A 72,089-nucleotide genomic window follows, 5' to 3' on the forward strand; every position below is an offset into this window, starting at 1 on the left:
ACTAACATGACTACAAGCTTGACTATTACAGATGACTATCTATTAAGCTCCTATTTATTAATTATTCATTACATTTTAAAATGAGCTTCATAAACACAATACCTCAATCAAGAGCAGAAATATACATATAACAAAGTTGACCTTAAATCTGTACCAATAAACAAAAATCCATACAAATGCAAAGTAATCATATCTATAGCATATCCCCCTTTAAATGTAAATGAACATTTATAAACAATATTTGTTAATTTGGGTTATAGTTCTCTCCAAACTGCTTTCTGCTTTTTGCTGGGTGAAGTAGTTGGGAGGGTTCTTGGAGACATTTCAGTGGTCTTGTTCCATTAAACCACATTAGTCTGGAAGAATTCCAGAGATTCTCATCTTCTGTGGAAACAAAAGAGGAACCTCTTTTCCAAAGAAACAGATTTATAAAATTTTATCTTGTTGGAAATGTGATAGACCAATTTACTCTTTTTTCTTGTACATTTTTTTCTGGATAAAAATTTGTTCTTTTTCTTCAGGTATCTCATCTGTCCAGTGGTCCTTAAGATGTCCTTAGCTAAATGCCTTCATTCTCCTGAAAAGATATAATAAAACCCTTCCCCAACCCTAATTTTGGGGGTGTTTCATTTTTGGCAAGTTAAATCTGATCAAATGAGAAGCATTTGTTAGTTGTATAAGTTAGTCTAGATTGAATGGTTCTGCTGTTTGATGATGTAGGAGGGTCTTCTATCTATCTGTTGCTTAATTAATAAAGAAACTGCTTGGCCTGATAGGTCAGAACATAGGTGGGTGGAGTAGACAGAACAGAATGCTAGGAAGAAAGCAATGAGGCAGATGCCATAGCTCTCCTCTCCGAGATGGATGCAAGTTAGAATCTTCCCGGTAAGCCACCACCTTGTGGTGCTACACAGAGTAATAGAAATGGGTTAATGAAGATGTGAGAGTTAGCCAGTAAGAGGCTAGAGTTAATGGGCCAAGCAGTGTTTAAATGAATAACAATTTGTGTGTTGCTAGCCGCACAGGAGCCAGGTGGGAACGCAGCCGGATGCTCCTTCTACAGTTTGATAAACTATCACTTCTTTTAATCAAGACATCTCTCTGTTCAAAGGAAACCTTTATAAATTTTGATGGTGGGCTGGAGAGATGGCTCGGAGGTTAAGAGCATTGCCTGCTCTTCCAAAGGTCCTGAGTTCAATTCCCAGAAACCACATGGTGGCTCACAACCATCTGTAATGGGGTATGGTGCCATCTTCTGGCCCGCAGGCATACACACAGACAGAATATTGTATACATAATAAATAAATAATATAAAAAATAAATTTTGATGGTTTGTCCATAGCTTTTTTTCTCCTGTGGAAACAAAAGTAAAACCTCTTTCCCAACAAAACACATATTTCCATTCTGAGGTCAGCATATCTTTAAAGTATACAGGATGATTTAAAACTGTGATTTTTCTATTATCTAATGTCTCTCTCTAAGGTGTTGGTTTTTTTCTTATTAGCATTTAGAAAATTGAAAGTTAATAAAGCAATATGCAATCTTTCAGGGTATATTTATTACCCCTTTCTATTTATTTAGCATATTCTTTAGAGTTCAATTTGATCTTCCTATAACTGCTTGCCCTGTAGAATTGTGTGGTAATATGCTTTATAATGTAATAAGCAAAAATTGTTTTATTTGATTACCAGACATATGTTGGAGCATTGTCAGTATAAATTGGTATAGGTATATGCATGGTGGCCATAACTTCTAGTAAATGTGTGATTACTAAATCAGCCTTTTCAGGTCACAAAGCAGTTGCTCATTGAAATCTTGAATAGGTATCAGTGATGTGATTGTACATATTTTAATTTTCCAATTCCACAAAATATAACACATTCATCTGCCAGATTTCATTCTTTTGAGTATTCTTTTGGGTTACTTCCTGTAGGTAGTAGAGTTTAATTGTATAAAGAGCAAGTAGGACATTTCTTATAATTTCTTTGGCTTTGTTGCCAAGTGATGGAAAAAAATCTTTTTGCAAACTTTTGAAATTGTCATGATGTTTTTTAATGAAATTCTGAGGCCTCCAGCACATTCCCAAACAATAGTTGACCAATTTCTTTATTGCCTTGTTCTAGAGGATTTGACAGACCCATATGGGATGGGATGTATGTTATATATATATGGGATGATTCCTATTACTGATTATTTACTGTAACTGAATTAAAGTCAATTCTATATCATTTGGTATAAAATTCAGCAGTTTCAATATGCAAACAACTTTTTCTGTATATTGCAAAATGGTACCATGTTAAGAGATCCTGTAAAATTCATTAATATCATGATAATAGCATATAATTCTGAATTTTGAACAGAACCATAAGAATTTGAGCCACTCTACTTAAATCTTATTTGTAACACAACTTTCCTGCTGTGGGACAATGCTCTTATTATAACTATGTAAAGATTTGTTGCTTGTATTGGTTTAATAAAATGCTGATTGGCCAGTAGCCAGGCAAGAAGTATAGGTGGGATGACCAGACTAGGAGAATTCTGGGAAGAGAAAATGCTCAGTCTGTAGTCACCAGCCAGACACAGAAGAAACAAGATGAAAATGTTACACTGAGAAGTGGTACCAAGCCACATGGCTAAACATAAGAATTATGGGTTAATTTAAGTTGTAAGAGCTAGTTAATAATAAGCCTGAGATAATAGGCCAGCCAGTATAATTACTATAAGCCTCTAAGTGTTTTGTTGAGACTGAATGGCTACAGGACCAGGCGGGACAGAAACTTACATGTACAACTTTCTTGAGTTATTTGCATTATTTTAGAATGTAGAGGTTCCAGTTATTGATGTTTCCTGTACAGTGTGAGGCAAATATCCAATTAGTTCTTTTTATAAATTGAATCCTATTGTTTGGAAGATATTCCAAATGAGGAAGGAAGGCACCTAACAGTCCTACCCAGCTATGATACCTATAAGTAACTACAATGACCAGCCATGGCAAAATAGCTAAAGGTGCAGTAATGGAAACATACTGAGAAATCATCAGTGGCTTCACCTTGTGTTTAAGACACACTCAGCAAGAGGAAAATCATTGCCTGCTGCTGGAAACCTAACCAACTACCCAGGGGTAATGAATTCATGGATCTGAGAGGAGAAACTTCAATCCACCACCATTTTACTAGAACTGCACAGTCCCCTAACTATGTTTTTAATATTTGTCCTTATATACACAGATAAGTATAGTCTTCCTACGTCAAGGAAACTTATCTTTGCAACAGATAAGACAATTTCAGAAGACTACAACCAACCCAAAATGTCAACTTGTAGAGTTAAGATCCATTTGATACAGCTCCAGTACCAAATGCTGTGTATAAGAATTGGGGATTCTATTTAAAGAGGAAGTGGAAAGATTGTATAAACTAGAGAAAACAGAGTTTTCTGTGAAATTATGTCTTCTAGGAAGGTCAGAAGGCTATACCCATAAAGTCTCACCCAATATAACTGACCCAATATGAGCTGAACAAGGGCAACTTTAGATATGTTAATGCATATGGGGAAAGCCCAAGTGTCCTCAGTCCTACACAAAGAACCACAGCAACTAAGGAACGCTGAGAGTGGAGAAACTGTCTTCCTGGGAGGGGAACATCAATTGGTTATCCAATACCAAATGGCCTGCCCTGAAATATACATTCAATATTATTACACAGATTAAGATATTGTTTATATGTATTTAGAAATATATACAAAACATATATTTATATATGTCTATATAAATATGTATATGAATGTACATTTGTGATACCATTAATGAAAAGGGACAATGAATTTGAAAAAGAACATTGATAAGTATAGGAGGAGGTTGTTGGAGGGAGAGGAAAGGGAAAGAAAAATGATGTAATTCTAATCTTAAAAAGTAAAAGTAACATTAAAAAATATTGTAAAAGCAAGAAGCAAGAAGTCCAAATTTTTTCCCTACATTGGAAAGAGTCTCTCCCTTTGGGCCCTTTGTGCTGTCTGTGGTATGATGCTGCCTTTTATAACACTCTTTAGTTGAAGGCTCTCGTCTCCTTCATACTCCATATGATGCCTATGGTATGATGGTATATCTTTCCTAATATTCTGGGGACTGGAGTAGACTGGGTCTTTTAGTTCAGGGCCATGTTATCCTGAAATGAAAGACACAGACATTCCATGATATTCATGATAGCTCTCTCTTTCCTGATGGTCTTCCTGAGACCAGAGGGTCTACTCTCCCACTTCAGACCATGATGCTGTAACTGTCTCACTAAACCAACTCTGAACAGTCATTTCATCTTAGCCTCCTTTCCATAAGCTGCCATACCTAGAAGTTATAACAGTACTCAAACACGAGCTGCTCCTACCCATATCCTGCTTCCTCCACATCTTACTCCACAGATAGAAGGCAGAGCCACCTGAGACACAGAAAATGTTGAAGATATTCATGTGAAGGCAAGAGGCAGCAATCTGGGTGTCAGCAGAAGGTTAGGGAGAAAAAAAATAGTTTGAAGGGAAGCCCAGCCAATCACCTTGTTTGTAAGGTGTGTCCCCTTAGGCTAATATTTACTTATAAAATCTTGTGGGTGTGCAGCCCGCTTCTTTGTTTTCCTGCGCTCCTCGCTGGAACCTTGGCTTTTGTAAGTTCCCTTTTCTTTTCTTTATTAAAGCTGAATATTTTATAATAAAGCTCGTCTGGTTAATCATAACTGCCGATCGACCACACCCCTTCATAGATTCACAACTGGTCAGAGTGCAAAGAATAAGTGTGTATTATTCAGCCTTAAGCAGAACATCTATTATATGCACACACGGGCACATGCGCATGAGCGCGCGGCACACACACACACACACAAACACACACACACACACACACACACACACACACACACACACACACCAAGACTAGAAGAAAACTGCAAAACTGATGTGGAGAGGAGCCAGAGATACAGGACCATTATGATAAACTTCCTTCTGGACCAGACAAGACCAGTGCTCTCATGAACGCATGGCAGGTGTGGGTTCCTGCATAAGATCTCCCATAAGAGCAAGCCAGTCAGCATCCCAACATGGAAAGAGGAAGATCTTGCAATCCCCCACCCCTAGCTGAGGTAATATTGGCAGTTTGAGGCTTCTAGGTGAGGGAAAGTCAGTTTTTGTTAGGAGTTTGGTATTGGATAGGTTGGCTATGTTGCAGTGAATAGCCTCACACTCATGCTTGTGTGGACAGTACAAAGTGGACTCCAGGTTATTTTTTAAAAGCATGGATTTGGAAGAGAAAAACAGGATGGGCCCAGGAAGAGATGAAGGGAGGTAAATATGATGAAAATATATTGTATTTGTGATGGATACCTCAAAATGTGTGTTTTTTTTATAAAAATGGGGACCATCAATGTTTTGAGATCATCCAGAGGCAGGAGATGAGTTAAATGAAGGAGACAGTTGGGCAGAGCAAGACAGGTGAATCACATATGCTTCCATTTTGAATAAAATAAGAAAGCTCTTAAATCTATGCCTCAAGCATCAAGTACCACAATTGTTGGTGTTTACTATTAGCCAGTGTTGAAGCTAATGTTCTTGTATAATTTTGTGTGTGCCTGCCTATGTAAGGTCTGGGACAAATAAATGCAGTCTTCTTTACCTGGTTTTCATTTGTCAGTCTCTGTTGTAGCAGAGCTCATTGCTAATCTTCCCCCCCTCCAAGTGAGTAGAAATTAGCGCTGCTTCTCTTCTGAGACATGACTCAAAAGGACAGACAGCATCAGCAACAGTAGAAATACCCAAAGAGAAGGGCCACCACAGCATCTTTATTAGTCTTCTGTCCATTGTCATGCCAATATCCCCAAAGCCAGGTGTTTTATAGAGTGGATGGTTTATGTTGATCGTGATAATGGTCATGGGCTCCAGACAGCATGGCAGGATCCCTGGCCTATGTTCCCAACACTGAGAATAAGTGAAAGGGGAATCTCATTCATGCAGAAGAGACAGAAACATATAGGGTCAGTCATTTTTGAGAGGACCAACTTACTCTGCAAGAGTCACATTAGTCTCGTTGGAGAGTGAAGAAGCCCAATGACCTCAACACCTTCCACGAGGTGCCATTTTCACACCACCATGCTGGGGGCCAAGTCTGCAGAACACAAACCTTTAGGAGAAGAATCCAAACCACTTCTGAGTCAAACCACATGTTATAAAGCCCAAAATGGTGGTATTGAGTGACAGGAGGTGAGAAAGAAAACAGAAGAGTAAACAGATAGAAAACAGGAGGTCAAAAACTAAATTCACAGCTAAAAAGTAAAATAGATCACAGTTGAAATTATGTTTCCCTTAGACCTACAATACTAATACCTTGACTATTACGTTAACTTTAGAACCATACAGACCTGGATATTTCTTTTGTGTCAGTAAAGCCAGGAGTAATAGAATAAGTCTAGTCAGAAGAGTGGACTTTGGAACTGCAATCTAGACCTTTCATATGAGAGAGAGAGAGATTGAGAGAGAGAGAGAGAGAGAGAGAGAGAGAGAGAGAGAGAGAGAAAGGAGGGGGAGTATGATACAAGAAACTCACTGTCTGGGCTGGGAGCATAGCATGGTACTGGGGAATTCAGCTAGCATGCACAAGACTTTGAGTTTGATCCCAGAACTGAGCAACAAGTGTTATATTTATACAGAGCATAATACTTGCTCTGGTAGTTTCTGAGCCTAGAAGTAAAGGCTGTACCCTTGCATAACCTTGGGTTCTCATCTTTTGAATGCATGTTTCAATCTTTGAAGGGACAGACATGTTTTGCTTTCTTTGGTTTGACGGTATCTCCCAAATGTTCTCAGGCTTCTTTCTCCACACATCTCAGAATGCTGCTGAGGCCTCTAGTGCTTGCTTGTTTGAGTGTACCTGGTTCTATTCCTGCCTAGTTAAGCATTTGCCTCTCATCTGTTGCCCATCTGGATTTTTATCATCAAAGTGTCCTCAGTTTAAACCTCCACAGAGTGGACGTTCTGGTCCTAACAGCATGTGCTATATCCCAGGTCATTCCTGGAAACAATGTCCTGAAGATCGACAAAAAATCTAATGTAAGCTGGACAAGCTCTTTGGGGTAAATAACAGGAATAAGAAGAAGTCAACAAGAAAAAATGGAGAACTAGGAACCCAATCATACAAATGCATCAGTTTTCCACAGATGTACACATTTAGTAAAATATAAAAAATAAACAATAATAAACAAAAATAAACAGGTTATTAAAAAAACAAGTTTAGTTTTAAATTAAAAAAAACCTGCAAAGTTGAAAAGTAGTTTCTATGTACCTTTCATGTAGCTTTCCCAACAGTGCCATCTTCAATAACCATAATGCAATTTCTAAACCAGGAAACAGAAATACAGTGGCATTAAATGTAAAGTTATTTGTGTTTTGTCAGTTGGTCATATAGTCATTCAGCATGTATCGCTATGGAATTTTATCACATGTATAATTTTATCACATGTATAATTTGTATAAAAAGCAAGACACATGTTCTCCAACATTGCCAAGAAAATCTGCAGTATTACAGACAGTCCAACCTGGCTCATCTTATTGTGAGGTCCCTTCCAAATGATGGCGTTGTTTCCACTTAAAACTTAGAGAGAGAGTAAGGGTTGAATTGTAGCTCAGTGGTCACATACTTGCTTAGTATTCACGAGGCTGTGGGTTTGATACCCAGCATCATACTGCACACTCTAGAACTTGGAGGAAAAAAAATGAAGGAAAGAAGTGAAGTTAGGAGGAAAATGTTAATAAAAATGTGGTTTCAACTGTGGACTAGTTTTAGCTTTTCCCCATTTATAAAATATGTTGGGCACAAATTATCCCACAGACTGATCTACACCTTGGTCCAAGAGTCCAGACACTCATCGGTTGATGTCTATACCCAAATCGAGAGTTTAGCAATTGGACAAACCAAACCATGTTCAGTAGAGAGAAAATTTATAGATAAGTAAGCAGCTGAGCTTTCAAAAGCCAATAGTCCATGAAACTGGGTACACTGGTCAGGACAGAGAATTTGAATTGGAACCCAAACCACCATCACCTACATAAAGTCTAGTGCTGTAACGAGGCTCCCAATCCCGATATTTAATCATGAAACGGGAAGGAACAATTCTCTCCAACTCCCTCCTTGCTCAATAAAGTCCAAATTTGCCTTTGTTACACACTGATTCAGGATATTTTTAAAGGTTATTTTGAAGCTGTATGCTACATAATATTTGTATTTTTCCTTCCTAAACTGACCTTGTCAACCCTCACACTTTAAGGTTAAAAAAGCCCGGCTACATCAAAATTCCATGACAGAGACACAAACACCCATGTTACATTGACTTTTTCAGCCTTGTTTATGTATTTTGAAAAAAATGTCTTTCTGGGTTTTTATTCATCCTGGCTGTAGAGGCCAAATTCAGAAAGAAGTACATTCTCAAGTACAAGACTATGTCAAAGGTACATTTAACTTCTCAAGTAGAGGAGCAATTTGTTCACCGAAGCATTTCATATGGGATAATACAGGTGAGAAAGTTCATGGGATTCCAGGTCCAAGAGCTTCAGTAAGCTTCCTATCCTGAGAAATATGGTTACCTTCTGTCCATCTTGGCTCTACATGTGTGTGATGTTCCAGTATCTTTGCCACTCTGGTCTCTGTTTGTACTTTGGAACTTGATTCAGTAGGTGTCTGCATGTTTTCTCTTTCCGCTGTTGTTACCTTCTGCTCTTCCTATGCTCTCTGCTACTTATAAGTTCAGCTTACAATGGGACGCATTATTACCCAAACATCATGTTCCAGTTAACTTTGTCAACTTGGCACAGTCTGCGGGTGTCTGACAGGAGAGCCTCAGTTATGAAATTGCCTAGATCAGATTTCTCTGTGGACATGTCTGTGAGTGGTGGTGGCGGGGCTTGTCTTAATTATCCACATTGACTTGAGGGCCCAGCCCACTGTGGGCTCCTAGATAGGTGGTCTGATACTGTGTAAGAAAGCTACGAAGTGTCAGCTTGTGGATGGAATTAGCAGGCAAGTATTCCTCTACAGTCGACTACTACTGTAAATAAAATTCCTACCTTGAGTTCTTGTATGACTCCCTCCAGGACGAACTGTGAACTGGAAGTGTAAGTGAGATTAAAACCTTTCTTACCCTCATCTGTTTTGGTCAGAGTGTTTTTATCTCAACAGCAGAAAATAAACTAGAACTGGTACCCTATGCTACCACACACATTCTGTCAACTTCAACTACAATAGAAAACCATTTTCATTTTTTCTTTGTTTCCATCAAAACCAGAGTAGCCAGGTTTGAACAAGACTTCACTCCTTAATCCAATCGCCTGGTTCAAACAAGAACCTTGATAAACAAGCCAACTCTACACGTTAGATGGATTAAAGCACATTACTGATTAAACTCTTCTCCAAGTTACCAATAATGCATTGGTGTCAAATTAAGGAAAGAAATCCAAAATGCTTCCCCTTTGCATCATTTAAACAAGAGTGAGTTCAGAATTGAATTCTATACTTATGCTCCCTGTGTCTTCTGTCACCTGTCTGTCTCTTGTGTGAGCATCTTAAAGGCTTTGTCTTATGAATCTGTCCCTGTGTCTGTACTTAGCAACAGCAAATAGCAAACAGATATAGATAGTGTCACATGGGGAATGAAGGAGTGGTACTTCACAGAAATCCTTAACAGAGTTTCATGTGGGATTAAATCACTGTCACCAATTGACCCCAACTGACCCAGACAACAAATAGGACTATAAACATCATTATTTGTCACCCAATATCCCAGTGTTGTATTTAACATTCATGGTAGATCTTCATTTTAGAAGATTTATTTCAATTTCTATTTTTGCTGCTTTTCACAAATGATTACTATAAAACATCTACATTATTCTAGGCCAGGTACATGGAAGAGTGCTGGGGGAGGCTGCTTGTTCATTTCCTTGCTGCACAAGCCTAAAATAATCACACAGAAAACATTAATTGCAATATTGTTTGGCCAATAGTTTAGGCATATTTCTAGCTAGCTCTTACATCTTAAATTAACCCATTTCTTTTAATCTGCGCATCACCATGAGGTCATGGTCTACAGGCAAAATTCCAATGTCTGTTTCCTCCAGTGGATACATGGCATCTCACTGACTCCACCTACTCTCTCTCTCTCTCTCTCTCTCTCTCTCTCTCTCTCTCTCTCTCTGTCCCCGTGTCTCTCTCCCTTCCAGCCTGGCTATATTCTTATATTCTGCCTTGCTATAGGCCAAAGTGGCTTCTTTTATTAACCAATGGTAGTAAAACATATTCATAGCATACAGAAGAAATACTATATCACTTCCCCTTTTCTGTCTAAATAAAAGGAAGGTTTAAATTTAACATAGTAAAATTACATATAACAAAAAGTATCAAGCAAGAGTTACATGACAATATTCATATGTACTTTATCTTTTATCATAAGTAAGGAAAACTATAATTATAACTATTATTCTTCCAGTCCATCAAAGACTCCAGAAGGATATAATATTACCTAAGTTAACAGGAAGTGCATTGTAAGCAACTTCCACAATTCTAGAAACCCAGGCCCTCTGCATATATGTGACAGCTATGTAGTATGATCTTCTTGTGGGACTCCTAACAGTGGGAGCAGGGACTGTTTCTGACTATTTTATTTATTATTGGAACCCTATTCCTCATACTAGGTTGCCTTGCCCAGCATTAATGCATGGGGAGGTGTTTAGTCTTACTGCAAGTTAATATGCCATGCTTTGTTGATATCCATGGGGGGCCTGCCCTTTTCTAAACAGAAAGGGAGGAGGACTGGATGGGGTGGGGCAAGGGGACATGGAGAGAGGGACTTGGAGGAGAGAATGTAGAGAAAACTGTGATCAGGATGATATTATATATATATATATATATATATATATATGACATGGACACAGGCAAAAATTATATATATATATATATATATATTTTTTTTTTCTAAGGAGAGGAAATACTATCCTCAGCAAAGTGCAAATAAGAAGAGTCTTTTTAAAAATTCTAATTTGTTCGTGGATTAGGAGCTAATCTCCCCGGTAAACAAAGGAAATTCTCAGACATGGTGGTATACTCTTACAATCCCAGCACTCGGACCCTACTTGCCACAGTATTCTCCTGCCTCAACTCACTCCTGAGAACAGTCATCTCAGGAATCTTTTGGAAAATTGATAATCAATCTTATAACTCTTCCTTCGGTTTAGGGCTATATAGTCTGCCTAAAATGGCCTCAAAGCTTCCTAATGTGTATTGCTTGGAGAGGAAGTCTTGCATTCCCTGTGGTAGAAACTGCCTAGAATCTCTGTGTCACAAATAGTGTAGTCTGGAATTGTATCCCAGAAGGCACAAAGTTTGCAAGGAGATTTTAAAAACAAGACTTAAGTGAGAGTAAAGTCAACCAATGGCCCTGAAAAGAGGAAAAGCCAAGAAATGCATGACCATGCATTGCTCCAAGAAAATGATCCTTGTGTAGCTTGTTCTTGCTGGTAGTACCCCTTGGACTGTAAAAATAAACTTAAACTACAGAAAACATCAAGGATTATATATTGAGAATGTGATAAAGCAATTCCAAGAAGGAATTCAATGAGGAAGTAGATTAAAATAAAATTTGTGTGAGATTATAATTATTGAGTATATATTATACAGTAGTGTCCAAAGTGAGAGAAAACAATGAAAACCAAAACACAAAGTAGGCTTACAACTACTAAAAAAATTATAAGTAATTTTTTTCCTGTATTTAAGAAGTTACAACTTTCTTTTTCTTCTTTGAAGAGAAATTGCTTCTAGCCTTTTAAAAGCTTTCAGGTTAGAAGGTGTGTCTTTAAGTTATTTTTGAGACGGTGAAGACTTGGAAGAGAATTTTTTTCTAGAGAATAATTTTCTGAGTCCTTTTATTTTGTATGGGAGAAAGTTTTCATACATCTTCAGAGGTATTCTCACAGATCAGAAGGTATTTACACTCTTGACAAAGAGTGTGAGCAGCATCAGCTCTCTATGGCATTACGACTGACATTGTCACTTAACAATCATCCAAGGCATTCACACGCTACCCAATCTTACATGGAGAAGTACGTGATGCGTCAAAGGATGTTGCCTAACTTTGGGTGAGGACGCCCCATGTTGTATGTTGTCATCATATCATGTACAGGGCAAGTTCACAGGCAGAATATAACAACAGTAACTTCTTCAGTTCGGGATATTCACAGCAACACTTGTTAGTATGCAAGTTTATTTAGCAAGAGATTCAAGGTTATTAAGTCAAAAAGAAAAGTTTCCACTTGGACAAGTTTCTTTCCACAGTTGAAAAGAAAATTAACATTCTTATGTATCATGTCAAGAGTTACTTGGCTGTCGTGGTTGGCTTTTTTGGTTGATTTAATGGAAGAGTCGTATCTGAGAAGAGGAATGTTAATTGAGAAAACTCTGCCATTAGATTTCCTGTGGACAAGCCTGTAAAATATTTTCTTGCTTAATGATTGATGGGCAAGGACCCAACTCATAGTAACCAACCAGGGTAGGTAGTAGGGTACCTGTTGATCCACAATGTGGCCTAATGTCAAGACAGGTCGCTATTTGATACAGAAGCACATAGATACTGTCTTGTTTTTAAGCCAGGCATATGTCCACACACAAAGAAAGGTGTTCTTAGGGAGAACTTTCAAAAAGTAGCCTGGAATGCCCTGGGTGCTTTCTGAGGCTCTCCGTGATGAAGTGCTGGGTAAAACTGAAGAAATGAATATTTTGGGCTTTTGTCTACTTCCATGACCCCACGATAACAACAGCAGTTGTATGCACTAAAAATGAAAACCACATTTTAATTATTTCACCAATCTATTACAAGCTGGTGAGCATGAGAAGTAGCACATGATGAAAAGATGAGAGGTCCCTCAGCTAGTTGCAGCACTGTTGAATACCTGACCTTTGAGTGCACAGGTCAGCAGCACTCTGTGCGGGCCCAAACATAAAAATCTCCAACTTAACTCACCACATCTACCACCTTCCAGATTCTCCTATAGTAGAGAATTCAAAAAGAAAGTATTCTATTTTAAAAAACAAGATATCCAAAGAGATTCAATTATTTTAAGAATAAATTATTCCTGTAAGTCAGTTGAGAAATAATAACCCTTAAACAGATACACTGAAAGCAAATAATGAAGAGACCATTTAAAGGAATGGAACGCAAAACCCTGCCCAAAGATAATCAGTTCTATACAGGCAAAGCAAACACTACAGCAAGAGATGAGCTTGATTTTCTGTATCACAGGCTTTATAAGCATTGAAAGTTTGACAACACCCCACATCACACAAGGTATAAGAAACTGGAGCATACAGACTTTTGGTGAACATCTCAACTGCTAAGTTCTTTTCATAAAATGAAAGGCTACTAAAACTACTCACTTCTTTCTTCAAAATTCCTATTCATTCTTTTTAAAATATTTTTAAAGATTTATTTATTATGTATACAATGTTCTGCCTGCAGTGTCCCTGCAGTTGGCACCAGATCTTATTACAGGTGATTATGAGCCACCATGTGGTTTGCTGGAAATTGAACTTGGACCTCTGAAGAACAATCAGTGCTCTTACCTTTTGAGCCATCTCTTTTTTCATTCTTTAGAACTTGTGGCACGTATTCAATGTGTTTTGATCAAATTCACCCTCTAGTCCCTCTCTCCAGCTTCTGTCAGATCTCCCCACACACCTGTCATCCTCCTAACTTCATTTACTCTTTTTTTAAAAAAATCTACAGAGTCCAGTTAGTTTTGTGATATGTGCATTGGGTACGAGGGACACAACTAGAGCATGAACAACCTATCCAATCCACATTCTAAAGAAAACTGATGCTCCCTTCACCTGCAGTCATCAATTACTAATACTTCCTCAGCTAGGGACAGAGTTACCCAAGTCCCTCTCCATCCAGAGTGGAGATCTGAATGGTTTGATGCAGGTCTTGTGAACATACCACAGCTACAATGAATTCATTTCCGACACCCACGTGGTTAGCTCACAACCACCTGTAACTATAGTTCAGATGATGTGATGCCCTCTTCTGGTGTGTGTGAGACAAACACACATAAACATGAAATAGATGAATAAATTAGTAGATTTTTTCTAAAGATAATTATTTAGAAAGCTGTATTATTATTATTATATTATATTATTTATTATGTCTACTAACAACCAAATAGTTGTAGATTATCCTCTGTAGCTTATGACTTACCCAATCATGGAGTCTCAGCCCAGGTATTTGTTCCATCTTTCAGGGTAGGTCTTAAATGCACTCAGAAAGTGATGGGCTACCATACAGCATTTAAAACTCTGTACCAGTGGGCCCTATCTCTGTGCTATATGGCAAATTCATATCGGTTCTAATGTAAATGATTAGTTATGTTTACAAATTGCAAGGGTTCTCCGAAGTTCTTTCTTTCATTTTCTGCCCTCCAAAGCTGTGTTGATAGATGAAACCTACCTCTTAGCATTGATTCACTAAATGCAGTTAATATTTGAATATTTGAAGATTGGAATATCTCACATATGCCTCTTAGAAAAGAATAGTTGGCCAATACTCAGACAGTTTTTCTACTTGACATACTTATCTTTGGCTATGAGCACAATAAAACGATTAGAAATGTCATAGCCAGAAGCAGAGTGGTTAGGGGTGGCTATGGCCAGGTGACCTCCCCAAATGATGGCAGGCATTAGGATTCATAAATACATTGACTACTGATTTGCTCTTAAGTTTCAGAAAGTCTTCTAACTTCACATTGCCTTCCAGCCGAGTAATACATAACCTTCCTCCACCCCAACCCCATCCCCATCCCCAGTCATTCCTCTGGAAATATGGTTTCTTGACCCTGTTCTTATGTAGCCTGCTTTTCTTGATCCTCTGTAAGAAGCTCCAACAGAAAAATACCTTTTACACAATGTGTTTTTAACATGGTTAAGCATCAGAACATAAGGGTGAATGGAGATTGTTAGGAGGTACAAGAGACCCAAAACTAGAATAGTCACCAGAAGACAGAATTGAGGTTTGTGTAACCCATGCCTTTTCTCTTATTAATTGAAACATGAACGCCGATAAGACCAGTTTTGCATGGGGAATATTACTGGCAAGAGGAGTATGGGGCTTGGTTTTTATAAATGCCAAGACTACAGAGACATAGGCTATTTGAAATTTTATTTAAGACATTTTCTTGTCAGTCATTCAACTCTTTCTTTCTCCCTTATATCCTCAAAATATAGCGATGAGGTCTCTAAGGGTAGCTAGGCCATCATTACAGAAGTTCTTTTGGTTACAGCAAAAGGTTTCTCTCAGAAGGTCATGGAATACCTGAAACATTCCTTGTCCACAAGGTTACAGGACGAGTTTGAATATCGAAAGAGGTATAGCCCTGAAGAGAAAAAAAGCAAACGTCATCACCACAACTCCCTCCAGAGCCTAGTCAGTTTTCCAAAGAATAGTACAATCCCAAAGGATTGTAAAGCTGTGGCTGCCTCTCATCTATTTACCTCGAACTGTAGTCAAGCAAAAAGTGCCTGCCTCTGACCAAGCAGACCCATGCTCTGGTCTGTGTCTTCCCAAACCATGGAATCCCAGCGCCCTCTGCACCTTAATTCCAGAAATAATGTATGTGTCTCAAAGACTTGCTTACCTGTCAAACGGTTATTAAAATAAAAGTTTTCTGTGGTACAACTCCTGTTAACTGGAAACACGTCAAACTTCCAGCAACTTTTCATGCCACTCAGGCATTTGAACCCGTCAAAGTGTTCACATAGGTTGCAACGTCTGATCACTAAAGGAAAGGAGGTTGTAAAGGTAAGATCTATAGAAAACAACTACCTTATAAAGCTAAGATTGTACGAAGCCCATGAGAAGCTATTTGGCACTCTTGCCCCCCTTTGACTTTATTAGTGATAGCAGTGTTCCCCTCCAAGAATTGTCCCACCTATCCACAAATCAAAACTAGAGGAAGAAGACCCTGGAGTAGTGAGTGAGGAGTGGACAGGGACAGAGTGGAAAGAGCTAAAGGATTCCTCTTCTCATGATAGTGTCATTTGTTACCAAGACATGCAAAGGAAATATACCGTACATTGGATTGTCAGCGCCCTTTCACCTGTGAAGAGAAGGAAAATTCACCTTCCATCACTTCATAGAAGCCCCCTAGCCAAGCACAGTAGCTTCTTCTTGTACCTCATCATTCTCTCCCTCTGCAGGCCTTACCTGAGTCCAGGAGGAGAATTATGGATATACCCAGCAGAAACATTCGAAACATACTTGAGCCTCCTTCTGACAAAGTCCCACCAGGAGGTTCCAGCTACATTTATTCCCATTATCTGCCCTCAGGCATCCCACTAGGATCAAAGAATCATAAATTTAAGCCAACACAACTGGATCTTTTCTATAACGTTCCAAGAAGAGGGTACATCCTGTGTTTCCATTCCTCCAACCACTTGGAAGGCAGCCTACACAGACACCCTGTGTCATTTTATTGAATCAATTGTAGGACACCAGTTCATATTGGAACAGAATCTCTTGCCTCTTTGTTTTTCTGGTGTTGAGTCTTTTAAAAAACTGGATGAAACACGCCTTAGCTTTGTATCTACATGGCATCTTTTCAGATATGATAAACCCAAGGTAACAAAGCATTTCTGAGTGACTTAATCAGCCCCTTTCAGAGATCGCAGTCTTCCTGACTTGGCTGTGCATTACATCCAGCAGGCCCTCAGTTCCTTGCAGAATATGACAACAGGACCTGAGCCTCGCACTTCATCTGTGGTCTGACTGCTCAGCTTCTCTCTGAGGGGGTAGGACAGTCTTGGGGAAAGAGACAAGAGACGGAAGGAAAGATGATGTCAGCCTTTTGTGAGCCTAATTCATTAACTTTTTTCTGAGGAAGACAAAGACTATAATGATGACAGCGGCAGAGACTCACACCTGAAGGGAGGTGTGACTGGGCTGGTCTGTGGAAAGTAAGCTAGTGAGAGCTCCAGCGATGTTACAGTTTCCTGACAGCCTCCACTTTAGTGCCAGGACCCACCACCTCAGCGAAGTCACAAATAGATAGATGACCACCTTTCTCTCTGCCTTCCCTGCCCAATTCGTCTTGTGATTCCATAGCTTTTCTTATTTGCGTTCATTTTGTTCCTTGCTCCTCCAGATGCTGGCTTCACGTGTTGAATTCCCCACTTTCCCTTCCGTGTCTAGCATCATGAACTGAACATATCAGATCCTCGGGACCACGGCAGGAAGAAGAATGGCCTGACTGGATGCCACACCCGGGAGCAGTCAGAGAGTGAAGCAAAGGTGTCCACAGTGGCTGACAGTCCCTGAATACAAGCTTGCAGAGTGAAATTCCTGCTCTTTGGTTTACAAATAGTCACTGCAGAGCTGATAGTGGAAATGACAGGCTGTTCCGTGGTGGGAAGAGAGTGGATCGAGGACCCGCTTATTTGAGAAGGTTCCCAAACCCTGATTCATGTACCATCCAATGCATTCCCTCCTGCCATGCTGGCTGGAAGGCACCCACCAGGCACAGAGTAAGGATGGAAGCCTGAGGGTCCTGCCTGCCTATGCTGTGCCTCTGTGCATCTAAAGGTGAAAAGAACCATGACAGCTCTACACAACCTCTGAGGTGATTGTTAGGACTCAGGAGCTTGTACGTGGGTGAGGAGGAAGTACATATTTAACAATGCCTTGTTCAACTTCCGATGTTTTCTACCATGTTGCTCACTTCTATTGTTGAACTCTCTCACAGTGTCATGGGTTATGAATGACTGACCTAGTCTTGCTGACAAAGACCATGGGGTATTCGAGGTGAAATGGTTTTCCATCAAGACGACAGCAATGGGCATTCTTTCTACAGGGCGGTGCTATATTTGTAACCTAGAGTCAGTCAGGTCCCAGAGCTGAAACACAGGATGGATTCCACTCTAGGGTCATCACAACAATGGTGAGTGAGAGAGAATGGGAAGACTTCCTCTGACAAGGAAAACTGTGTTTCCCTCTGCCTGGAAGAAACAAAAGTTACTAGAAGATCGCACTGGTACTACAAGGCTCCATGAACCTGGCTGGCCTCTCGATTTTATGAGCCATTTGTAAGAAAATTCCCATTCTGGTTTTCGTGCCCTTTTCGTAGGTCTCACATTTGGAACATGTGGCACTCAGCAACAGTCCAGAGACATAAACCCTTAGAGGATTCAGGCTAAATGCATCAAGCTCATTCCTCCCAGCAAAAGACCCCTTGTCCTAGCCCAGAAAGATGTCATGGGTGTCCTGTGATTAAATATGTTAATGGAAAGCCTAGTTCCAACCAGCCCCTCATCTTCTAGTTCTCCGAACAACTTGGAATACTTTTCTCAGAATAGGAGTAGTAATAGAAAATTTAGAAACATATACCAAAATTATTACAAAATAAATGGAAATCATATTTCTGCCTCTAAAGACAAGGTACTTTGCTGTCTTTCTATTGAATATTATTTCCCTACATATATTATGTTTATGTTAACATGGTTGATCTATTAATAAATGTATGGTTCTGATTTGTGCACTTAATGAATTATTTTGTAAGTTACTGCATAAAGTCACTATCTCTGCTAGAAAGTGAGACCTTGAATTGAGAAAGTATTTCGTAAACCAGTAGTGAGAGGAACCCCGTGATGGGCAGATGCATAGGCTTGCCCTTGAGAACATTCACTCTAGACAGGTTTGTACGGACCATAGACTGTCCTGCAATACCCAGGGACCCCTCTCCCTTCCATAAAGATGAGACTTACTGTCCAACCTCTCCTCCCCACCCCTTTATCTAGGCTTCCAGAATCGCCCTGGCCTTCCCTCGAGACTTCTCCTAAGCCTGGAAATAATAACCTTCTCACCCCCAACCTGGCTCTGTCCCAAAGCCTTGCCATTCCTCACTGCTCTTTCTTAGACCAGGGGTTGTAGAACAAACTGTTCTGTCCTGCTCTCCTCCTGCCCAGACCCTCCCCTCACCCACTCCCCCTCTGCTGCCAAGGGAGGGGCAAGTGGTAGATTTGAAGTCTGATTAGGCTCCTCTGTGTTTACCTCTGTTGGAAAGCAGGGAAAAATAAACTAATACTAATGCCCCCCCAAAGAAAGTGCTATGCACCTATTAATTAAATCAGGTAGGAGACCTAAAGAGTAGATCCATCACACACACAGGATACAAGAGGTGAGGCTCCACCAGAGCCTCCACAGAGCCTCCACACAGCTGGCAAAAGGAAGCAAGTGTCCCGGCAGCCATATTCCTTCTCCGTGACATCTCACCTGTCTCACCCCCAAACCTGCAAGGCAAATGGAGCCAGGACACTTAGGTCTCCTTACCTGTAGCCCTCCCTAGATCCAAGCATCCTCTGGCAGCCCACACTCACCCAGGACATTATCCTGTCTGAATCCCAGCAAGGAGCCCTTCACCCTCCATTTTCTCATGTCCCACCATCCAAGGATAGCCTCCTGCCAGAGCCCTCAGGATCCTTCTCCTAATCACCCTCCAAACCTGCTGGCCTTGGGTGGTGTAAAGGTACCATGAGCGGTGTAAAGATACCATGGGTGGTAGTATTTTATTATCTCTATAAATAAAGGCATTAGGATTAAAAGTCACAGAGCTTAGCATCTATTTTACACATGAGAAATAGCAGTCAGTTAAAATGTCACAAAACATGAAGGCAAGGGGAGATCATGGTCCGTGTCCTCTTAGTTATCAGGCCAGAGACCAAGTGAGAAAAACTCCAAGTATAAATCAAGCTTTAGGTAGGGATTCTGAGTCACCTCTATCCGCAGATCATCTCTCCCACACCCCTGGCATAGTGCCTTCACCTACTGATTTGATAAATGGAATTTGGGGAAGCCCAAAACCTCAACAATTAACTTCCTCAGGAAGGTTTCCCAGCAGGCTTCTTCCACGACCCCCTCCTGTGTCTTTGCCTGGACAGACAGTAGAATCTCAGTGTGCCAGGGTGGGATGCTATTCACTGCCTGATTCTACTCTCACAAGCTGTCCTAACACATGACCTCCTGCCTTTCAAGCTCTTGATCTGGTTGTAGCCACCACATGCAGTAGGCTCATGAGCGGTTCTCCATCCAGTCTCAGTTTCAGCTACAAGAAATGTTCCTCACTCTTCCCACAGAAGTATGTACATTCAGGCTAGTGTACAGTGAATGGGAAGACACCCACAGTATAATGCCTGACTACCCCTCCTACTCAAGGAAATCTATACACAATATTCCTAAGAACAACCGTGTGGACCTTCCATCTCCACAGATTTCTCGCACATGACCCTGGGGCAAGAAAAACAAACCATTGCCATGCAGCATCATCCCGCAGGACTCATGACATTGTTCCTTGACTACGTGAGCCCAGGGGCTGTATCAGCCTTGCTCTCCTATGCCACAACAATGGGGAAACAAGAGATGTGAGATCATGGAACATTTGTCATTTGGGATTCTCGGGAGACACATAGAACCCTAGCAACAGTTACTGCTCAGAGCTCTTGTTGTAGTGCCCATCTTTAAACTCAGCACTCAGGCAACAGAAGAAGGCAGATCTCTGATTTCATGGCCAACCTGGTCTATATAGTGTGAGTAGAGGTCACCTCTGGGGTGTGAGGGCAGTAGCCCAAGGACTATGGGTGACACTGGCATGGGAAAGGGAAGAACCTGGCAGTGGGGGACAACTGTAGGAGTTGTCTGAAAAAGGTCCCACAGCTTCAATATGGTTTGCATGTTGGAGTGGGCAGGAAATCAAGAACAATTTCTTCTAGACAGCCTTTGAAGTCTGGGCTGAGGTTCAGAACAGGCTGAATTCTCTCAGATAGCTGAGCAAACAGATTACCCATCAGATTAGCTAACAGATTAGTTTAATTATCAGTCACAAAGAGAAGCCTGGAGCTATACCTCCCGCAGCCCAGAGTAAGCAAAGACACACTTGGAGAGCTGTGGCCATCAGAGACCTCCACACACGTGTCTGGAGCCTTGCTTTCTTCCTTCATCTCAGACTTTCCTTCTCCTGGGAATGTTCTGAGAGTCTCTGAGGGTCCCTCTTAGAGGCAAGCTCTGAGATTCAAGTAAACTTTCTTCTAGAATAAAATCTCTAATCCAGAAAGATTAAAAGAGAACCCGATCCCAGACCAAACCCAGAGTTGGGCAGTTCCCATGTTCAGAGCACTTCACCTGGCCTGCCAGTCCTTCTGTGTTGTCCCAGAAGCATGGTCCTGTGCACTGCCATAGCATCCCTCTAGGGAGGGGACAAACACTCTACTCAGTTCTCCCCTTACCAAGAGCCTAGGAGAGGGTTTGCAATGCAGGACAATGACCCTCATAACAAATGAGCACAACCCTTAATATCCATGATGATTCTCCACATTAATCTGTGAGGGCCATGATATAACATTGTGAACTTGCTGCTCAAACCACAGACATCTGTGAAATTTTGGCTGAGGAGTCCCACATCAAGGGGCAGAACAGGGTAGGCTTTTCTGAGGCTCCTTTTCTTGGCTTGCAGATGGCCACCTTGCTCTGTCTTTTCCTCTGCATAAAGAAATCCCAAGTTTCTCTTCTCTTCTGTAACAATACTAGTCATTGAGTCCCCATTTGGTCATAATGATCTCTCTAAATATAGTCACTTTATAATATACTGGTTTAGGAACTCAACCTGTAAACTCCAAGCATACAAGATAATGATAATTCAATACATAAGAAGGACCCTTGTGGAGTAAAGTAACATAGACCATCAGCAACAACATTTACATGACATAGAAGGGAGGCTGCTAACGTAGTCCTCTTACTCTAATATCTACTTAGGAGAAAAGCAACCTGGAGTAGTTGTAGTGTTGAGGCGGTGGGCTGCTTCCCACCACCCGGCTAGCTTTACCTGAAATAATTACATGGAAACTGTATTCATTTAAACACTGCTTGGCCCATTAGTTTCAGCCTCTTATTGGCTAATTCTCACATCTTGACTAACCCATATTTAGTAATCTGTGTAGCACCATGAGGTGGTAGCTTACCAGGAGAGATCTTAACCTGTGTCCGACTCAGAGAGAAGAGGCATGGCGACTGCCTATGGAGACTGCCTGAAGCGTCTGTCTGACTCTGCTTTCTTTCTCCCACAATTCTGTTCTGTCTACTCTGCCTACCTATGTTCTGACCTGTCAGGCCAAGCAGTTTTCTTTATTAATTAACCAATGAAACAACAGATATACAGATGACCCTCCTCCATCAAGTAGTGCTTAAGAAACATAAGCAGAAAGCAGGGAAATCAATATATTAATTTGTTCCTAGATCAACCCAAAACCGCAGTGTGGGCAGTGATGAATTTGAGGCAGAGAAACCATCAAGCATGAAAGAGGGTTAGCCTCTGGATGTAGCCTAGACATTGTGTATGGTTTCAAAGCATTGCGTGCCGATCTCTCAGAAGATCTGAAATGAGCATTGACCTCATAAATAATGACAGAAAACAATTCTCACTATTCTACTTATCAGGAAGAAAATATTAATTGTATAGGTATTAAAAATTGAGGGATGAGGTTGGGCTGTGGTGACACACTTCTTTAATACTAGCACTCAGGAGGCAGAGGTAGGTGGACCTCTGTGAGTTCGAAGCCAGCCTGGTCTACAAGAGCTAGTTCCAGGACAGCTAGGGGTGTTATACAGAGAAACCCTGTTTCAAACCCCGCCCACAAGAAAAGAAAAGAAAATAATTGAGGGATGGTTTTACAGGTGGAGGAAAACACAAGAGTTGGAGAATTTAGCCCATAGCACATATTAGAAAAACTAATAGCTGATTATCTCAACAAAATATCAGCATATAAACTTAGGTCTGAGTTTCTTTTTGAAGTGGGTAACAGTACCTGCAGGGATTCAAAACTGAACATGCTAAGAACATGTCACTACTGCATTTGTAGCTGTAACTGGGACATCTATACTATACACTCTTCTAAGGCTCAGGAAATTCCACAAAAAAAGTGGAGGGCAAAGCGAGAACTGGAGAAAAGAGAACCTTCCTGTGAAAGGCTAGCTTCTCAGCAAGGTATGGCCACTGCACTCATGAGCTCACGGCAGCTGTAATAATGATCTGCTCAAGTCTGGACCTATCAACACTTCAGCATGGATTCAGAAGGGACTCACAAGGTCCCAAGCTTCCCTGAGCAACCCCTGGCAGTTAATGCTCACTAGGAGATGAGGATAAACTCTCTTCAATGGTATAGTCACTGAAAGATTGGCCATGCTCCTGTAAATAATCCCTCGCCCATGCTCATGTATGTAACCCCAATTAAACTTACTTGGCCACCAAAGCAAACTAACTTCAAAAATGACATGAAAATAGAGAAATTACTTGTTAGGGAGAGAAATAATATCAACAGGCATGTAAGGGGCCACCAGAGGGTAATGGGGATAGATTTAATCAGAGTATATTCTATAAATGTGTGAACTTTCAGAATGGAATGCACTAGTGTGTATAATTAATATGTGCTAATAAGCAAAGAAGAACCCCAGGGATAAAGTCAGCTCAATCAGAAAGTTCTGTACAAAGCCAGATATGGTGTCTCATACCTATAATTCGAGCATCAGAAGGATAAGGCAGGAGGATAGCCATAAGTTCAAGGGTAGCCTGGGCTGCATAATAAGTTTCAGATGTTTTGGGGTACAAAGTAAGAACCTCTCTTTAAAAAGAAAAGAAGGAAGGAAAGAGGGAATGAAAGAGGGAAGGGAGAAAGAAGAAGAAACAAAGGAAGGGAGGAGAGAGGGTTGAGAGAGAAGATCTCTATATAGATAGCAAATACCTTCACTCTCTGAAAACTGTCTTTAAAATGAAAAAGTAGACTCAAAACAGGCAAGGATTTGCTTATTGTGCATCACCCTAATGCACAATCTAGAAACTGTTCTCTACCCAGCATGACAAGCACTGCAGCTGGAGTGTCACTTAAGATCACTCAGCCCGCCCCAACCTGTTCCCTTCCAGTTCCAATCCCTTCATGTCCCCAACCTCACCTCAGTTTACCCAGGAAATCTTTTCTACTTCCCCTTCCTAGGAAAATTCAGGCATTCCCTGATTGGATCCTGCTTGTTATCTAGCATTTCTGGGTCTGTGGATTGTAGGTTGGTTATCCTATATTTTATTCCTAATAAGCATCTATGAGTACATGCCATGTTATCTTTCTGGATCTGGGTTACCTCATTTAAAATGATTTTTTTTGCTTGAAATTTCATAAGGGCATCATTTTTTTTACAGCTGAATAGTACACACACACACACACACACACACACACACACATATCCCATTTTCCTTATTTATTCTTTAGTTGAAGGGCATCTATGTTGTTTCCAGATCAGATTCTGGCTATTATAAATAGTGGTGCTATGAACATAGGTGAGCAAGTGTCCTTGTTGTATGACTGGAGATCCTTTGGATATATGCCTAAAATTGGTAAAGTTGGGTCTTAAGGTAGATTGATTCCAAATTTTCTAAGAAACTGCCATATTGATTTCCAAAGCAGCTGTACAAGTTTACACTCCTAGCAGCAATGTAGGAGTGTTCCCCTTACTCCACACCCTCTCCAACATATGTTGTCATTCATGATTTTGATCTTAACCATTCCGACAGGTGTAACATGGTATCTCAAAGTCATTTTGATTTGCATTTCTCTGATGGTTAAGGATGTTGACCAACTCTTTAAGTGTCTTTTGGCTATTTGAGATTCTTTTGTTGAGAATTCTCTGTTTAGATCTATACTCCATTTTTTAAGAAAAAAATGTATAAACATTGGAACCAAATTCAGCTCCTTAAGACATGAAAGCCAGGGTCCAACCTATATGCCAACTTCTCGTTCTCTATTAAAGACTGTTTCTACATCTCTTCCCCATCCATTTGTTTTAAACATACTAAGCCCTCCAACTGTTTCTAGTGCTGAGGAGCTGTGAGGTGACTGATGACAGCCCCTGGTTCTGGAAGATCAGGGAGACAGTAATTAAGTCACAACACATTATGCTCCATATTCAGGATTCTGGGAAAGGACAGCTGGGATAGTCTGAGGATGAAAATGGGCAGGTAAGAAGATGCTAAGTGAGGAAACAATGTTTGGCCAATATGGCCACAGTAAGGGAAAATGCTGGTGCTACCTTCAAATGGTTCTTAGGAGAAGTCATTTCTCACCTGAGTCTCATATATAATATAGGGAAAAAGTGGGGAATGACTAGAACAACACATACCTACAATTAATATTTTCTGATATTATTTTTGATATGATTAGTCTACTCTGCCTTATGCCAGGATACGGACAGTGGGAGAAGGAGACTTGCATCATTAGGTTATTTATATGCTATAAGCTTTCAGATTACAGTTAGGTTATAGGATCCACTGTACTATATAAAGGCAAATAAAGATAAAAATGCTTTCAAAACTAAAAAAAGGAGTGATAAAATAAAAGCTTAGATCTCCAAAGAAGAGTTCTGAAAATTCTCTTTAATAACTTAAGAGAAAGATCTCTGAAGAGACATTGCATTAGAATGGAGACCACAAAAAGAATAAAGTAGCATGGTAAATTGTTTTGGTTGCTTTTCTCACTGGTGTGATAAAATGCCTGACAAAAGAAACTTAAGGAAAGAGGGGTTTATTTGGGTTAATAATTTGAGGGTCCAGCCCATAGTGATGGAACCTGGGGCTGTAGATCACGTGACCTCTGCAGGAGAGAGCAGATGAAGGTGCAGCTGGCTCTGAGCTCACTTACTTTTCTGATTCAGTACTAGACCCCATCACAGAAGGTGCCACCACATTCACAATGGGTCTTCTCACCTCAGTTAACTCCCGCTAAAATCTCCCCAAGCAGACAATCCCAAAGAATAGTCCCTAGGTGATGCTGGATCTTGTCAAGGTGACAATATGAGTCAATCATAAAAACCTAGACCTTGGTTGTCTTGCTAGATGCTAAGGTAATAGACATAACTTAATCAGAAATGTCTGGCTTGCCTGGTCTGAGGCTTCTGAGACTGGAAAAATAAACATACTTAAGATACTCATTTATATTACTTAGGGGGTAAATCTGATCTTTTTCTCCTAAGGGAAAGCAAAATAAGATCAGGAGATAAAATTTTAGAGACTTACATTAAAATCTGATTATATGGAAGACAACAGCAGCAGAAGTCAGATAACTGTTCAACAGGAAGAAAAGTTTAGGGGGGTGCTCAATTTCTTTATTCCTTAACAACCAAAAGTGGGGCTCTGCTTTACAGAACAGCGTAGTTGCCCCACCCACAGCAACATATCTGACTACTCCATCATCTCCTTTGCAGCCTGAGGAGAAAGGCAGTAGGAGGGGAATGAATGGAAGAGGAAGAAACATCAAGAAAAGTTGTATCTCATTTGCTCTTGCTGGGCTCTAGGAATGTGTATTTGATAGAAGAAATCTGGCCCTGCTGCAGCGCTGAACTGTAGATCACTCTGATTACTGCCTTACACTGATCTGGGAAATAAGGGTCTCACTATGGTCATTGTGGTGAAGAACCAGAGGGAAGCCATAGGGTAGTTTTGCTTTACACATGAGGTAGGCACAGCTGAAAGTCACTGAGCATGCTTGAAGCTTGTTGCAGCACATCAAAGCAATTCCAAGTTACAGTCTAATGTAGGAAGTGCAGCAGGAGTAGGAGAACACACTACCAAGCCTGCAGGCTAAAGTACAGGCCCCACCAGGTCAGGTCAAGCTACTGGGAGGTCCATCTAGCAAAGAACAGTTGGACCATGCTTCCTGGGAATACTGTCCCAGGCTACTATAAGAAACTCACATGTTCATCAGGCACACAGGGCAGCACTGATGTAATGGTATCTGGATATGTGGGAGAGGGTAGGATGAAACAAATGATAGTTCCTTAACCCTTAAAGGTGAATTCTCAAAGACATATTCTTCTGAGTTTGACAATCAAAGACAGGGGCCAATGCTGGTTACATATTTTACTAACCAATGTTTTGCACATTATAATATTTTAGAAAATCTAAAACAGTAAATAGTGGAAGCATTCATGTAATTATCCCTACTTGTGACCCTTTTAATCATCAAAATTTTATTAAGGAAGCTAAGATTTTGTCAAGATCAGGATGGCCCTGTGAGAAATAATGTTTGTTGTCAAGCTTGATGACATGAGTTTGATGCCCAGGACCCACATGGTAAAAAGAAAGAACTGTCTCTTACACATTGTCCTCTGATGTTCGCACAGTTGCTGTGGCAGGGGCACCTGCATGTGTATGCCCACTCTGTGCAGTTCTGCTGGGGCACAGAATTTCTCTGTCCATTTCTCCTCCCTACCCCAAATGTGGAAGAATCCTGTTCAGGGGGCATTTGCTATTTAGGTACCACAGTTGCTATTTCTGGTTGTGGCTGTCTTCAATGTGTTGCTGGATATTGGAGTATCTCTTCAGCTTTGGCCAACAACACGGTTCCATCATGGTCCTCTCTGAAATTCAGGATTCCAAGCCTCATTGGTGGCCTGCAACTCAGACACCACTCTGTGCAAGCTTTCATTAATGTATATCATTTTGCTAACATGCAGTCCCCAGAAACAGAAAAACTAGATTAGTCTAGAAACATGGATACCCATGAGTTCCCCTCCCCAGAAGAACAACTGAAGAGAGACACTGCCTTTAGCAAAACAACAACAACAACAACAACAACACAACTTCTCATATGAAGTTTCTGGTGACTCTCCGGTGTTGTCATTTAATAATAGATAGTCTAGACTAACGGTTCTCAACCTGAGGGTTGTGATTCCTTTTAGGGGTCAAACAGCTCTTTCTAGGGGTCACCTTTGAAAACACAGATATTCATATTGCAGTTTGTAACAGTAGCAAAATTACAGCTATGAAGTAGCAATGAAAAGAGTTTTATGGTTGTGGATCAGTACAATGTGAGAAACTGGAGTATTTGGAAAGTTGAGAACCACTGATAACATTTTGTCAAACATTTCACTCTGGTCTCAGCTTTGAAGGTAATTATATAAAAATCTTTTGTTTTGTTTTTAAGATTGCTACATCTAGGCAATCGACTAGGACTCAACCAAAAATTAAATCTACTGCTAGACATCAGTATTATGTCCAGGATCTATGGGATGGCTGTCAAGTCATGACAAGGAGGCTATTTTCTGTAGTGTCAGCAGTAGCATTACCAGTTAGTCCAGTCACAGCTATAGAAATAAAATGTTATCTCATAAAGGAGAGGGGAAAGCTGTGCCATCCAACATGTGCCTAAGATCCTCAGATGATTACATTATCTCATGCTTGAATAGATGGAGTAAAACTCATGACTCTCGTAGGAAAAGTAAGTCGATGACTTTTGGTTTTGTTTGTTTTCCTCCCATAAACCTGGGAATTTGGGATTAAGAAGATTAAGTCTGATCTGAGTGGAGGTAAATGCCTCTCAACACAATTAAACTAATCAAACCCAGAACTGATGACATAAAAATACAGATACTTCTGAGAATGGAATACTAGGAAGAACAATAGTAGCAGAGAAAATTCAAAATGGAGTCTGAATCTGTTCAAGAAAGTGAGTGATACCTGAAGGCAAATTTCTTGGGAATCAGAGGAAACTACATTCAGAAATGGTTGTCCAGCATCACTTTACCAGCCAAATTATGTTTCTTATTTTTTAATATAATCTTTTCTCATTTTACATAGCTATCCCCATTTCTACTCCCTCCCCTCCTCCTGATCTGCCCCCACCACCTTTCCATCAACTTCTCAAAAAGGGTAAGGCTTTCCATGGGGTGTCAACAAAGTCTGATACTTCACTTGGAGGCAAGACCAAGGCCGTCCCCTGTTGTTGGAGGGTGCTTGTTTGTCCCAGTCACCCAGAACCAAAATAATCACACGGAAACTGTGTTATTACAATACTACTTGACTTTTTAGCTTATGCTTCTTATTGGCTAGCTCTTATATCTTAAATAAACCCATTTCTATTAATCTGTGTATTGCCACATGGTTGTGGCCTGCTGATAAGTTTCCATCTGGTATTCGAAGTCTGTCTCCTACTGCGGCTACATGGCTACTCTCTCCTCTTCTATATGCCTGGAATTCCTGCCTTGCCCTATTCTGTGCTGTAATAGGCCTAATGCAGATTCTTTATTAACCAATGATGCTCACAGCATACAGAGGGAATCCCACATCACCTCCCCTTTTCTGTCTAAATAAAAAGGAAGGTTTTAACTTTAAAATAGATTATATACAACAAAACAGGTATCAAGAAATAATTACAGTTACAATATTTATATCTACTTTATCTTTTATCATAACTAAGGAAAACTATGACTATCTGTTCTTCATCTCCATAAAAGACTCCAGAAGGATATAATATTACCTCAGTAAACAGGAAGTGTATTGTAAGAAACTTCCAAAACTCTAGAATTGACAGAGATCTCTGGCTGCTTGGATAGTCACCCAAAATTTTTCTATAATATTGAGGCATCCATCTTCAGCCTACAGGCCCATAATATCTGGCAGACTTTAAAAAAACTTCTTAGTAGATGAAAACAAGCCATATGGGTGGGGGTGGGAGACCTTTTGGGCCTTTTGGGCCTATCCCAAGAGGCATGGAGTTGGGATTCACATGGGTGCCAAATGAAGATGGATGCAGTAAAGTAATCCCACACTAGCTCAGAATTGAGTATAATAAAGGATTCTTTATTTAGGAGTAGACCCCACAGATTACAGTCCTCTGCAAGAATGGGGAACAGGAACTGAATCCAGCACTGGAGGGACACAGCGTGCACACACAGTGCAAGCTTTACGACTGCATTTATACTATAAGAGACCACACCCAAGTGGACTGGTATCTTAAAGGCTATTGGCTGAAGGAGTTCCCACAGCCCTCCCTGTTATATCTAGGCTAAGCAAGGTATTCTTCCAAAGAGAATGTGCTCCATTCTCTAAGGATAGCTATCTGAGACCAGTCTAAGAGAGATGAGTGATAATATGAGCAAAGGGATCAAGACCATGATGGTGATACCCACAGAAACAGCTGACCTGAGTTAGTGAGAGATCACTGATTCTGGACTGATAGCTGGGGAACCTGCATAGGACCAAGCTAAGTCCCTGAATGTGGGGGACTGTCAGTGGTACCAGAATTTATATTTCTTATTTTCAAACATTTAAGCATCCACTTAATTTTTAAGTATAGCTGCTGTGAATAATATAAGAACATTAAAAATTGTCAGTGCTTGGCTCACATACTCTCAAATCACACAGGTCCTGGATGACCAGTTAATAACCTCATCACACCACATTATGGGAATTGTGTAATGTGCTAAGTGAACAACTGTCTCAGGAATCCTTGTGTAACCAAGACTATGAGGATGGAGAATGCACCAATCTCAGCTCTGAAGAATTTTCTCTTCAGCCCTCTGCTCGAACATGCTTGTGTTGTTGTATGGTGAGGCAGAGGAACCCAGACAGAACCTCAAGGATTTCATTAATTACACGGGTATTTATTGGTCCCACCTCCCAGACACTGGACTAGGAGGTGGGAAAAAATGTATATACCGTTGCAATGTAGAGACCCAAAGACCACTCAGTCTGACCAAAATTCAAATTGAGAGTCTGTATTAAGCTGGCCTGTGACTGCCTGGCGAGAAACACACTATTCATAGAACAGCCTCAAATGCATACTACAAGGAGATTTTAAATGCAAAAAAAAAAACCAAAATAATTTTATCCTTCTTGGCAGTTGCAGGGGAAACAAGCAAACAGTTTAACAAGAGTCAAGAACATGCAGTTAGCTGAGCCACAGGCATGTAGTTAGGGACATTTCAACCCTGAGTTTCTAGAACAGGGTTGGATGCTTTCCCATGGACTTTACATGGTGGAGGGGGTAGAAAAGGGAAGTCAGTTTCAGTTTAAACCAACGATGGCTCCATCTGAGACAAGATAGATGAACATTTGCTGTGTCACATTCAACACCGGTCTTAGTGAGTGAGTCAAATTGTGGACTCATTCTATTCTAAAGAGGTGTAATTAGTTCTAAGAACTATTAATTGAACTGAATCAGTCCTTTCCCAGGTGTGTCCATTTGACCACCAAGATGAGCCATCAGAGATATTTAATCAACATAGCCATTTTGGGGGAAACAGAGGAGGCTAATGGTCCCATATTTTAATTTGGAGTGGTATTAACATGAGCTTTAAAATTAAACACATACCATGCATGCACACACACACACACACACACACACACATACACACACACATACACATACAGTGATTGAAATGAGAATGTACTCCAGAGGTTCAGGTGTTTGAATATTTGGTCACCAGTTGGTGGTGCTGTTTACGTGGGTTTAAGAGGTGTTGCTTTACTGGAGGAAATATGCCACTGGGGGCAGCCTTTGAAATTTCAAGACTATGACCTATTCCTAGTTTGCTTGCTCTGCTTCTTGCTTGCAGTTCAGAGTGTGAGCTCTCAGCTTCCAGATCCAGTCACCATGCCTCTGTTCTGTGTCATAAGTCACATGTTGGGGCTACATCTGTTGAGGTCCAGCCTTGACAAAATTCATGCATTCCAGGGTAGGATCCTAAGGATTACAATTATCAAGCAAAAGGAACAGAGATATGAGAGAAATAAAAGGCAGAAACACAGAATAGCACCGGGAGGGAAATTCAGTGAATTTCCACCAACTATTTCCACCAATGTTTGTTTTCCATGTGCTTATATACTCCACTCAGAAAGGAGATGGGAGACAACAGACTTCATTAACATGATAGCCTTGAATGTAGTTAGGATTATGCTGGTTTGGTAACTGATGGGTGTTGGTTTGTGACTTCACTAGCTCTAGGTAGCTGGCCAGGTTTCCAGAACCAGGCATTGTTTCAATTTTGTTGACTAGATCTCAAGTTCAATTAGAGAGCTGTTGGTTACTGTCAAAGTATGCATGGAGAGACACTACTTTTAAAAGCTTAAGAAGAAAAAAGGAATATAACTGATATGCTAAGAGTGAAAAAAATGATACAAAATGTTTGACACAAAACAATAGTCATAAAAAGAATGAAAGAAAAAGTAAGAAAAAAGCATAGGGAAATGAATAGAAAATAACAACAAATATGATTTTAATCAAATTATGTCAACAGTCATCTTAAATATAAACAGTGTCAGGGAATAAACTGAAATATTTCCAGAAGTATAGAAAGAAAAAACCAGGTTGTATGTTGTTTACATGACATCTCCATAAGTTTATTGACTGGCTAGTGATTGGCTGATTGACTGACTGATTGATTGATTGACTGACTGATTGATTGATTGATTGATTGATATTTTGGGTTCAATCCTTCATGGGTACTCTACCACTGGGGTATACTACCTAACCTGAGAAATCACATGGACATTTAAAATTGATTAATGTACAAAGAAAGGTATTCCATTCTAGCACTGACCAGAACAAAACAGGAGAATATGTTAAGTTTAGACATGGTGGACTTCAAACCAAGTAAAATCATCCAGGATAAAGTTTCATATAAAGATAAAAGGGTAAATATGCAATAAGACATAAAAATACTTCACATTATGCACCTTACAATTAATCATAAAATTCAAATCAAATGTTTTAAAAAGTATTGCACACTCTTCTTAAGTTCAAATGGAACACACACCCAGTCAGACCACATCCGAGACTATAAAACAGTTTGCCAAATTAAAAAGTAAAACAAAACAAAACAACTATACCACGCTTTCAGATCACAATGCAATCAGACACAAAGGGTAACAGAGAAATCACCAAATGTATAGAGATTAAATATGCTACAATAACAAATGAATCAAAGATGAATTTAAAGGAAATGAAAATGTGTTTAGAAGTGAAAAATATAACTTATCAAAATTTTTGCAATGTAATTAAAATAGTGTTAGTAAAAAAAAATTTCTTTAATCAAAAGCAAGTGTGGAAAGGAAAGAGTCAATACAAATCAGGTAAGCTTCTACCCCAGCAGCTAGAAAAAGACAAGCTGGTTTTAAATGATCAAAGAGCTCTATGTACACCTCAGCCAAAAAAAGATGCACAGATGTCAAATAAGTACATGAAACATGGCCACATCATATTCCATCAGGAAAATGCAAATCAAACTAAGAACTTGACATAACTTCAACATCTATTAGAATGATAACAATACAGAACATGCCATACCAATTGTTCATAAGCTTGTGGAGAGACGGGAGCTCTCATTCACTGCTGGTGGACATACAAAATGTGACAATCACTTTGGAACGTAATTTAACAATTTCTTACAAAACTAAGGCACGTTCAATTCTTATCATATGATCCAGTCATCATACTCTTTGGCAAAGAGACTTATAATTTATGTCATCCACACACAGCTGTTTACAGCAGCTTTATTGATAATTGAGCAAATATGGAAAGAGCAATGCCCTTCAGTAGAGGAGTGGACAGTAAGCACCAGAGAATGGAATATGGTGGCACCATTCTGTGTGCTTGGGTCCTGGACTACATAATGGGACTATGGGGGACTCATCTCTCTTTCTTCCTGACTTCAGATGCAATGTAACCAGCTGTCTCCTGCTCCTGCTGCCATGAATTCCTGCTGTAATGGACTGAACCTTGGCACTGTGAGCCCAAATCAACTCTTCTCCTTTGGGTTGCTTCTGTCAAGGGATTTTTATCACAGCTACAAGAAATCAACTGATGAAAATATACACTACATCAAGAGTGCATCTCACCACAACTGGATTATTTTTTATCTTAGTTTTATGCATGTTGGTGTTTTGTCTGAATGTATTTCTGTACACCATATGTGTCTGGTGCCCAAGAAGGTCAGAATCAGATCCTCTGTACCTGGAGTTACAGATGGTTGTGAGCTGCAATGTGGATGCTGGGAATAGAACCCTGGTCTTCTGGAAGAGCAACCAGGAACTGCTGAGTCGTCTCTCTAGTCCCTTGTTGGCTTATTAATAGCCAAGAAAACAATAAATGGAAGAGGGATGAGTGCAAGGAAAAGTCAACAGGTTGAGAACCAAGACAGAGAAAAAAGGAATGGAGATACTGAGTGAATATATAGTTATTCCCTATTAGCTGAAAAGTAAACCCACCTACAATCCACAGACCCAGAGAGACTAGGTAACAAGGAGAGCCCAGGGAGGTGGGGGGAAATGCATGAATCTCCCTGGGAAGGGAAATTAGAACAGATCTTCTGGGTGGACTGAGGTTGGGTGGGGACCATGAGGAATTGAGCTGGGGAGTGAATGTAAGGAGAGAGTACTGAAAGAGATGACTGGAAAGTGGAGGGGGAGTTGGGGACCAGGTAGAAACCTGATGTAAGGAAAACTCCCACAAATCTACATGGGTGATCCCAGTTAAGACTCCTAGCAATAGTGGATACATAGCCTGAACTGACCATCTCCTGTGATCAGATTGGTGACTACCCCAGTTGTCATCAGCGAGCCTTCATCCAGTAACTGATAAAACAGGTGCAGAGGCCCGCAACCAAACATTAGGCCAAGCTCAGGGAATCCTGCTGAAGAGAGAGAGGAAGGATTGTATGAACCAGGGGGTCAAGGACACCAACAGAAACAACTAACTTGGTTCATAGGAACTCACAGAGTCTGAAGGGAGCCTTCTGGGACCGACCTAGGCCTTCTACAAATATGTGACAGTGGTGTAGTTTGAACTCCTTGTGGGACTCAAACAAATTATTCTTCTCTTAGCAGTCATTGGTTACCTGTAGTTCTTCATCTGGGGGTGGGTACTGTGAGCTTTTCCTGGTCCACGTAAGTTTGTTTATTGGTGTTATTAATCATTTCTCATGTCTTATATGGAGCCATATTGTTGAGGTATCATGGGTGTAGTCTGTCAGCTACAAAATCATTCACACAAACAACACTCAAATGACTCAGCAGGTTGTTTTTCTATAGTTATGAATTTACATATGTGTAAAAATACTAATCAAATAAAAATAGGTGAGGCCATGAATTTGAGAGTATGTTGGGGGAGGGAAGTAGAAGGGGTCAAAGAAAGGAAAAGGGAGGGAATAATTATGCAATTGTATTTTAATTAAAATAAAATAAATTTTTTAAATAGAGAAGAAAAATAGTTTGAAAGATAGTAATGAAGTAGTTGGGTAAAAAGACAGTTAATGAGAGTATAAGAGGAGCAAAAAATGTCAAAGTAAAGAAGTTTTAAATAATTGGCAAGGCTGTTAAAGAAGCAGGTGTTTGCTCCTGCATAATGAAGTGGTTATAAGGATATGAGTATAAAAGAAGATCAGGCAGAAAGAGACACACCTTATTGCAAAGTAGCATTTGGAAAAACAGAATCCACAGAGAGATGGTGTCATGGTCTTGACCCTGAGAGTATGTGGTGAACTGTGTTTTAGTTTCCTTGTGATGCTGTGATAAAACACTATGACTAAATTTAAGTAGGGAAGAAAGGGTTTATGGTTTACACTTCCAGGTCATGATCAATTATTGAGGAAAGGTCAAGGCAGGATATCACAGCAAACATCTGGAGAAATTCCATGGGGAATACTTCTTTCTGTCTCACTTACTGGCTCTCCTCGCTTGCTCAGAGGCTCCTGCTGAGCTAGTTTCCTTATCCAGCCCAGGATGACTGCATAAGTATGGCACCACTCACAGTGGGCTGGACCCTCTTGTATCCATTAATAAGACATTCCCCTATGGCCACACTTACAGACTAACCTGATGAAGACAATTATCCAGTTGATACTCAGATAATCTAGGCTGTGTCTCATTGGCAGCACTAACTAGGACATACTCACCTCTAATGATCTTTACATCCCAATTGCTGATGTCTGGAGAGAGAGAGAGAGACAGAGAGAGAGAGAGAGAGACAGAGAGAGAGAGAGATATTACTGAAACACCAGAAAACTGTATCTCTTGTACACACAGAAGATGAGATAAGGATAGGGCAGGGAAAGCTATCTGATTCAGCTGTAGCTAGATAGCTAGGCAGTCTCTACTTCCCACATTACTGTACATGTGGTTTCTCAAAAGTAAATAGAAAGGGCATTTCCTCCCTGTGCTGATGTTGGAGATTTCTTTCTGTTCTCCAGCTTTATATAGGGACTGAGTGGTCATCCTTTACCTCAAGCCATCTTCTACCATCCAACATGAATCCAGCAACAAAAATCAGCACACTGCTCATCGTGACTGTATATCTTTGCTCTGTAGAGGGTAAGTTGTAGGTCACAATGTTTATATGGGGGTGATATTGGTGACTACCTTTCTCCTTCAGAAGTGTACACAGTACCTTTAAGAACCATAAATGCTAGTCAGTAGGAGTGAAGCACCTAGTTGGGTAACAACTGGACTTCTCCATGGCCCATGACTAAGTAAGTGTTGTGATGTTGGATTCCCTCTGTATGCTGTGAATACTATTGGTTAATAAACTGGTTTGGCCTTATAGGGTAGAATAGAGCTAGGCAGGGAAATGTTGCGGGAGCTCCTTCCTCTCCTTCAGCCAATAGCTGCTAAGACACCAGCCCATTGAGTAATGGTCTCTCCTTCTTTAGAAAAGCAGCAACTGCCCTCTGCTCGCTCTCTGGTTTCAGGTGAGCCCCAGCCACTAGGCTCCCTTCTTGATTGTGCAGAGGGCTGTTGTCTGGGACGGTGATCTGTAAGTTTTTCCCCTTTAAATAAATAACCATTCTATTAATCATAATTCCAAACTGGTGTGGTATTGTTTGTGATTTACTCCTTCAGGGAAAACTAAACTGAATGCTGGGGGAAAGGAGACGGAGTCAAAGAGAGGCCATGGAGCAGCTGCCAGAGACCACAAACCTCATGGTAAAGTATAACCTCATGGGTTAATTCAAGACATAAGAGCTAGCTAGCAATATGCTTAAGTAATGGGATAAATGATTTGATTAATACAGTTTCTGTGTGATTATTTTGGGAACTAACTAGTGGCCTCCTTTCTACAGTGTTGTCTTCAGCAATGAGCCTTACCATGAGGGTGAGGAGAGTAACCAACAGCCTTGGTAGTAATCTATGATGTTGGTGGAGGCAATTCCATGGGATGTCCTTGGCTAAAGACTCAACAAGGTGTAAACCCATTTCTTGCATTGGAGGTTTTACTTGGTGGTAATAGACGTATAGTTAGATCATTGTCTCTCCTATCATATAACTCCACTTAAATTTCTCTCATATATGTATTTTAGGAAGCTTCCACAGCAGTAAATTTTCCATAAGGTTTTTCAAAAGGCCTTTAGTGACAGTTGTCACTCCGCATATTTTCTCCTTTACCCTTCACTTCCATCCACTCCCCTTTTAATATTACTCTGATTTTACCTTTATCTCCCTATAACATTATATTCTATTTTCCTTTTTGGGGGAGATTTTCTCTTCCTCTCTGGTTCTTTATTAAATATCTAACTGCAAAGGTCATTTTGATTGTAGCACACATATTAAAAACTTAAAAGGTAACATTGACATATAAGAGAAAACATGAAATATTTGTCATTTGGGGTCTGGGTTATCTCACTCAGAGTCATTGTTTCTAGGTCCATCCATTTACCAGCAAATTTTATAATTTCACTTTTTTCAACAGTCCAACAACACTCCATCATGTAAACATACCTCATTTTCATTATTCGTACATCAGTTGATGGACATCTAGGCTGTTTCCAATTTTTATATATTATGAATACAGCAGTAATAAACATGGATGAACAAAAATCTCTTTAGTAACATGTGGAGTTCTTTGGATACATGGCATAGAGTACTAAAGTTGGATCTTGAGGTATATTGACTTTCAGTTTCAGTAGGAACTTTCACACTCACTGCAATACAGGCTGTACTAGTTTGCTTTCCTACCAGCAACGAATAAGTCATTCCCTTTTCCTGTATCCTCATCAGCATGTACTATCATCTGTTGTATTGCTCTTTGCCATTTTGACTAGGGTAAGATGAAATCTCAAAGTTGTTTTTATTTATATTTCCCTGATGACTAGGCAGTTTAACATTTCTTAAAGTTTTTTCAGCTATTTGTGATGTGGGATTAACCTCTGGATGATGGGAATGTGTTTTGTTACCATTGGTTAATAAAGAACCTTCTTTGGGCCCATGACAGGGCAGAATAGAGCAAGGTGAGAATTTCAAGTAGAGAGAGAAGATAAAAGGAGGCAGAGTCAAGGAGATGTCATGTAGCTGTCAAAGGAGAGAGATGCCAGGAACCTTACCAGTAAACCATGAGTCTCATGGCAATATAAAGAATAATAGAAATGGGTTAATTTAAGATGTAAGAGTTAGTTTAAAAGAATCCTAAACTAATAGGCCAAGCAGTGTTGCAATTAATATAGTTTCTGTGTGATTATTTTGGGTCTGAGTGGCCAAGAAATGAACAAGCAGCCTCTGCCTACACATTTGTGTTTTGGTTTAAGGGTACTCTCTGCTTAGTTCTATACCCCATTTTTTTTAACTGCATTATTTGTTTTCTTGATGTTCAGTTTTTTCCAGTTCATTATATAATCTAGATGCTAACCATTTATCAGATGTATAATTGGTAACAATCTTTACCCAGTCTTCAGGCTGCTGCTTTGTTTGAATGATGGCATCCTTTTCTATGCAGAAAATTTTAACTTCATGAGGTCCCTCCCATTTATTAATTGCTGTGCATAGTACCTGTGCTATTAGATTTCCTGCTCAGAAAGTCTTTTGCTGTGCCAATAATTCAAGTTTGGTTCTCACTTGCGTGTTATCCACTCTGCCCTCAATTCAGTTTTTCAAGACAGACTTCCTCTGTGCAATAGCCCTGACTGTCCTGGAACTTGCTTTGTAGACCAGGGTGGCCTCTAACTCACAGACATCTGCCTGCCTTTGACTCCTGAGTACTGGGATTAAAGGCATGGGCCACTATCTCCTGTTACTTTCTCTTTCATCAGATTCAGGGTATCTGCTCTTACATTGAGGTCCTTGATCTGTTCAGAGGTCAGTTTTGGGCAGGGGAATGCATATGGATCTATTTTCATTCTTCTACAAATCAGCCATTCAGTTTGACCAGAACCATTTGTTGGAGATTCTGTCTTTTTTTTCATTGTGTACTTTTTTGTTTCTTTGTCAAAAAATAAATTGTCTATAGGTATGTGGAGTTATTTCTGAATATTCAATTCCATTCCATTGGTTAACATGTTTGTTTTCATGCTAATATCATGTTGTATTTTTGTTAGCATTGTGTAGTACAACATAAGATCTGGGATGATGATATCTACAGCAGTTCCTTTATTATTTTGGGTTATTTTTGCTGTGCTGAAATTTTGGTGTTTCTTTTTAAAGATTGCATTTTCAATTTCTGTGCATGAATTTAATGTCAATTGCATTTGGTAAGATGGACATTTCACCTATATTAATCCTACTGATCCATGAGCTTGAAGATCTTTCCATCTTCTTGTGTCTTCTTCAATTTCTTTCTTCAGTGCTTTAAAGTTTTTTGTTATACATGTCTTTCACTTCTGTGATTAGAGTCATCCTAATGTATTTTTGAGGCTGTTGTACAAGGTATTGTTTCTATAATTTCTTTTTCACTATATTTGTCATTTGCATATAGAAAGTCTACTGATTTTTGTGCACTAATTTTGTATACTGCTACTTTGGTGAATGTGTTTATTAGCTTTCCTGGTGAAGTCCTTTAGGGTATTTAATGAGTGAAATCATATCAACTACAAATAAGGACACTTTGATCTCTTTTAGTTGTCATGTTGTTATAACTAACACTTCAAGCACTATATTGAATAGAAATAGAGAAAGTGGGCATCCTTATCTTGTTTCTGATGTTAGTGGAATTGCTTTGAGTTTTTCTCCATTTAGGATGATATTGATTTTGGGCCTCATATGAGCTTCCTTTATTATGTTGTATCCATGGTCTCAATTATCATTAAGGGCCTTTTTTTGTCAAAGGCCTTTTTTTCATCTCCTGAGATGATCATGTCAGCTTTGTCTTTCAGTCTGTTTATATAGTACATTATGTTTATTAATTACATATGTTGAACCATTCTTGAATCTCTGGGAAGAAGCTAAATTGATCATGGTTGATAATAATTTTGATGTGTTCTTGAATTCGGCTTGAAAGCATTTCATTGAGAAGTTTTGAATCTATCTTCATAGGAAATATTGGTCTATAATTTTCAACTTTGTTGGATCTTTATGTGTTTGGTAGATTAGGAAATCTTTCTCCAATTTCTACTGTGCAGAATAATTTGGAGAGTGTTGGCGTTAGCTCTTTGAAGGTCTGGTAGAAATTTGTGCTGAATTCACCTGTCTCTGGGCTTTTTTGGTTTCAGAGAATTTTAATTTCCACTTTTTTTCACTAGGGATTATGATTCTTAAATTGTTTATTTCATCTTGGTTTAATTTTAGTAGGTCACACATATCAAGAAACTTGTCCCATTCCTTTTTGGTTTTTCAGTTTGGAAACACTTTTTAAGTCTGTCCTCTTGAGTGTTTGATTTTCCTAGGTGTCTGCTGTAAAATATTTTCAGTTATAATTTTATTTATTTGGGTTTTCTTTCTCCATCTTTAGACTAATTTGCCTAAGGATTCGTCAATCTTGTTGATTTTTCTCAAAGAACCAACTCTCCACTTCATTGACTTTTTTGTATTGATTGATTTATTTCTATTTCTTTAATTTTGGCCATGAGCTTGATTTCTCTGCATTGATCATACTATTTATTCTTGTTTTTTCTAATCTTTTAGGTATTTCATTAAGTTATTAATATAAGATTACTCTAGTTTGTTCTATATAGGAGCTTAGTGTTGTGAACTTGTCTCTTAGAACTGTCCTCTTTGTGTCTCACAGGTTTGCATATATTGTGTTACCATTTTTCATTCAATTCTAAAAAGCTTTTTATTTCCATCTTGATTTTTCTATTGATCCATTTTTCATTTTGTATTTAATTTTTCAATTTTCATGAGTTTGTGTACTTTCTCTTTTTTATTGCTGTTGATATCCAGCTTTAATTCATGAATGATCAGATAGAATGCAAAATGTGTTATTTCAGCTTTATTCTATCTGCTGAGATTTTGTTTGTATCCTAACATGTAGTCAACTTAAAAAATATATTCCATTAGCTTATGTAAAAAAAGTATATTGTTTAGTGTTTGGATGTAATGTTCTATAGATTTCTGTTGAATCCATTTGAGTTATGGCATTATCTAATGCCAGCATTACTCTGTTATTTATTTTTTTGCTGAATGTCTGTCTATTGGCAAGAGTAGAGACCCTAGTCACTCTGTACCACTGTGTGAGGTTAATATGTGATTTTAGCTATAGTAGTATTTCTTTTATGAACTTGAGTGCCATTGAGTTTGGCACATAAATGTTTAGAATTATAATATCCTCTTGGTTGACTTTTCCTTTAATGAATATGCATTATTCTTCCCTATCTCTTCTGATTAGTTTTGGTTTGAAGTCTACTTTGTTGGATATTAAAATATCTATTTCTGCATGTTTCTTGGCTCCATTTTCTTAAAATACTCTTTTCATCCCTTTACTCTAAGGTGATATCCATCCTTGATGGTGAAGTATGTTTTTTAGCTATAAAAAAGAAAGATAAGTCCTTTTTCTAATTCAATCTGTTAAGTTCCTTCTTTTTGTTGGTAAATTGAACCCTTAAATATTGAGAATTATTAATGAACAGTGTTTATTTATTTGTTGTGGTGGTGTGGGGGTTTCCCTTTCTTGATTATTTATTTCTTATGTCATCTTGGTTTCAGTTAACTTCCTGAGACTAAAGTTTTCCTTTTAGTGTCTTCTGTAGAGCTGCATTGGAGAATATAATTGCTCTAATTTATATTACAAAATAATTTTTTCTCTGTCAATTGTAATGGATAGTTTTGCTGTGTATAGTCTGGACTGGTGTCTGTGGTCTCTCAGAGCTTGTAAGAACATCTAAATGGGTCCTTCTGACTTTCAGAGTTTCCATTGAAAAGTCATGGGTTATTCTAATAAACATGCCTTTATATGTAACATAGTGTCTTCCCTTGTAATTTTTAATATCCTTTCTTTTTTCTGTACACTTAATGTTTTGTTATTATATTTTATGTTGAGTTTCTTTTCTGATCTTGTCTATCTTGGGGACTTGGTTTTCCTCTCATTCAAGGAGTTCTGCGTCTGCAAACTGGCCCACATCTGGAAATTTGTTCATTGGCCAAGATTCCTTCTTATCATGATTCAGTGTAGCATTTTCTCCATTTGTTTGAAAATTTCTCTTCACATATGAATCAAACACAAATACAGTAGCCTTCTTGTCTACTTCATGCCTGGAAACACCAAGATTAGACAGTACCAAAGTCCACAGGAGTCATGCCACCATAAAATTAACTTTGCCTGAGCTACTCATTATGATAATAACAATTGTTGGGGTCCAGCCTCAATAGGGCTCACATGTTCCAGGGTAGGAGCTTGTAGATTAAAAATATTAGATAGGAAGAACAGAGATATGAAAAAAGGAACAGATTTTACAGAGTAAAATTGGGAAGGCAATTTCAATACTGAATCTGCCCATGTTTATTTTCCATATACTTATATACCCCAATCCAAAAGGGGGATAAGAAGGCAAAAGACTTCACTGTTTTAACATGGCACAAAAACAAGTAAATCAATTACCTGTTTTAATATCTGAAACACCAAGCAGCCATATCCTGAGTTAAGCATTCTGTTGTTTAGGCAGGACATGCAGTGACTACTTCTTAGACCAAGTATCCTATAGGCAGCCACTCCCTGGGTCAAACTTCCTATCATATCCTTGAATGAGCAGGAACAGGCATGAATTCTGTGACCTTTGGTCATGGTGGAACACCTCTGTGGGCCTTCTCATGGAACCATACTCTAGGTCAAGATATCTTGTTGTAGCCACCCTAAGTCAGCCATTTTGTCAGTAACCTTGAAAGAGCAAGAGTAGACTTAAACTCTCTGATCTTTAGCCAAGTTAGAGTGAACTGACTTCTGTGGGCCCCCACATATTCTTCTCTTTTTAATTCATTTAATAAAGTCTGTGCTTCTGCTACAGGACAAATGACTGTGTCTGTCTTAGGCTGTCTTCTTCCACTTTCCAGACTTACCTGTCATTGGTATGTACATTCTGTCATACACACCATGTCTTAGATTGCCTAGAGGGAAAAAGATCTTACCTGTAATTGACTATCAGACTCTGTAAATAAAGAGTTAAGGGATGGTGCAAAACTAGGTATTATATACCTCTGACCCAACTTTCCATTGAGAGAGTTTATAGACAACTGAACAATCATATACAAGCAGATAATGCTTTGGGATACATATACTCCAATGGATACAATATCTCCTAATAAAGGAGTGGAAGATGACCAGAGGTGAAATTGCCTTTTTAAATTGGTCTAGGATGTCTTTAACAGTTTTTAGTTGCAATTAAAATCCAAATTTGTCCTTTTAAACATATCAAATCTAAGGACTCATTGACAATGCCAAACTTGTCTTGGACAAACTCTAACCTTTTTCTGATCAGTAACATCTTCAATATGAACTAAAGAAGTTACAAATATTAGCAGGTCAATACCATAATTCTATCATAGAAATTAACAATAAACACACAATTTCTCAAGTAACAAATCTCTTAAATCTATTCTAATCAGAAGGAAGACAAGAGAAGGTTTTTGTGATGGATGAGCTGTGAATATTTTTCCTCTCCTATAGTCCAACAGCATTGCTGCTTCTAACTTTCAAAAATAAGTTCAAACTGTCCCAGTCTCTGAGCAGAAGCAAAAACTTTTAGGCTATTCCTCCTTATTTCTGAAGAGGAGTTTTGTCACCCTTTGTCTCCACAATGAGTCTCTTTTCCACAGAGGGATAATTTGAGGTCTCAGTTCACTCTGGGTGAAATTCCTGAACTTGTGTTTCTGACTTTCTTATGCCATCATGCTGCAGTCTAAGTAAGGAAAGAAGATGGTAGTGATGATTGGTGATTCCTAGTTTCTTGGTGGACTTACTGCATAAAGACATACATCAATGTGTCTTTCTTACTTTGGAGCTGGTCCAAGAATGCTGAAAGAAGGTTTGGCAGTTTATCCATACTATATCATGGGATATAGACCTCATTTTGCCAGTACGGTATTCAATCTGCTGCACACATCAGACCAGATGTCCTGGAAGCCATCTTGCTTCATTCCCCTCCTGTGGAAAAATACAGACATGTCCTGGACCCCATATTGAAACAGGATCAGGTCTTTTCCAAAATCTAGTGCAAGGGTCTTTTCAACATAGACAACATAAACTGAGGGCATAATTCTCCTTATTTATTTATTTTTTGAAGCTGTGCTTTCAAATCTCTATGGGCATGTATATTGTATGCTTTTCCTTTTAGAACCAATGTTTTGTTTAGCAACTTCCATGAGCTGTCTGGGGAAATCAGGATCATTACTCCCCTTTAAGAAAAAAAAAAAAAGAATTTCACTGAGGGGTTCAAGATCCCCTATAAATAATAATAAATAGGACCGTAGTCATTGGACATCTTATTTAAAGTTTGTAAATTATCTTTTTAATCCGAACTGCAAGTTTCACTAGCTGATAGGTTTTCACAGACACCTGGTTCAGGGTACATTTGCATTTCAACAGATACTTGACTGCTTGAGATTACTTGGCTGTCAGGCTGGGAACCAGAAACCTTGGCTTGCAGCTGAAGCTGGGAGCAGGGAAGGGCACAGCTATGTTCTCTGCAGCTTGGCTGTCTACCCCTATAAGCTTGTTTGGTTTTGTGGGCCATACTGCCTCTAGATAATTCCTGCTCAAAGCACCAGCTGTGGGAGGCCTCCAAACTTTTCTTTCTCCTGACTCTCCTCACTCTGCAGCATGGTGCAGGCCAGACTCAGCTGGCCAAATCACGTGAGCACAGCTGGCTTGCAGCCATTGCCAGGCCATGTGCCCCACCCTTGTTCCCTTCATTTCCCTACCTGCTCAGCAGCAGCAGAGGCTGCTGATGCAAGGCCACATCATCTGCATGTCATCTTGACTGGAGCACCAATAGGGCCACACCTTGGCCTCTCCAAATCCCAGAGCTGTCTGTAGGCCAGGGCTGCTATGCCACCAGGATGAGGGAAGGGGAGTAGAGTATTTAATTGTTTACAAACTTTAAAATTCTCTGCATTTGTTTCTGCTCTATGCCAGCTCCTCTGGCTATCAAAATACATCCAAGTAAATGTACAAACAATTGTTTACTCTTTCCTTGTCCCATACATACAGTAATATATAACTTTACTCCTGATATTTCATCTTCCACCTTTTTACCATTTTTATCTATTACTGTCTAAGCACTTAATTCTTACCTCTACACCTGTGGTGTAATATTCATATGCAGGTTCCTCTACTTTTTTTTCCTATACTGCTGGCCGATGTCCATGCATTATCTGTCATATGTCCTGCTTTGAGGGGCATCTGTTGGCATCCCATGTTGGGCACCATCTGTCATAGCCACACATTGGGGTGATTTCTGTCAGGGTCCAGCCTCAATGCATTTGTACATTCCAGGATTAGAAATGTTAGATAGACTAACAGCAATGCAAAAGAAATACAGAGACAGAGGATAGTCATGGGAGGGCAACCTAGGAATACTGAAGCTACCCATGTAACATGTCTGGGCACCATTTGTAATATGAGGGGCCTGCTTGCTGGGGTTTCTGTCCTGCCCAGTACCCCACAGCTGGCAAGCCCCAAATAAAATCACACAGTGATCTTTATAAGTTATAAAACTGATTGGCTCATTAGCTCAGGCTTCTTATTAGCTCTTGTAGCTTATAGTGCCCCATTATTCTAATCTATGCTAGCCACATGGCTCGGTACCTTTCTCAGCAGGGTAAGTCACATCTTGCCTCTTTGGAGTCTTTAGGAGTGGGAGGAATGGGCTTCCTCCTTTCCAGCATTCTCCTGTTCTCATCGCCCCACCTCTACTTCCTCTCTGGTTGACCCACCTACACTTCTTGCCTGGCCAATCAGCATTTTATTAAAATATATGATTGACAGAATACAGACAATTCTCCTGCACCACACCCATGTTTATTTGTTATGGTTTTTAATTACCCCAATCTAAAAAGGTGGAAAAGCAGAAGACTTTTTTATTGTGATGCAAGGAACAAACAAAGCGATTACCATCTTAATACCTAAAACACCAAGTATCCACACTGCAGGTCAAGATATCTTTGTTAGTAGCCACACCTTACGTTAAATCTCCTCTTAATATCCTTGGAGGAGCAAGAATATGCCTAAACTCTTTAACATTTAGTCAAGGTGGGACAGATCCACTTCTGTGGGCTTCCACATTGGCTCAGGTAGCACACATCAGATCTTTGATAGTCATCCTTCTAATATGTCTATTCCTAGGATTTAGAGTAGAGAGACATTTTTGCTGTCCTGAAGCCATCCCCTTCCAGAGACCTGCAGGTGTCAGCAAAACACACAACCCACTCTTCCCCTGGTCATTGTTTCTTCTTCTGTGTCACAGGATGATGCTTGAAATTGACGCTGAATAAATCTCTCACACTTGGTTTTGTCTTTCAGCTCTGCAATGCATCAACTGTAAATATTTACCATTTTCCAAGAGTTGTGAGGCACCAAAGCACTACTGTGATGCAAAAGATGGCCAGATGTGTCTCCTAAGGCTTGCTTCTAAAGGTATGTGAGGTCTCAGAGGTTTTAGAGTGATCATGCTTGCCTTTGAGGGATGCAGCCTTCCTCAGCTTCATGGGCAAGGATGGAGAGAGTGGGAGAATGTGCTTCTGTATAAAAGTAGGAAAGGGCTTTCCTACTTTGGGTACTGGTTGCCAATCATGATAGTTCAGACAAATAAATAAACTAAGATAAATAATAATTTTTAAAGGTGCTCTTGGTGGTTCTTGCATATTCATAGGTGAAGTCAATCAAGAATGAAGAAGTTTTATACACTAAAATTCCACTAAGTACCTTTGTGAATAGAGTACTCTCTGTGTGTAAATCAACAGATAAAGGATTGACCATCTAATTGGGATCTTCTCATTGATGATTCATTCTAAAATGCTTATGGTTTGCCTTTTGCCTTTCTTCCTCTGCAGGTGAAAAACTAATTTTTGGAATACAGAAATGTGTTAGTGATTGCCATAACATCACTATCTCCGTGGGATCTTTGCTAATGAAAAATACGTGTTGTGATTCCCATTCTTTCTGTAACAATCTATGAGACCTAGTCCTTTCTTGGCCTGTTCTACTTAGGTAAGTGTAATGTAGCAACCAGGTCCCAGGCTGGTGGGAGGTGGCGTGTGAGAGACCTTGGTGAGTCAGTGAGACAGCTGGTCCCATGAGGAGCTGTAGTGGGTGAGAGATAGACACCATGCAGAGAAAGTGGGTATAGTTTATTTAGTGGGTTATGGAGGGAAGTGGAAAGGGGAGAGGAAGGGAGGGAGAGAGAGGAGGGGAGGAAGGGGAAGAAAAGGAGAGGCCACAGCTACCTCTTCCAAAGAGGGATGGATCAGAGAGAGCACAGGATGGAAGCAGAAGGAAAGGAACCTGAGAAAGATGGATGCTGGTCACATCCTGGGGAAGTTGGCCTCTTTGCTCCTGTCCGGTGTTTGTGGTAAGGAAATGTCCAGTGTCTCATCTCTTAGACCTATTTAAAATATTGGCAAAACAGAGGACAAAGTTAAGTTTAGGAAAAAAAATAGGACCAGAAAATTGAGAGGGGTGTATCTGACCTGTTTAAAGTGGATCCTTTAATTTGCCTCCCTGGAACTCACAATAATTTTTTGGGTTTGTGAAAATATGAGATTAAACAGCAGCATATTTACAACAGAATGACTGTGACAGATATTTTTGCATAATGAAAAGTATCTTTAAGACTATAAAAGGCAGACTATGAGAGAGAATTTTGTTAACTTGTATCTTATAGAAATTTGCTTGGTGAGGCTTAGCTGTCAAACTGCATCAGACAACTTTGAGAAGAATAAAATTTTACTTGAGTTATTGATTTAAAAACGACAGAGAACTTACTTGTTTGGCACATAGACCTACTCCTCAGGGTCCTCCATGGTTGTTGAGGGTCATATTTTTCTTTTGCTGTTTAGTGCAGGTCCTGCCAGGCTTCAGAAAATCTTGTGGGCTAAGAAATCTGTAAGAAGACAATGCTACCTTGACACAAACAGCTAGGCTTTCGATTCTGGTGATTCTCTCCACTGTCTGGAGATCTTCAGTTTAGATGAAAGGCAATTTTGCCCAGTGGTCAGCACTTGGCAGTTGAAGCGAAGTACAGATGGACGTTATTTTGTGCCCACCTGTCTTGACAGAAAAGAAAATAGAGTGTTTCTGCTAGGAGCCAACCTGTCTCTGTTATGAAAAGGTTCTTTTAATAATTAAGCATTTAAATGCCATATTCCCCAGACCTCTGAGCAGTGGAGGGCTATTTACCGGGTATAGATGAGTTATAACTACAGTGTAGAATCTCCCTGGAGAGCTGGGTCTAAGCTTGACTGTACAGGTAAGATTTACACTTGTAAAAGACAGAAAGAAGAAAACACTGCTTGTAATAGAAGCTTAATGGCAGAACTGAGAATAATAGAGAACAGCTTAATATATTTTAAAGCAGGGTTGGATTAGATATATAGTATTTTATGTAAGAGACTTAAAAGTACATACCAATTTAAAACATGAGATTTATTGCTTTGTTAGTCTGAAATGAGATATAATGGGCAGACAATTATAACATTTAACAGTAAACATATGTGCATTTAAGTCACATGTATGCACACACACACACATTAAACAGGATTTGGGTGAGGTGGGTGCTCTAGGTGGGCCCTACCAAAGGCACGTCACCACACAAAACACACATGTAACAGGGTCAGCCTCAGGGAACCAGGCAGGGAATACCCTAGTAAAGATGGCAGGACTTGGTCACCTGATCTAGCCCTCAGTAAAGATGGCGGCAAAGTCACCTGACCTCAGTTAAGATGGCAGTAAGGTCACCTGACATCATTCAAAATGTCTGTGATCACGTTTTGTATGGAGAAGTCACGTTTTTTGAGCCACAGAGTTTTAAATATAATAACAAGAGAGATATAGAGGCTTGTAGAACATGCATTTAAAACAGAATTACATCCATGTGGCCACACCATTCACACATTCTTTTATACATGAAGCAGAGAGGAAAATTACTCAGCACCGTGAGCTGTCCTATCGCTGAGCCACCATGGGGAGCCAAGCCTAGAATTGGAAACAACTGCCTCGCTGATCTAATCTTGTCGGTTTCTGTGGGACCAGTGGTTGCAGTGGCAAGGATAGAAGGAATGCAAAAGGAAAAGAGCATTTTCAGATGGGTAGGGAAGGGGCTGCCAGGTGAAAGGAAAAGCAGAGCTGGAGGGACACCGGCAGAGCACTTACAGGTGGGTGCCTGATAGTTTGAGGGTTTATGTTCCATAGCTGAAAACGTGAAAACCCGCGAAAACAACGAACAAACACCACAAGGCCTGTAAAAGAATGTCTTCTCTCTACAGGCGGGGTATTAATGAAGCCGACTGACCCTGGTCTGGGAAACTCAGAAGCCAGAGGCTAGAGGCCATCCTGGGTGGGCCTCTCTCTCATAGCAGGGACCACTTACGAGTGGTCCAAAAGAAAAGAGAAAGAAAAAGAAATGAGGAACCCCGTGTCCCAAAGCATACACACCACTCAGTGCATGCAGTGCTAGCGCAGGAGGACTAACCTAGTTAGTCCAGTCATGTTTTTAGCTATGGGAAGCAACCAGAGAGGAATGTCAACGAAGGGCTCAACCATAGCCGTGAATGCTGTGGTTGGGGGCTTTCCCCCATTTCTAGAAACAGAGGATTGCCAGGAGCTCAACAGTCAATTCCTCAGGATCGGAGAAATGGTTAAGCTGACTGGAAGAGGAAAACTCATCACTGAAGTCGCTGGTGTGCATAGAGGTCAGCGCTTAGGCAGAGCTATTGTGAAGAAACCAGGTTCCTGAGCCCAGGGTTCCATGTGTTCTCAGCCAGCCTGCCTGTGGGTGGGAGAAGCCTGGCTGAGTCATAGAGCACCAATGTAATGGTTTAGATAAAAGTGGCACAGGTCCCTGAGGGGCAGTAGTGGGCAGTGAGGGGAGGCCGTGGGTGAGAGACATTGGTGGGTCAGAAGGGCAGCTAGTCCCATGAGGAGCTGCAGTAGCAGGTGAGAGATGGAGAGACGCCATGCAGAAGAATTGGGCACAATTTATTTAGTGAGAGGGAAGGGAAAAGGGGAGGGGAGAGAGATGTAGGGGAGAGAGAGAGCAGGGGAAGAGGAGGAGAGGCCATAGTCACCTTTTCTGAAGAGGATTGGGGCAGAGAAAGCACAGTATAGCAGCTAAGGAAGATGTATTTGCCTAGGCTGAAGGGAGGGAGTGGGGAGGGCTTGTCTCTTAAAAGGACAGGACAGAACATTACAGTAAGCCCTTATCCCTTCCCTGTACTCTTGTAGCCTCACAACACTGGACCATCAATGTTCAGTACTGCCAAAACCCTGACACCTGTCTTTACTTAGCATCAGGTGCTGATATTTTGACAACTGAATAGTCTCTCTGTTTCTAGGAGTTTGGTTTCCTTCCTTTCCTTTGACTGGCATAGAGCACACTCTTGCTCCTCTTGATTGATGCTCACCTTTGCACAATATATGTATCCCAGATGGTAACTGTGACCACGGCAGACCTGGCACCTACCTTTAAATGACCCTTCTCTCCAGGGATGCCTTTTCTGCCAGGCTGGCCAGCAAACAAGAGCTCCAGTGTCCCACTCCATTCTCCTTCAGAGAACCTAGGGCACATGCTAGGTAGTTTCTCACTGCTGTGACCTGAGCAAAACCATGAAAGGAGGGAGGATTCATTTATCTCTTGATTTCAAAGATTTCCTCCATCTTGATGGGAGGATACAATAGAAAAGAGATTTTAAACTCACGGCTGGGGGAAGCAGTGCTGAGTGAAGTAGGAAGGAATCAAGAAAAGATGCAGCTCCCAAGGAAACAACCCTGGTTACTACTTCCTCCAGCCAGGCTCCCCAAGGAAATTCTCCCGTCTCTTTTCATTCTGTCACATGTTAAAATGCATTAATGCCCTACACCATGGAGTAGGACAGAGACCTCGCATGCTAATCATCTCAGGAAATGTCCTTACAGGCGCACCCAGAGGTGTGCTTGTGGAATTCCCCTAGACATGCTCAGTGCTGTCAGGTGACGAGGATGAGACGTCCCAGGTGAGGGAGCTCCTGCACCACAGCATCCATCTCCACTGTCTGTTCACTCAGGCATGGGCTTCATTGTCCTTCTGGAAAGCTCTGCTGTTCAGCTTTACTTTAGTTCATTCCATAGCTTTTGAAGTTGGGGTCATTCAGAATATTTATTTTTATAATTTCTGTAGGTTTTATGTTCAACCTAAAAAGTGTATGACTTGCAGTCTAAAGGAAACACTTCTAGTGGTCCTATCCTCATATCCCAGCTTGTTTACACTTTCAGGTGGCCATTTCAAAGTCTAGAAACATAAATGGGTTATGGCATGTGATTTTATGTTTAAACATAACTCTTTATTTATGACAATAGTTGAAATCTGTTTTTTCAGATCTGTTCATTGAGTTATAATCCTGGATCATATCATCAAGCCTTCTACTGCATGATACCTCCAGCCTCATACCCCAGTTTCTACATAGCATTCCTTGGATACAGTTCCTATTTTATATGTATGCCCTTAACTTACATTGGGTGTTGTGCAAAACACTGAATGACATCAAATTGAGTTCACTGTTCAATATGTTTTCTTAGATTATGTTCAATTAAATTGGTTTACCCTTATGTGTGTGTGTGTACACATTCAACTGCCCATGTTTAGAGGTCAAAAGTGCAATTCTGGGAGCTAATGCACCCCTTCTACCACGATGGCATTAGGTGGTTAGGCTTAAAAGGCAGCTCACTTACACTCATCTCGTCAGCCCTCAGTGTTTAACTAATAATGAGGTTGCCAATTTGATGAATCCTTGGGGAAATGTACTTACTATCCGTTCCAATAGCCAGAGTTCAATTCCTGGGTCCCACATGATGGAAGAGGAAACCTGACTTCTGAAGTTCACCTCTGATTTCCACAAGCCTGAAGTGGAAATTATGTGCTCCCTCCCAACATACACATACACATGCTTAATATGATAAAAGTGACATAAAAGCAGGCAATCACATTATTTACACACACAAAAAAAATTGATGGACTTTTAGCCACACCACCTTCTTCAACTTAGCATGTAAAAGTCTGTTGCTAATTAATCATCACCACAGAGTGGGACACCACGGAGTGGGTCAAGCCCTCCCATATCAATCACTCATTTTAAAAAATGTCCTTCAAGTCGGCTGGTGGTGAAACATGCCTTTAATTCCAGCACTTGGGAGGCAGAGGCAGGTGGATCTCTGTGAGTTTGAAGCCAACCTGGTCTATAGGAGCTAGTCGCAGGACAGGCTTCAAAGCTACAGAGAAACCCTGTCTCAAAAAAAAAAAAAAAAAACTAACACACACCACACACACACACTTCAGGCTTGCCTCCAGCCTGAGTTCACAGATGATTCTCTCCTTTCAGATGATTAATTTGCACCAAAATGACATAAAACTAGCCAGAATACCTACTACTAAAGGCTTGAAGTTAATCTGTGGCTTAATTCTGGTAGTATGCTTTTTATGAAGCTGAGTGCACCAGAGTTTAGTGCATATATGTTTTGGATAGCAGTGTCTTCTTGGTTAATTGTTCCCATGGTGAGAATGAAATGCCCTAATCTTTTCTCTTTAGTTTTAGTTTGCAGAACATTTTTCTAGAAGGTGAATCTCTGTGAGCTCCAGGCCAGCCTAGTCAACATATAGAGTTCCAGGCCAGACAGGGCTACCTAGGGAGACCTTCTCAGTAAAAGAATAGAGAAAAGATTATTAAGTACTATTGGTGCTTTTAGAATGGCTAGTTCTATGTTGAGCTTCTGGTGATTTCATTTTTAGCATCTTTAACGCTTTCTCTGCATGATCAAAACCATCAGGAGCAGACTATGAGACACTTATGCCTAGCATCCTTGAGCAGGGAACCTGTCAGCCACATAGCCCTTTGCAGGCAGTTGACCTGGCTGTTTTGGACCCTCCAGTCACTATGATTACTACTACAGCAACAAGTGAGGATGTGCTCCAGCATTCTGAATATCCTTGCAAAGCAGAGTGGACTTTAGGAATTCCTTCTTAGACAGCCAGATGGGAAGCCCCTCCCTAGGTGTTCCTTGCAGTTGGCGTTGAGGACTGTTCTATACATGGTTCCAGCAGGGTTGTTTCTGAAGATGAGGGGTGTGCACACACCTTGCTATACTCACCTCTGACAAGACAGGCAAGTTGCTCTGTTCATTTTTCCCATCATCTGGGAAACCCGGCTCCTGGCTGATCCCTGGTGCTGCAACTCGGGTTCCATAAAAATCTTGTTTCAAATGCTTTTCCTTGTCTCATTTTCTTACGTATGATTTAAAAAGTTTATAGCAATACGCACTTACATCAAAAAATCTGAAAGATCTCATAAACATTAAAGTAATACAATTCAGGAACCTAGGAAAGCAAGAAGTAAAATCCAAAATTAATGGAAGGAAATACATAACGTAGATCACAGCAGAAATAAAGAAATTAATACATGTGTGTTTTACCAGTGAAACAGTGAGCTATTGTTTCTTTTTTTATTTATCTATTTATTTGACAGCTCAGCTGCAGGCCCCCCCCCACCACATCCTTCCCTATCAGTCCTCTTTCCCCATTACCCTTCCCACCTCCTATTCACCTTCTCTTCCATATCCATCCAGGAAAGAGCAGATCTCCTATAATTATCAGTAAAACATGACATATAAAGTTGCAGTAAGACTAAGCATCTCTCCATGTTTTAAGGCTGGGCAAGGTGACCCCGTATTAGGCAAAGGGTCCCATAAGCCAGTAACAAAGTTGGAGACAGTCCCTGTTCTCCAATAATGGATAAGTAGCTTAAACTCTCTTCTGTAACCAGATTGGTATCTGGCCCAATAGTCACCAGAGAGATGTTATCCAGCAACTGATGGAGGCAGATGCAGAGACCACATCCAAACATTAGGCAGAGTTTGGGAATCCTGCGGAGAAGGAGGAGAAAGGAGTGTGGGAGCCAGATAGGTTAAGGGTACTACAGGAAGGCTCACACAACCAACTAACCTGGGTTCATAGGGGCTCACAGAGACTGAACTGACTTCCAGGGAGCCTGCAGGAGACTGGCCTAGGCACTCTGCATATATGTCACAGTTGTTAGCTTGGTCCTCTTGTGGGATTCCTAGCAGCTGGAACAGGGGCTGTCTTTGACTCTTGTCTAATTTTAACCTCTGGCATTAGCACCGCAGGTGGAGCTGTCAACATGGGGAGAGGAAGAGAAACAAGGGCTCACCATGCGCTGTTGGTGGTAAGATTACCTAGTTGGCTGTGTAAACCACCAGCACCAAGGATGGAAATTTGAAGGAAATGAAACAGCGAGGAATAATGAAATAAAGAAGTCAAAGAAGAGGGAATCAGTACATTGCCTAAGTGGGAGGGGCTTACTTTGAAATCTGCTTCTGGTCTTTCTTGTGCCCGCTATCCATTGTCCTTGCCTGGGTGCATTACACACCGACTAGAGGCTGTCTAGTCTTTTCTGGGAGTGATCTCTTATCATCAGCTGTCTGGCACTAACAGCTTGCTGCAAGAGTCTGCTCAGGAGAAATGGGAAACTTAGTGAAGCTGCGTCTTTTTCTTTGTTTTGAAACTGGTAAGTATTGCCTGCAGGTTGCTTCCTCATCTGCTGAAGGAAGACAAGTAAATCAGTCCTTATTTCACCCTGTGTTGTCTGTGGTGTTAGAACACGCTGCTGTCTAGAGCATATTTGCAGCCAAAACATTGGTGTAGCGATACTCTCCAGAAGTCAGATGACCTCTGCTCTTTGGGAGAGGACAGAAATGATACACTCCACCTATCATGAGTCATAATCTTTTCAGCTTTCACTCTCCAGTGTGTTCTGTGTCATTTCGTACAAAAATCAGGAATGTGTTCCTAGGAAGCAGATGTGCGTTGCACAACCTGAGGAAACTTGTATGATCTATAGAACCCGGTATGGGCCTGAGAGTGAGTGTATGCTCTGTGATCTGTAGGATTTCTGTTTCTCCGTCAAGAGTCAAACCACCACCTCTAAGACACTGACTTGAAGAAGAGTCAACTGACATCCAGGTATGATATATGGAACCTTGTGCTGGGTCAGCAATTGGAGAACGCTAAAGCTAAGGCATATCTTGAGTGAATCACACTTCTATTATTGTATTGATAAATTCATCAATCTTCTGATCACAAACATACCTGCTATTTAGGATCTGTCTTTGTTACTTTTCTATTACCATGAGTAAACACCATGACCCAGGAAACATGTTTTAAAGCATTAAATTTTGGACAGGATCACCGTTGCAGAGGGATAAAAAATCCATGACCATCGTTGTGGGGAGCATGTGTTTTAGGAACTTGGTTGGTTTTCATCATTGTGATTTACACTTTAGGGAAGAATCTAAAGGTGAAAGGTTGTCGTGAATCCTGGTTTCAACCCTTCATTATCCTGCTCCATTACTATGGGCTTATGATAAAGCTAAACATCAAAGGCCATGGTATGCCCAAACTGCTCACCTCATGGTCTCCAGTAAGCAGCAAGAGATGACTGTGGCAAGATACGGATGCCACTCAGTGGCCACTCTCACTATATAGGTCAAAGGTGAGAAGGAAGACATCTGGATGATCTTGTTCTCATGAATGAGAAAATGACATCTGTGAGATCATAGTGCCACTCACCAGGGAAGAAAATATTCACCTATTGTGTGTTATAATGCTCCCAGAAAACAAATCCTTTAAATATTTTGCCTTCTTTGAAAGGTGTTCTTTTTGAACATGTAGAATCGTGGGTGAAAATGACTTTGACTTTCAACTATTTTAGGAAGGTAATACTGCACCATGTTGCATTTGCATCATTAAGAGGGAATTTTATTTGTAAACCCTCATTTCCTTCCTTCCTAAGCTCAGGCTCCTTAAAATTAAACTTCCATTTCTTCGATTTGATGTATTCTCAGTCCTCCTTACTGCGTAGAATCACATTTCTTTTCTATGAATATGATATTAGCCTAAATCAGTAAGTTATCAACACTTTAGTTAGCACACACAGGATTTATTAAACATTTCTTTGCTACAGAGCACTTTTCCCCTTCTTGTTTAATAATCATATTGTAGGTAAGCATTGGAATGAAAGGGGGTTGTGAAGTTCCCTGTGTTGAATGGAATATGTAAGCCACATGTCCTCCTTCGTAGACTCAGTAAGCACCACAGAAAGGGGGTGGAAATGCTGAAGGAGTCAGAAGTGGTGGCGGCCTGGGGAAGCGCTGTGTCCTGGACATGACGGGGTCATTGCACTCATGGCTCCCAGCAGCTGAGGTTCCCTACAGGAGACCTGCACAGGATCGAGCCAGTCAGCATTCCAGTCTGGACGGAGGAGAGGAGCACCATTTCCTAAACTAGCTGAGGGGTTACTGACAGCTAGTGGGTATAAGGAAAAATAGAATCAGTTTTCTTCAGAGTTTTTTTCCCCAGTAGGTGACCATTTTCCGAAGGAAATCCCCACGTTTGCTTACTTGGGCATCAATAGTTTGACACAATGATTTAATCTTTTTAGGACATGGAGGGGCTCTAGAAGCAACTAGAAGGAAGAATAAAAGTGATTCATTAAAATGCAGTGTATGAATGTATGAATTCTAAAAAAAGTAAATAAAATATGTTGTTTAAAATGAGCAAGCAATACATATCTTGTTACTTTAAACCTAGTCTTTGGAGTAGCTGTGGTGGCACACACCTGTAATATCAGCGTTCAGGTCACTGAGGCAGGATGATGGAGACATTGAGTCCTGCCTGAGCTAAATGGTGAGACTTCATCTAAAAAGAAAAAGCTTCCATTAGTGTACATTTCTTTTTCAGGAGATATGAGGTTGCACTTCAATTTCTTGAAAATTCTAATATCAAAATATATGTACTGTAAGTTTATTGCTCTAAATTTTTATTTAATAAATAAAAGCTATTATAATGTAAAACTAGATAAAATATACAATATAACTAATATCATGATTAATTTTAAATTTTCATGCCTCTAAATATTGCTCCCTGTTATTTAGTAGAAATCTCTTACATGTTCTTTTAATGTGTTGTTTATGTTCTCTTGATGTATCTGCTTCTCATTTTATGAATAAGAAGAGTTATATCTTTAAAATATAAGCCTTACTAGAACAGATTATTACACAGACTCAGATTTATGTTTTTCATATACTTGTAGTGGCATTTTGCTTGTATTTTAATAAATAAAACTAGCCTGAAGATCAGACAGTAAAACAGCCCCACTGCTCAGCCTTACAGACCAGGTAACACACACACTTGTAATCCCAGTAGCCACACTAGTTGCCATAAGACCAGTCAGTGCACGTTTTTAATCCCAGTGGTGCACTCTTCAATCCCAGCCCTAGAGAGGATTATAAGATGGGAGGAGACAGCTCTCAGACACACTCTCATTCTGAGATTCTTGGAGGCAAGATCGTCATTTTGAACTAGGTAGACATAAGAGTCAGAGACTGACTGTTTTGCTTTTCTGACCTTCAGGTTGAACCCCAGTTTCTCTCTCTGAGTTTTATTAATTGTGCTTCTTATACTCTTAAATTGTGCTTTATTTATCAGTTGTTTGTTTTTTTCCTGCACAGAAATTATTTGCACTTTTTCATGTTGAAGCTTATTGTCCCTCTCATAATGACATTTCAAGATAAAAATATAAATTCACTGAACCAAAGAAGTATGTCCTGATTTTTATAGCGCAAACCAAATGTTTTAAAAATAAGAATCAATAAAAAAATAAACTTCAAAATGTAAGATTCTTTTAACACACATATATACACATATACATCTTTGTGTTTGTTTATATTATAGTCCCTATATTTATATAAACTTTTTGTAATACTTTGGACAACATAAAGCTCATGATTTATTTATTTTTATTTATTTATTTTGGTTTTTCAAGACAAGGTTTGTATATAGCTTTGGAGCCTGTCCTGGCACTAGCTCATATCGGCCAGGTTGGCTTTGAACTCACAGAAATCTGCCTACCTCTGTCTCCCGAGTGCTGGATTAAAGGTATGTGCCACCACCACCTGGCTTCATGATTTTAAATAGACCAATCAAATACCTTTTAGTACAGCCTCATGGTGTAAAACTACCAGCACTATGTATTTACTAAATATTGCCACTGTGCTTTTCAAAACCATTACCTTTTAAGAACTCATTATTTTTCTCCCCTGGAATCTGCAACAACTAATATGATCTCAGTCTGCACAGAGCTCCCAACATTTCATATGAATAGTGATGTGCAATGTTAGGAGATTGCCTTTGCTTCCTTTATTAGCGTGACATTCCCAGGGTTCACTCATGGGATATCTCTTATCATTTGTTTTTGAGGTTGAAAAAATATAGTTTAGCTCCATCATACTTTTCTTAATTAATTCATTTCAAATTAATTCTTTATATTTTTGAGTGAGATCTCATTTGCAGGGGTTTATAGATAAACCTATTTTGGAATAGTTCTGTCCATAATCTTCTCCTATAATCATGTATATTTCTGTATGCTTATTAATAGTTCCTAAATGTTATTCTTGCTTCAGTGGCTGAGCCTCTTGTCTCTGTTTCAGTAGCACTAATTCTTTTTGACCTTGCTGATCTTTATTACTTTTGTGGCCAAAAGCAACGTGGAGAAGAAAGAGTTTCATTTTGTTTGCAGTGGCAGAGGGGAGAGTCCATCACTGCAGAGAAAGTATGGAAAAGGAAAGGAAAACATGTTGGCAGGAGCAAGACACTGACAGATCACACTTTCAACTACATACAGGAAAGAGAAAAAGGATAAGAAGAGGGGACAGGCTATAAAACCTCAGCGGCATACTAATGGCACACTTCCTTCAGTAATGCTCTAGTTCAGAAGTTCTAAGCCCCGCCAAATAGCACCCATAACTGGGGACAAGTATTCAAACACACAAGGCAGTGTGGGACACTTATTACTGAAAGCACCACCTTCTGTCCCTGCCCCCCATAGTTTATGACAATGACATTATGTGAAATACGTTTAGTCCAACTTCAAAAGTCCTCAAAGTTTTTAACAGTCTCACACTGTTCTAAAGTTCAAAGTCGCCTCAGGCAGTCTGTTAACTATGACTCCCTTGTAAAGCAAAACAAACAAAAATCCAGATTACATAATCTTAACATACAGCAGCACAGAGTGTACATTCTCCTCCCCAAAGGGAAGTTTAGGAGCAAAGCAAGGACAGAGCAAAACAAAGATCAAATACAGACACCTGTAGCCCCTTAACAACAGCTGGGCCTTCAGGCTCAAAGGGCTTTCATGTCTCTGCCACTCTGCCTTTGCTGACGGCATCACACATCTCTTTTACACTGGTTCCACTCCTTATACGCAGCTTTCCCTGGGAAATATCTCATGTCTCTTTTATCTTTAATCTCTGGAATTCTGTCAAGCCCCAGGATCTTCTCTAATAGCCTCACACAGTATTCTCTCAGGGCCTCCTTGCAATAGCTCCATCCCTGCCACATGCCTGGACTGAGCAGTATTCTTAAACTACACAGGAAGAACATACGACCCCTTCAATCATGCATTTTTCATGCCTGCAAAGCCAATATCATGTGCTTGACAGTGCCAAGCTCAGCTGCCCGTGGTGGAACATAACACCCTGGACCACAGATGCGACAGCTTCTGTCAGCTGAAGCTGGAAAAAAAAAAAAATTCACCAGGCCTTTGCTGTCTGGGAATAAGAAACTCTTGGGGTTTCTGTCACAAGCGGAAGGCTTCACTGGGTGAGGGTTTGTTCTCAGGACCCTTACCCTGCTGTTCCAGGCAGACAAGGAGGCCTCTCTTCAATGCTATGACTGCTGCCTTAGTTAAGACCTTTACTGCTGCGATGAAACAGTGTGACTAAATGTAACTTGGGGAGGAAAGGGTTTATTTCATCTTCCAGTTTGTAACCTACTATCAGGGAACACCAGGGCAAGAAACAGAGGCTGGAATCTGGAGGTAGGATTTGAAGCTGAGGCTGTGGAGGAGTGCTGCTTGTTGGCTTGTTCTCAGCTTGCTTTCTTATAACATTTAGGACCAACAGCCTAGGGATGGCACCACCCACAGAGAACTGGGATCCCTACATCAATCAACGGCCCCACAGGCCAATCTGCTGGGGACATTTTCTCAGTTGAGTTCCCTCTTTCCACATGACTCTTGTTTGTGTCAAATTGACATAAAAACCAGCTAGCACAGCTCACCTCTTGTTTACTTGATACACAGACACATTACTGTTAAATCATAACATTTCCTTTTTCCTTCATCGCCAATATTTTATATATTAATATTAGTATCACAATATAGAGTCAGAGTACAGTGTCTAGCAGGCTCATCAACCATTATATCTCAGAATTCCTTAGAGTTTTACAGCCATGAATCCCCATTTGAAAACTAATAAATATCTGTCAGAAAGATGCACCTTGGCCACTGGGTGGCAGAGTGGAGAAAAAGAAAGCTTTTGTGATTTCGGATCTGGCTCTCTGCCTTTCCCCAGACTATCTTCTCAGTGCATGATGAAGGGATCACACTGACTGCTCAGGTTATAAGTAAATGAGTCTTGTTGAGGTTGGGCTCTGAGTGTTCTGTCTTCTCTGACTGCCTCTGGTGGGAAGAAACTTAAAGTAATAGAAGTGATGTTAATAGATCTGCTTAGGAGACATTAAATCACACAAAGCAGAACTTAGGTAAGGGATCACTAATCCCTTACCTTCCCCCAAATACCCCAAAGATAAGTAGTATGCTAAGCAGGCCTGCTACAGAGAAATGCAGTTTAGGATGCTATAATGCAAGTGTTTATTCACCAGACTTGACCAGCCATTCCACTCCATTCACTTCACAAAGACTCACATCTAAAGGGCAGTTCTAATAGGTGGCTTAGGTTGATAGCCATCGCTAAGTTCTGCTCTGTCATTAAGTCCACTGTGTTCTTATCAGGAAAAACACAATTCTGCCACCTGGAAAGGTGGTCCCAGGTGACAACTATTCATATAACAAGCAAGCAAGCTAGCAAGCAAGCAAACAAACAAACAAAAACCTTAAGAAATAACTCTGGAAATATTTTGTTGTGTAAATCTCTCATCTGCCCATGTGACTGGGACCTTAAAAGAGTTTTAAGAATAACAGCATATGTAAAATGCATAAGCTAGTGGAATCATCTATTCCAGACTGATCTCTGGTCTCTTGACACAGCCAATCTGGCATGTTAGTGAATGAAGAGCTTTCCTTCATGACTAATATGTGGAGTGATTTCTCACTGAGCAGAGGCATTGTCTCTATATCACTAGGACTCCACTACAACAGGGCGGCACCTCCTGCTGTCCCCCTGCTTGTTGGTGGACTCCTGAGAAAGAGAGAGATTCTGGCAGTTAGCAGAGCCACTGATGGTGGACAGACACTCTGATTGTCACAGACTGCCATGCACCAGGCAGGGAAGAGCAGCAGTGAGGAGTTTACTACTTTCCAAGGTGGTCCCTAAATCCCTCATCCTTCTGACCCCACATCTACTCTCTCCCTTGTATGCTGTGTCTACTACAATCCTCCTTCTCTTCACCTTCCTGGGCCTGCTGCCCTTCCTCTAATTCCTTGTCTTCCTGTTTTGCCTTTGTTCTCTACAAAATTCCATCCCTCTAACTTCTGTCTCAAGCCTAATCCCCAACATTCTAACTTATCACACGTGATTTTTGCAAGGTCTTAAATTTGGGTTGGATTACAGGCAAAGAAGGTTTTTGAAAGGCTGAAATCAGAAAAGGATATGAAGTTTTTCAGTCCTGTATGGTCAGACCAGGTACCCTGCATGACATCTTTGATTTTTCTCCTCACTACCTTGTCCATTGTCAGCATTTGGCCCAAGGGACTCTTCTTTCCTGCCTCATCATCCCCTTCAGGGGTCCGAGGTCTTGGGTCTCCCTACAGTAGTCACCTCTGTATTCATTCAGCTCCTGCCTTAGCCCTTGTTTCTTTTGTATGGATCAGAACCACTGGCTCAGCTCCTGTCTGATTGATGCTTAAAGCTCAGCTCTGAAGGAGCCTCTTGTTCCCCCTTGTGCATTTTAACCTCTGACATGGACTCAGAGCTCATTTCAATTCCTAGAGGATTTGTGAGAAAGGGGAACACTCCTGTGAGGTTAAAGGGACCAAGAATGTGAGTTGTAGGCAATCTCTGCAGATCTATAAGACAAACTCAGGGTGATCCTCCTAAACTCTCAACCCTTCCCAGATTCTTGGAGGAAAGCAGAGGATGTATTTCCCTGAAACAGTAAGAAAAAGCTCCTCTGTGTCTATCCTGGTTGCTTTTGGCTCTTGCTCAGATCAATAAACCCATGAAGAGGAACAGAATCCCTTTTGAGGAATCTTTGGGTATTCCTCAGGGAGTTTTGGATTAATGTACTCACAGACAACAAGATGTGGGCTCTAAAGTTCCACTTAGTCCTTTAGGAAATCAAGTTGTGGGTGTTGAGAAATGACAGTGCAGAGAGGTCACCTTAGTCCTCTCAGTGTGACCCAGGGACCTCCCACCTGGGAGCCTTGGCCCTGCCCATTTACAGACTCAGCCATTCTACCCACAGGTATTTGTATGCCTCTTGCTCTACTTCCCTAGGTGACAGGATAGGGTCTGTGTTACAGAATTGTGCTGATGATGATTCAATGGAACTGTCACTAAGTGAAATGTGACAAAGGAATGTATGTGTGTATAACAAAGACAAATCTTTCTGTAGTAGGCTTTGGAGGCCTAACCACTGAGCCCTCAGTGCCTCTCTGCACTCCTGTGGCCTTCACACACTTGACACCTGCCTGTCCCCATCAGGTGTTGTGTTGATGTTTCGGTGTCTCACCTGGGGATAGAGGGCTGCTCTGTGCTTCTTCCCATCCTTGATGTTCTCCATTTTCTCAGATCCTGGCTTCTTCCTTCTCTCCCTCCATCTCCAGCACTGACGAGTGTATAGTGTGTTCTCCCACCTCCTCTCTTTAATCTCACCCATTTCCAACAAGCGTGTCCTGCCTGAAACATGAAGTTAGGTGTAGGTTCTCCAAGAGTAAATATGCCAGACCCGACACCCACCCTTCAGTTTAGTGATTCATTTTCTGCCAGGCTGACTAGAAAACAGCAGTTTCAGCATTTTTAATCATAGAACGCAGGGTGTATGTTATTTTCTCTCTGCTGTGACTTGAGAAAAGCAATGAAATACAAGGAAGGAGGAATTTATTTTACTCAATGAATCGTGAGATTGATGGCAAGAACACAGCATAATCAAAGTGTTAAACTCATCTTCTATAACTTCTGAAATTAAAGTTGTCTGGAATTTTTATTTTTATATTTTTTCTAATGGATTTCCTGCTCAACCTAAAATCATAGACAGTATTGCCCTCAAAGAACCCTGCTAATGATCCTATCCTACCTTGCAGATTCACAGCTTGTTTACTGTTTCAAGTGAATGTCAAAACTTCTAGAATCATGAATGTGTTATAAGATGTATTTGCACATATTTAAGCATAAGTATTTATTTATCTATAAGTATTAACAATCATGATAACCTTTTTTCTATAGGGCCATTCATAGAATCATAGAAATTATCTCAGATTTCCTGCTTTCTTAGTCTATCTGTATGCTAACAATCAAGTTATCTCATCCAGCCTGTGGTGGTTTGAAAGGAAATGACCCCCATAGGCCCATAGGGAGTGGCTCTATTAGGAGTTGTGGCCTTGCTGAGGTAGTGATGTGGGAAGTCCTTCTGTACATGTGTTGCTTTTATTGGTTAATGAATATGGAAGCTGCTTTGGCCTGTGATAGGGCAGAATAGAGCTAGGCAGGGAAGACTGAACTGAATGATGAAAGGAAGAAGACAGAGTCAGAGAGATGCCATGTAGCCACCACCAGAGACAGACATGACAGAACCTTGCTGGTAAGCCACAGCCATGTGGTGATACACAGATTAATGGAGATGGGCTAGATTAGGATGTAAGAGCTAGCCAATAAGAAGTTAGAACTAATAGGCCAAGCAGTGATTTAATTAATACAGTTTCTATGTTGTTATTTTGTGGTCGGAGCAGCCAGGAATGAACAAGCCGTCTCTAGCAACAGATTGGAATGCCAATATGGTCTGAAACCTTTGGGGCTGATGCCCGCCACCCACTTTGGGTCCATATGCTTTTGTGTCCACTTGGGGTCAGGAGAAAGTAGCTGAGACCATGCCCCCAGCTCAGCACTTTCTGCCTGGGAAGGCAGAGGAATCATGTCTGCTACAAATGCACAGGCAGGAGAGCATGGTGGGTTCCCACCACTATACACAGAGATATATCCAGGTCACATAGCATGCTGCATGGAAGATTTAACTTTTACTCAGATAAAAAAAAAAGGCTTATGTGCTGTATGCTCCTTCTCAGAGTTAAAGTGGTAAACACAGCTCCTACCTGGCAGTCCCAGAACTGGCGGTAATGGTACCTCAATCATATTGAAAGACAAAGAGAGGCAGAGCCAGGGCTCCTGCAATCAAGCTGCTTACCATTTTAAAACCTCACCAGTACAGAAAAGGATTACAGATATACAATAAAACAGATCTAGACATAAAAGACCTCTAAATGTGTTACAGTGTTGGATAAATGTACATAGGCTTAGGAGAGAGAATAAAAAGAATATAGACAGTTATAAATGGAACTAAATTGTTTTAAAAATAAAAGAAGGTCTTTAAAAAGACAGAGTACTGACAGTCATAGATTAAAGGAATAAAGAAAAATAAGCCATGTAAACATAGAATATACACAGAGAGTCTGGATTATGTATATTATTGTGGTTTTTAAAAATTATTTTACTGTGAAGGAGCTAAGTACAGAGAGACATTTCATTGTATGGGCTGCTAAGCTAAACCAATATATATTTTAAAGGTATCTTGATTTCAAAATTTAGGTCTAAGGATCTGTTGCTTTGGAAAAAGAGGTTCTTCTTTTGTTTTCACAGAAGATGAGAACCTATGCATTCCTTCCAGACTAAGTGGTTTGATGGATCAAGATCCCCTGAAAGGTCACTGTGAGCACCCCAAAATTACTTCACCCAACAAAAAGCAGGAAACAGTTTTGGAGAGAACTATGCCCAAATTTCCAAATATTGTTTATAAATGTTTGATTTAAAGGGAGATATGTTATAGATATTTGCACTGGTATAGATCTTGGCCTATTGATACAAATTTAAGGTCAATTTTACTATATTTTATATATGTATTTCTGCTCTTCATTAAAGTATTGTGTTTGTGCAGCTCATTCAAAAATGTAATGTATAATTAAGAAATACAGGTTAATAGATTGTCATCTATAATTGTCAAGATGTAGTCATGTTAGTTAGGTTTTCTAAATATATAGAGGTATATTTCAGTTAGATGAATATTCTTCATATCTCTCAAAGACTAACAGAATATTGCATTTAAATGTTTTAAGAACTTAGGACTTTTTATGACAATGAGACACATCTGCTTCTGGCAGCACCAACTACTTCAAAAGGAAAATGGGCATCGAAGAGACTTCTTATGGAGTTCGTTAGCCATTTGGGCAAGAAACTGCTCTTGCCTAACCTTCTTGATGGTATGCTTTATTAACAGGACTTGCAGGACCCACAGAAAAATGACTGCTGAAGTTGCCTAAAGAAGGTAAGGTAGTCATTCACAGTTCCTGTTTTGTGAAAGAGTCTGCAAGACATTTTGCAAGACACAGAAGAAAGTGACTGACAAACTGACAAACAAAATAAAGGTGAAACTGTCTTTGAAATTTCCTGTTTCATGGGAAAGTCTGCAAGATACTATGGACTTGTAGGCTGAAGATAGATGCTCCAATATTACAGAAGAACTTTGGGTGACTGTCCAAATAGCAAGATGTCTCTGTCAATTTTAGAGTTTTGGAAGTTGTTTACAATGCACTTTCTGTTTGGTTAGGTAATATTATATCCTTCTGGAATCTTTGATGAAGTTGAAGAATGGATAGTTATAGTTTTCCTTAGTTATAATAAAGGATAAAATAGATATAAATATCATAACTATAATTCTTGCTTGATAACTGTTTTGTTGTATGTAATCTTTCTATGTTTGTTAATGCTAAAACCTTCCTTTTTATTTAAACATAAAAGGAGAAATAGTGTGGGAAGTCCTTCTGTATATGTGTTACTTTTGTTGGTTAATGAATATAGAAGCTGATTTGGCCTATGATAGGGTAGAATAGAGCTAAGTTAGAAAGACTTAACTGAATGCTGGGAGAAAAAAGCCAGAATCAGAAAGACACCATGTAGCTGCCGCCAGACACAGACATGATGGAACCTTGCTGGTAAGCCACAGCCATGTGACAATACACAGATTAGTGGAGACAGATGAATGTGGGAAATGGCCTGCATTCTCAGTTCCCACAACTCCTCTCTTGTTATTAATTTTAACAAAGCCTGTGCTTCTGCAACAGGACAGATGAAGGCTTCTGTCTTAGCCAAAGACTCCTTTGTTGACCCAGACTTACCTGTCTTCAGAATAGGCATTCTAATAATGCGAGTTTCTGTCTTAGGTATTTGGGGTGAAGAAGCTTCAAACCCATCTCTCACCTCTGTAAACAAAAGAGATTAAGGGACAGAAATACCTTTGGAGTCTGTGTCTCAGAGCCAAACTTTTTTGTCAAGAGAGTTTATAATGTTTTATGAATAATCATGCTTCCAAAGGCTATAGAGGAGGATCACCTGGGTTGGAAATGTTCTCTTCACTTGGTCTCGAGCACCTCTTAACAATTTTATATTGTATCAAAATCTAAAATTCTTGTGTGTCAAATTCAAGTATTTACAGGACATGTCAAACTTTTTAAAATGTCTTAAAAGCAGTTACAAACATTACCAGGTCAATACCATATTTTAGAATAGGAATTAACAATAAACTCACAATTTGACATATCACAATTTTCTTAATATCCATTCTAATCAAAAGACAAGAAAGGTTTTTTTGATGGGTGAGAGTCTAATGACATTGCTGGTATTAAATACCAGTCCCAGTCTCTGAGCAGCAGTTAAATCCTTAGGCTACCCCTCTCCCCTCTTGTATGTGAAGAGAGGCTTCAGTCACTCCTTATTTTGAGTTTTTCTTTCCCTGAGGAGAAAGTTTAGATCTTAGTTTCCAGATTTGTCTGATTCCCAGAGTAGCTATGAGACTAACTAGTGCATCCGGAACCTTTTGACATAGGAGGTGGTTGCCTAGCTCCTTTGATAGTAAAACAAACCTGGTGCCATCCTAAAAGTGGTCAGGATATGTGCTTTAATATACCCATGCCTCTACACTGGTGAAAATGGTTTATGTTGATGCTGGTCCTTGACAGGATGTAAGAGCTATATAATAAGAAGCTAGAGCTAATAGATCAAGCAGTAATTTAATTAAAACAGTTTCTGTGTGGTTATTTTGTGGTCTGAGCAGCTAGGAATGAACAAGCAGTCTCCAGCAACAGAGGAGGTGTTGCTTTGTAGGAGGAAGTGTGTCACTAGGGCATCAGTTTTAAGGTCTCAGATGTTCAAGCCACACCCAGTGTGGCATTTACTTCCTACTGCCTGCTGATCTGGATGTAGTACTCTCAGTTCCTTCATCAGCACCATGTCTGCCTGTGTGCTACCATCTTCTGTCAAGACAATGGACTAAACCTCTGAAACTGTAAGCCATCCCCATTTAAATGATTTTCTTTATAAAAGTTGCTGTGGTCATGGTGTCTCTTCACAGCAATAGAAACCCTAAGGCATAGACTCAGTTTTTTAAATTAATCATTTATTTTTATTTTATGTATATGAAGGTGTTACCAGCATACTTTTTGTACACCATATAGGCACACTACTTGTGGAGGTCAGAATGGTGGACAGAGACCTTGGAACTGAAGTCACTGTCAGCTGTGAGGAGCCATGTGGTCCCTGGGATTTGAACTCAGGTCCAATGTAAAAGTAGTACGGATTCTTAAATGCTGAGGCATCTCTCCAGCTCCAGTCTTAAGCTTTAAAATTGGATAAGTAGGGAGCCATGGAGATGGATTAGTGAGTAGAGGTTCTTGGAACCACATGGTGGAAGGGGAACACTTGCAACCACAATTTGTATTGTGATTTCCATATACCTATTGCGATGTGCTTGTGCGTATAAGCACAGACACACACACACAGCCTAAAAACGTGTTAAAAAAATAAAAATTAAATAATTGCGGTACCATTTCCAGGATATAAAATTTAACCTCTTTTAGGTCTTCCATGTTCTATAATTTGGCAGACATTTACAATATCCTAATCTCCACTCTTAAGATTCACAATATTTGCAACATTTCCAGAAATCCCTTTGCTCCTTGGCTGTCATGTCACCTTGTCCTCATGTTGTGAGGACCTGACTTTGCAAACTCTGGTGTTTTAAAGAAGGGGCTTCATCTTAAGTCATATAATGATCAGGGGTTGATCTCAGATCCAGAAATGTGTTACAATAGCAGAATGTAAATAAATACCCTGAAAATAGAGCATTAAGGAGCAGGAAGCAGGGCCATAAAATTTAGCGCACTCCAGACATTCTCACCTTGTCAGTTATTAGTGGCTCTTTATTAGTGTTTCATGCCCAAACACTGACTAATGGTTTTAGAAACTGACTTACCCTGTGCCTTCCTCACCCAATCCCAAGACGACAGGACATGAACTCCCCAGATTGCTGTTTTTCCCCCTTTAAAAGCTCTCCCCTTGCCCGGGCTCGGAGCTGCACTTCTCTCACCTATTGTGTTTACAAGCTGGAGGTGTAGTCCAAACTCGAGTTTGAATATTAAAAAGCCCTCTTGTGCTTTACATTGGAATCCAGTTCTGTGGAATTTCTTTTGGGGGATGGTAAACCTGGGTATAACAATGACAACCCATGATAAAGGCTAATTTTCCACTTTGCTATGTTCTTGGATTTATACAATAAATGCCTCTGCCTCATTTCTTTTTCATTTTTCTTTTTCTTTTCTACTTTTTCTTCCTTTCTTTTATTTCTCTCTCTCTCTCTCTCTCTCTCTCTTGGATGCTAGGGAATAAACACATAGCCCTGGGCTTGCTAGGCAAGTGCTCTACCACAGAACTGAATTCCAAAGCCAGCTGAAAGGGCTTTGCTTGATTGTGAACATGTGGTTCTGGGCTCACTTGCAGGGACTGTTAATGACGGGCGAGCCCTCTGTCACTGAGTTAAATGTCCAGCATAACTGATGGTGTTTTGCATCTACATTATTTGACTTAGGACAGTTCTGTTTAGATTTATACATGTTGTTGCACCTTTGTGGATTCTCTTTTACAGTACTCTATGATTAGAACACAATTGAAGCATTTACTATTTGACGGCTATTTGGGTGGTGTCTTAGGGTTTCTACTGCCGTGATGAAACACCATGGCAACAAGCATCTTACATGTGCAGGCTACAGTCCACTGCTGAGGAAGTAGGATCAGGAACTGAAGCAGGGAAGGAATCTAGAAGCAGGAACTGAAGTAGATCCATGGAGGAATAGTGTTTACTGGTGCTTGGTCCCCACAGTTGGCTCCATTTGCTTTCTTAATCCTCTGGAGTCACCAGCCCAGGTCTGGCAGTGATCACGGTTGGCTGGGCTCTCTCACATCAACCATTAATCAAGAAAATACCCCACAGGTATTCACAGGATTGTGAAGACACTGGTCATACTATACCCATAGTCAGGAAGCAGAAAGAGATGAGTGTTGGGCCTCTGCTAGCACCCTTTACCCCTTTATTAAGATCAAAACTCAACCTATGGGATGGCTCCACCAACATTCTGAGTGAATCCCTTCATTTCAGTCTCTCTGGAAACTCCCTTTGACAACAGGTACCATGAAACCCTTTCAGGATGCTGAGAAGGTTGGTGACCCCTACTTTCAGTCAGCGGTGCCGTTTATTGCATGGTTACTGAACATCAAATAGTCTTTGTGCTTCATGATTTCCCTGACTGTACATAGATGTAGTTCACACACATTCAAGAGAGTTCAGCAATACTGTTTGGTAGTCTCTGTGTAGTAGTTGTGGTTTATTGGCACACACTCTGTTCTCCATCCAAAGTTACAGAATTACTTGCTTAACTCAGTTATTAAGACTATTGATATTCTTTTTTTTAGACAACCTTGTTCCACTTTACATTCCAATCCCAGTTCCCACTCCTTTCCCTCCTCCTGCTCCCCCCAACTTCCACCCCACCCCACCCCTCCATCCAGAGAGAGTGAGGTTTCCTACGGGAGTCAACAAAGTATGGCACATCATTTTGAGGCAGTACCAAGCTCCCCACCCCATTTCTAGACTGAGCAAGGTATCCTTTCATAGAGAATGGGATCCAAAAAGTCAGTTCATACATAAGGGATAAATTCTGGTCCCACTTCCAGTGACCCCACAGACTGCCAAGTCACTTAACTGTCACCCACATTCAGAGGACCTGGTTTGGTCCTTTGAAAGTTCCCCCACTATTAGCACAGAGTCAGAGAGCTCCAACTAGCTCAGGTCAGATGTTTCTGTGGGTTTCCCCATCACTGTCTTATCCCCTCTGCTCATATTATCACTCCTCCCTCTTTTTGACTGGATTCTGGAAGCTCAGCCCAATACTTAGCTGTAGATCTCTGTTTCTGCTTCCATCAGTGTCTGGATGTAGGTTCTATGATGACAACTAAGGTAGTCATCAATCTGATTACAGGGGAAGACCAGTTTAGGTACCCTCTCCACTATTGCTTAAGGTCTTACTTGGGGTCATCGTTGTAATTCCTGGGAATTTCCCTAGTGCCAAGTTTCTCCCTCACCCAATAATGGTTCCGTCTATCAAGATATCTCTTTCCTTTCACTTCCTCTCTGGCCTTTCCCCATTTTGACCAAATCCCATTCCCTCATGTTCTTCTCCCTCCTCTCTCCTTCCTCCTCCACTTCCACCCTCCTTTCTTCCTCCCCCATGCTCCCAATTACTCAGCAGATCTTGTCTTTTTTCCCTTCCCAGGAAAATCCATGTATGTCTCTCTTAGATTCTCCTTGTTACTTAGATTCTCTGAAGTCATGGACTGTAGGCTGGTTATCCTTTGCTTTATGTCTAATATTCACTTATGAGTGAGTACATACCATGTTTGTCTTTCTGGGTTTGAATTACCTCACTTAGGATTGTTTTTAGCTCTTCAAAAATGTCCATTTTCAAGTTACATAATTATCTTTGAAATATTTGAGTGAATTTCTGTGTATGGTTTAAAGTGTGAGTCAGTAATCTTTAATTTATTAAATTTTGCATATGAATGTCCAGTTTTTTTCATTGAATTTCATTTAAAATTCCATCCTTAATTTGGAACTAACTTGTTGTCATTGAAAATATCTAGTGGTGACATTCATTTGACTACAAACAATAATGAATGTAGATATTCAGAAACCTTGAAGTCAAACAATGTGTCAGTCAATAACTTTGGTAACCTAAGTTGGAGAGAACTTCATGGAGAATGGGAAGGAAAATTTGGGGGTGAGTAATGTTAAGTTGGGAGTGTAGACCCCAGCCCCTCGCATCTATCCTAGACCCCAGGCCTGAGAGTTGTTTTGGTCTGGACTTCAAATCCCATCATCTCACAGGGTATTTAAGTGAACTCCCCAAAGAGGAACATGTGGTGTCTTTTCCTTCCTCCTGATGGTCTCGTTCGTGGCCTCCCGGTTTCCCCTCGGGGCCACCTGAGAGCACAGGAATCCCATTAAACCTGGATATTTCTTAATTTGGCTTGTTTTGATTTGGCTTGATTGGGATTTTGTGTCGGCAGAGAGCTTGGGTTAGGAAAAATTCCTAACAAGTAAGATCAAGATACCTTGTATGCACATGCAAAATTATCAAAGAATAAAGAGGTATACAATAATAAAATGACT

The 72,089-nt window shown here is 40.3% G+C and overlaps 1 protein-coding gene and 1 long non-coding RNA gene across 2 annotated transcripts; both read right to left on the reverse strand.

Annotated features, from left to right (window-relative positions):
* Nucleotides 1–15,244: 15,244 nt before the first annotated feature.
* Nucleotides 15,245–16,507, reverse strand: LOC119809314 (prostate and testis expressed protein 13-like). The gene is given in 6 exon segments (XM_038322162.1): nt 15,245–15,301; nt 15,303–15,400; nt 15,403–15,435; nt 15,697–15,837; nt 16,135–16,158; nt 16,266–16,507. Coding segments are annotated over 6 exon segments (405 nt in total). The 5' UTR covers nt 16,318–16,507.
* Nucleotides 16,508–56,652: 40,145 nt separating this feature from the next.
* On the reverse strand, nt 56,653–63,177 carry LOC119808867. The gene is made up of 3 exons (XR_005284567.1): nt 63,057–63,177; nt 56,926–57,005; nt 56,653–56,772 (listed from the first exon to the last, which is right to left on the reverse strand). It is a non-coding gene; the product is annotated as an uncharacterized LOC119808867 (long non-coding RNA).
* Between the last annotated feature and the right edge of the window lie 8,912 nt (nt 63,178–72,089).

The sequence above is a fragment of the Arvicola amphibius genome, chromosome 3, assembly GCF_903992535.2.
Source record: "Arvicola amphibius chromosome 3, mArvAmp1.2, whole genome shotgun sequence".
NCBI lineage: Eukaryota > Metazoa > Chordata > Mammalia > Rodentia > Cricetidae > Arvicola > Arvicola amphibius.